The 59,708-nt window shown below is 42.4% G+C and overlaps 3 protein-coding genes and 1 long non-coding RNA gene across 6 annotated transcripts; 2 read left to right on the top strand and 2 right to left on the bottom strand.

Moving 5' to 3' along the window:
- Nucleotides 1-4,756: 4,756 nt before the first annotated feature.
- Nucleotides 4,757-12,732, bottom strand: LOC100564536 (zinc finger protein 436). The gene is made up of 4 exons (XM_008116494.3): nt 12,438-12,732; nt 10,213-11,172; nt 7,786-7,912; nt 4,757-6,572 (listed from the first exon to the last, which is right to left on the bottom strand). The coding sequence occupies exons 2-4, from the start codon at nt 11,002-11,004 to the stop codon at nt 5,530-5,532; spliced, it is 1,962 nt and encodes a 653-aa protein (XP_008114701.1). The 5' UTR covers nt 11,005-11,172; nt 12,438-12,732; the 3' UTR covers nt 4,757-5,529.
- Nucleotides 12,733-12,892: 160 nt separating this feature from the next.
- LOC100564736 (zinc finger and SCAN domain-containing protein 31) lies at nt 12,893-24,464 on the top strand. 3 transcript variants are annotated; one of them, XM_062983872.1, is made up of 6 exons: nt 12,893-13,098; nt 13,786-13,929; nt 15,986-16,117; nt 17,131-18,145; nt 19,722-19,818; nt 20,616-24,464. In XM_062983872.1, the coding sequence occupies exons 4-6, from the start codon at nt 17,453-17,455 to the stop codon at nt 21,599-21,601; spliced, it is 1,776 nt and encodes a 591-aa protein (XP_062839942.1). In that variant the 5' UTR covers nt 12,893-13,098; nt 13,786-13,929; nt 15,986-16,117; nt 17,131-17,452; the 3' UTR covers nt 21,602-24,464. The 3 variants fall into 3 exon arrangements, with proteins under 3 accessions (XP_062839942.1, XP_008114696.1, XP_008114697.1); XM_008116489.3 differs by lacking the exon at nt 13,786-13,929; XM_008116490.3 differs by lacking the exons at nt 13,786-13,929; nt 15,986-16,117.
- Nucleotides 24,465-24,902: 438 nt separating this feature from the next.
- Nucleotides 24,903-58,038, bottom strand: LOC100564934 (deleted in malignant brain tumors 1 protein). Its single transcript, XM_008116495.3, has 13 exons — nt 57,826-58,038; nt 47,198-47,545; nt 45,025-45,330; nt 44,001-44,315; nt 42,958-43,263; nt 41,404-41,718; nt 39,266-39,571; nt 37,368-37,682; nt 35,999-36,313; nt 32,104-32,433; nt 30,992-31,315; nt 30,771-30,899; nt 24,903-27,929 (listed from the first exon to the last, which is right to left on the bottom strand). Exons 1-13 carry the CDS (start codon nt 57,917-57,919, stop codon nt 27,766-27,768), a joined length of 3,567 nt encoding a protein of 1,188 aa, XP_008114702.1. The 5' UTR covers nt 57,920-58,038; the 3' UTR covers nt 24,903-27,765.
- Nucleotides 40,146-56,867, top strand: LOC134299879 (uncharacterized). The gene is made up of 3 exons (XR_010007127.1): nt 40,146-40,418; nt 53,670-53,741; nt 56,183-56,867. It is a non-coding gene; the product is annotated as an uncharacterized LOC134299879 (long non-coding RNA).
- Nucleotides 58,039-59,708: the final 1,670 nt, after the last annotated feature.

The raw sequence follows: 59,708 nt of genomic DNA, 5'->3' as shown, positions 1-59,708 counted from the left end.
TACTGCAGGTTACCGATTCAAGGAACAAGTCCATACTATGGAATTGCACAGAGTGGTCAGAGGCATTCTAGTTTAATCCTTTGTTTCATGCACTGGTTGCTCTCTATTTCCACCTTTCCTCTTTATCCTCAGCTCTCTTCGGCTGCTGCAAACTGGGGGTGGAATAACCCACAATATCTGCTTTGAACTGGAATATCTGAGTCCACACTGCCATATATACCAGTTCAAAGGAGATAATGTGGGATTTTATTCAGCTGTGTGGAAGGGGCCTGATTTTGCTTTCAATTAACAAAGCCAGGAAGAGAGGAGTGGACTTGGGTCATCTTTCAGGAGAAAGATGGGGACAAAAATTAAGTAAATACATAAATAAATAATGTTGCCCGTCCCAATTGGCTCAGGCAAAAGCAAACTGCTAGTGTGTATTTTTTTTTCCTAATTAATAATGTGTGAAGTCTTGGCTCTGCCTTTTCCTCTCCTTTGCTTTAGTTCCCCCTGTTTATAGGTTTTCCCAATAGTGTAGATACCTCGCTTTGTATTAGTTTTTGGATGGAGCATAATACCCGATAGAGGCCAACCTTAGTTGGTCTATTCCTTTTGCCTGTACAGAGCTCTCTTGCTAGACTCTTCCTTCTTTCTGCAGCAGAGCTACAGAGACTAGAGGCTTGGGCACTGTCTGGTAATCCTAGGCCCAAGCAATCGAAAACAGACATCCTTAGCACCTGCATCTAGCCAGTATTCATATACCATGAGTCCCAGAGACAACAGAAGCTTTCCTCTAGAGTAAGCTTCACAAGAAAAAAGATTGAGACAATTTATGAGTGCCAGCTTATAAACCATCGCTTTGCATCAGAGGCAAAATACTTTCAAAGACTCCAGAGATGACTGCAACCATCAAAATCTCCTTTCGTAATGTATTGTTCTAAGTTATCTTATAATAGTCCTGGGTGGAGTTAACCCTTTATTCATCTTGTTTTCAGTAAAACTCATTTTTGGTTATCTTTTCACCTTGCCTAAAGCACCTCTGTATGTTAAGGGTCTTGATCTTAACAGAACGTATACAGATAGCCCCCGAGTAAAGCCAGGCACTATTGTTTTTTTCAAAGGCTCAGGTGTGCCATCACATAATGTCTATATTCTTAGCCACATGCTGAAGTCGCTTGGCCACAGCTATTCCAGTTCTCATTTGTAAAATGTTGGATGGTAATCAGTTCTCCACACCTATTATCTATTTCCTTCTGCTGAATACAAAGTGAAGGAGCCCTCATAGGTCTATCCTATAACATGTGATGGGGACCACTATGGTTACCATCAGAATGAAAATTAGACAGAGCTTTCCTACTGTAATTGTAGAGGTGTGAATTTCAAGAGGTATTGCTTGTCATGTAACCTGGTAACATGCAATACTTGCTGAAGTGTCTCCTACACAACCATCAACCACCTCCAGTTTTCACTCTGGCAACCCTTCTAGTCCAGAAGCAATTTCTTATTTCATCACAACCAAAAGGAACACAATGCCTTAGGCCACTTTCCTGAGAGTGTTGCTTGTTTTAATGATCCCAGTTAAGTTTTGCCTGCTGGTGTGAATTGTGTGGAAGCCAACATGCCCTGTTAATTCTGAAGATTTACAGCTGTCTTTGAAGTGTCCTAATGAATATTGCCTCATCTGTTCATTCCCTTTAATTGGGTTACATGATCTCACACAGGAGGTGATCATTGACCTGTGAAGGATCCAGATCCCTTATCTCAAGAGACCTGCATCTATGGCAACCACCTCTCTGGAAACACCTCTGTTGGCTCCTCTTTGAGTCAGGATTGTTCTGTTGTCATGGCTGCAGATCAGTCACAAGCCTCCATCCCTTTATCCAGAGAGGGCAACAGTTCTGTCCCTTTTCGTTGCCAATTGTTAACTGGCTTTCAGGCGGTGCTGCTGGCATCCTTCCATTTGGTGTGTGGCATATTTACACTAAATGAACCCCAAGCAACAGCTGCGGATTTGGGTTCTGTTTACCTTGGCAAAGGGCAGTTTCTGCTGATAGTTGCCCTGGTTGAATAATAGGATCATCACCCAGCTGGTAATTTGAACGGGAGGATGAGCTTCAAAACACACACACACACACACAAATGTGTCCTGGTTGCCATATTACCATATTCCAGAACAGCTAACATTTTCACAGAAACTGATGCCATCTTCTCTCATGTGCTCTAGCACTAGCTTTCTCAGAACATGAGAATTAAAATATTTAATGGTACTCAAGTCAAAAACTTTAAGTGAGCCACTGTCTCTTCAGACCACTCACCTGCACTATTGGGGTTAATAATACTTTGAGCTTTTTAGAAGGAAGTTAGTATATTAATGGAGTTGTTATATGCCTTCAAATCATTTCTAACTTGTGCTGACCCTGGCAAGATTTGTTCAGAGGGGATTTCCCTTTGCCTTCCTCTGAGACTCAACGAGTGAGACTTGGGCAAGGTCACCCAGTGGATTTCTATAACCAAACCCATGGAAAAGCAAAATATGATAAAAGAGTTTATTCTCTTGGGAGTTTCCAGGGTTTAGGCTCAAACCACAAACATATATATATACCTTATGGTGTTATGTTTTGGATATTTTTCACTTTAATCGTTTTCAGGGAAATCCACTATAAAGTATTAGTGCTAAGTAAAGGTAAAGGTTTCCCCCTGACATTGAGTTGTGTCCCACTCTAGGGGTTGGTGCTCATTTCCATTTCTAAGCCGAAGAGCATGCATTGTCCGTAGACACCTCCAAGATCATGTGGCCAGCATAGACTGCATGGAGCACCATTACTTTCCCACCAGATCTACTCACATTTGCATGTTTTTGAACTGCTAGGTTGGCTCCCCGGATCTGAACCGCCAACTTTTCGGTCACCATTTTCAGCAGCTCAGCAGTTTAACTTGCTGTGCCACCAGGAGCTCTGTATTAGTGCTATTCCATGTTAAAAATAAAAGCATGGACATAATATGACCAAGTAATTGATAACACAGTGCAATCTGAAAAATGTAGTTTTGCATTCAGAACTACATTTTTGCCTTTCATTTTGTAACATTCACATCCTGTATTTGTAGTACTATAAATCAGTAGTAGGAATTGTGTTGGTGGTAATGAAATTTTCCTGAATAGCTTTCCACCCAAACATATGGTGATCTATGTCACAACCTGAATTTACTGCGCTGTCTTAAGGCTCTGAAATGAAAGCAAACTGGCCGACAGGGAAATCTGTGTATATCCATCAACACCAAACTGCCCTCTGAGAAGCAGACTACACAGCTGCTGCAACCGCAAATGGACTGAAAGGAAAAACAAACCAAAGGAAAGTACAGTACATAATGGTGCATGCAGGCTGCTATATGCCAGGTCTGTTGCACCACCACCTGGCAATGTAAAGAACGGCAGGCACTGCTCAAGGTAGGAGCTGTCCTATGTGTGCAGCCTCAGGAGTAAGCCCCACTGAGGGCCCTTCCACATTATCTGCTTTGGAGTGCTTTGAATGGGAGAGATAAAGTGGGGGTATAAATAAATATAATTATATAATCCAAGTTCAAAGCAGATAATCTGGATTTTATATGGCAGTGTAGAAGGGGTTTGTGTTTGTTGTATGCTTCCAGTTGTTTCCTACCTATGATAAAGTTTTTGTAGAGTTTCTTGGCAAGATTTCTTCCTAAGACACTTACCACTGCCTCCCTCTGAAGCTGAAAGAGTGTGACTTGCCCAAGATAACCCAGTAGGTTTTATTGCTGAGTGAGAATTCGAACCCTGATCTCCAGAGTCATGGTCCAACACTCAAAGCACACCATGCTTGCTTCCCCACTATAAGTTGAAGCCAACTTGACATCACAACAACAATGGTCCCAGGAGGGAAATATCACCCACCTTAACACATACCGTGTTTCCCCGAAAATATGACAGTGTCTTATATTAATTTTTGCTCCTAAAGATGTGCTAGGTCTTATTTTCAGGGGATGTCTTATTTTTCCACGAATAAGAATTCACATTTATTGTTAAACAAAAAAAATTGAACATTATATACTATACAGTAGTTGTCATCACAAACCAACATAATCAGACAAACTGTGAATCCTATCAAGAATTTCTTGTTACTACCATTATTTCCATGTACAACTGGTATGTACATTTACCAATCCTGCATGCTCTGGTGTTCTGTTTGATGGGCATGCTTCCAAACAAAACCTTTGCTAGGTCTTACTTTTGGGGGAGGCCTTATATTTACCAATTCAGCAAAACCTCTACTAGGTCTTATTTTTTGGGGATGTCTTATTTTAGGGGAAACAGGGTAGCTTAGTGGCTTAAAACTTGAATGTTGTTATCGTACCCTCTTTAACACAAGCATTGAGAAACTCAGGGCCCTTCCACATAGCCATATAACCCAGAATATCAAGGCAGAAAACCCCACAAAATATCTGCTTTGAATTGGGTTATCGAGTCCACACTGCCATATATTCCAGTTCAAAGCAGATAATGTGGGATTTTATTCAGCTGTGTGGAAGGGGCCTCAGTATGGCATGGATGATGAAGCTGCTCGCATACAAATAATTCAGCCTTCCTACCTGGCTCTTGCGAGTCAGTGCTTCAAATATGAAACAGGAAGGCAGACATAAGAAACATCTGACATGTTTCATTCACAGAGAATTGGGTGATGAATTTGTTTCTTAGTTTCTCTGGCTGTGCTTATGTAAATAAATTGAGATGAAAAAAAGTAGGTATCAAGAAATCCTCTCCATTAGTCAAATTATACTTTAATGAATCATTAGCATAAAAATGCAGCAAGTGATCCATATCGGTTCCCCTAACATATGCCAGTCCTTTCCCCTACCTCAACTCATGCATTGTTTGGATTTCACATCACCCCCTGCCCCCCGTTCTATTTGCCAGTGCTTCTTCGTGTTCTTTAAAAAGAAATAAATCTTTTCCCAATACTAAAGTTTCTACTTTTTATGCTTGATTGATCCCAGAACCTTCAGATTAATAAAATGGTATAGAGCAGGGTTTCAGCTCCTCCAGGACTTCAGCTCCCAGAAATCCCAGGCATTTTACCAGCTGTTAGGAATTGAGATAGCTGAAATCCAGAACACCTGGAGGAGCAGAGTCTGGTATAGACTAGAGAAAAGGTTATTCATCCTAGCAGTTTCCACTCCTTGATCCATCTACCACCAACATTATGGCCTGCCAAAACAAGAAACACGAATAGGTAAGAGAAATGTGTGTCCACATCCATGAGCATGAGTGTGACTATTTTGGATCCCAAAAACCCACAATGTCACTTTAATACCTTTTTTGTCGTTGTTTAAAAACTCTGAAAATATTTAGTGGAACCATCTATTCCCTTAGTAGAACCAAAGGGGTAACTGATAGGAGAAATAAGGATATTGGGATTAAATGTCTTTCTCTTGCCCTTCTTTTTAAAATGTTGAAAGTCTGTGAATATTTCTTTTCTGGATACAAATGCAAATGGCAGGAAAGTTTAATCCATGCATATGTGTGTGCCTATATTACGAGTTTGTTATTGGGTGAAGTCTCTGATGCTTGACCAGTGTTTGTCTCTGCCTGAACCTCCTCCCACAATGGGTGCAGCGATACGGCTTCTCTCCTGTTTGGATTCTCTGATGGATGATAAGGTCAGCCATTCGAACGAACCTTTTCTCACACTCGTCACAGGGATAAGGCTTCTCTCCAGTGTGGATTTTCTGGTGCCTGGTAAGTGAGGAGAGCTGATTGAATCTCTTTCCACACACTGCACAATTGTGGGGCCTCTCCCCTGAGTGAGTCCTTCGGTGCCGGTGAAGGTGAGAGAGCTGGTTGAACCTCCGTCCACACTCATCGCAGTTATGGGGTCTTTCTTCAGAGTGGGTCCTTTGATGCCTGGTTAAAGCAGATGATGCAATGAACCTTTTCCCGCATTCAGGGCAGCCATAAGGCCTCTGCCCCATATGGATTCTCTTGTGCACGGTGAGAGCAGAGAGGTGGCTGAAAGACTTCTGGCAATAAGTGCAGCGGTAAGGTCTCTCTCCGGTATGGATTCTGTGGTGGCTGATAAGATGTGCCCGCTGACTAAAGGTTTCCCCACATTCAGCACAGGCATGGGGCTTCTCCCCTGTGTGAATCCTCTGGTGCCGCGTGAGGTGCGAGAACTGGTTAAACCTCGCCCCGCACTCGGCACAGCGGAAAGGTTTCTCACCTGTATGGATGTGCTGGTGTTTGGCCAGATCAGACGGGCAATTGAAACGTTTCCCACATTCAGCACAGGGATGGGGTTTTTCCCCAGTGTGTATCCTCTGATGTCGAGTGAGATGCGACATCTGAATGAAGCTTTTGGGGCACTGGCCGCAGCAATAGGGTTTCTCTCCTGAATGAGTTTTCAAGTGTTTGGCAAGGCCCGAGGGGCGAGTAAATCTTTTCCCACACTGAGAGCAGGCGTGCGGTCTGTCCTTCCTGTGGATGCCACCATGAGCTCGGAGTTCCTCCTCTCCCCTAAACCTTTTCCCACAGTCCGGACACTGGAAGTACTGTCCAGCTCTTCCCAAAAACTTGGCACCTGTTAAGTGTTTTTAAAAAAGCCAAATGTGATTGTGAGCAAGAACCCAGGAGAAAAAAAATTAACTTGTTAAAAGCTGGACAAGCAGTAATACCATGGCGTTAGAAAGAGGCATAAAATAGGATTTATGTAACTCAAAACTATATACAATGTTTGATTGTATATGGGAAAGAAGAGTTGCATATAATGGCCAGAAAAAGAAAGATACATGGGTTACAAATTGGGAGAAAACCAGTTGATTATGTGAATGGAATAGAGAACAAGAAACTGAAAGATATGATTTCAACGATTATCCACATGAAAGGTAATGGATATTAAAGTAAATGGCTAGAGGTTGACCAAAGAACCATGTTGGAGGATCTAGAGCAGTGGTTCTCTATCTGTGGGTCCCCAGATGTTTTGGCCTTCAACTCCCAGAAATCCTAACAGCTGGTAAACTGGCTGGGATTTTGGGGAGTTGTAGGCCAAAACACCTGGGGACCCAAAGGTTGAGAACCACTGATCTAGAAATTCCTAGAGAAGTATTCTCTCTCTCTCTCTAAATTTTCTAGGTCTTCTGGCATAGTTCTATGATATGCTTCTACCAGAAGTTGTTCACTATCATCCACGGTTTCACCTTTCGTACATCCATGGATATGGGGTAGTACTAAATTTAGGCATGGTGTCTATGTAGCAGCAAATGATACAGTACCTAATAGAAATAAAAGTCACATAATGTTCTACTTAGTAACTTTGAGGTCATCTACTAAGTTTGCACAGTGGTGGCCACAGCAGTGGGAGTAGGGGAGATCCTTACTTTGGTGGTAGAAGTGGGGCTCAAGGCAATCCCTCACTCTTGGTGTTAGATTTAGATTTGAGCAAGTCTTCACACAAAGTGGCAAGTGATTTAGGCAGAGCTTTACATCTGGTAAGAAAATGGTGGAATAAGAGTAAAAAAAATCACAACCTCCATCCTGATATGCTATGAGAACCTAAACTACTATAGATCAGATATCTATATTTGCAGGAAAGCACGAAATCACTCAAGAGTACTGTTGAAAAATTGGTAAGGGGGGAGAAAAGGACAGATGTAGGGAAAATATGGCCTTCCAGAAGCCATTGTTTTACAATTCCCATCAACCCTTATCACCTGAAAGGGATTGTGGAAGGTGCAGCAATTGGAGGACTGCATGTTCCCTGTCTATAAAGTAGAGGACAGTGTGGGATTTCTTACCTAATGAGTTGCCAATCCCATTATCTTGCTGCTTGGCTTCCTTGTAGGTGTGCCTTGGCTTGATATTGACTGATGGCCGTGGAATCTCAGAACAGTTTGCACCCTTTCCTTGAACTGTTCCCGATACCTGAAATGGCAGCAAAAGTTACATACAACAAGAGAAGAGAATATCAAGTTCAAGAGAGCTTTTCCGATTTGGGTGTCTTCCATGAGGGCAAAATTTATTTTTCTCCTCTCACACACTCTGAAAGAGCCATCATCCATTTTGAAAACAATTTGGGAGCAGGTGAATGGGTATTGAGGTACTACATTAATGTCCCATATCAATGTCCACAAGCTATCTTCAGCAGGGGCCTATAGATGTTCTCTCATAACAGAAGTAGGAAAATGAGTTCTGAAGTCTTGAAAATTGCAAATACTTTTCCTTTAGTGATATGTAGAGTATGGCTAAGCAACCAGAGTATACGTTTCTTTACACTTTCAGGATAGTCCTGTAGCACTATCTAGAGTAAAGAAGTAGCACTGCTGAATTCCTTTCTCTAAGTAGTACCGTTTTGGGATCAAAACTGGCATTGGTTTTGTTTCGGTGTTCAAGCCCTATGTAAAGACATAGATGTCTCGGAGTATGCACAGAGTGCATTTTGGTCATCACTGAATACCACAGCCAGCCCTGCCTTTCTGGAGTAGAGACAAGCCATCAACATCAGAGGCCATGATTTCCAGGGACAGAACCTATACTGGCAATAGTTGTGCAGGCAGTGAGGCTAACTGTTGCAGTGGGAAGTAAAAGCAATGGGAGCAACCCAAAAGACTTCTGTGTATCTGTATGTGTGTGTGTGTGTCACACACAGCCCATAGGTCCTATACTGTCAACCTTGTATAGCTTGAGGAGGGGGAGTACTTGCAAAGAAGTGGTTCTTCTTGCTGGAAAATAAACTTTTCATAGGCTCCTAGAAATGTTATGTTCTGCCATTCTGTGTTCAGTCTAGTATTCTTTTCTCATGACACCCTCAAACAAGGCTAATTTCAAACCATCCAATCAATTTGTAGATTGCATGGATGTGTGTATTTGCACAAGTTAGTATCCAAGAATATTTCCTCATCTGTAGCCCTGAGGATTTGTAGGGCAGTAACTGTGATGTGGCAGCTAAAAAAGCGAATGTGATTCTAGGCACAATCAATAGGAGTATCTAGTAGCCTTGTGTATTTGTATGAAATCACTTGCCATTTCTATTTGTACCATTCGTATGGCCCGTTTTCATTTCCGTGCCCTGCTTACGGAAATGGGCACTTATATGAATGGGCTTTTCCATCCAATGTCTGGAAAAAAAACCCAAAGATTTTTCGGGCCTTGGCCGGCAAAGCACCAGGGGCTGCTAGTTAGGGCCTACAGCCAAGAGGGACCGGTGCTCGGCTGTAGGCCCGGCTTGCAGGGCACTCGACGCTCATAGGCCCAGCAGGCATAGCCTAAGAGCCATTGAGCTCTCTATGGCTCATAGACCTAGCATTGAGCATTCACCGCTCGACTGTAAGTCCTGTGAGCCAGGCCTACGAGACATTGAGCACATAATGCTTGTAGGTCCTGCCTGCAGGGTGTACAGGTGAGCAATTGATGCTTGTAGGCCCGGCAGGCAGGGCCTAAAAGCATCAAGTGCCCGGCGCTTGGCTGTAGGCCCTGCAAGCCAGGGCCTATGACCATAAGGAACACCCGGAGCTTGGCTACAGGCCCTGCAAGCTAGGGCCTACAACCAAGCATCTAAAATCAGCCGACCAAACGGCTACCATTCTCTGCCTTTCATTTTACTGTTTCTTTTGTTCCCATGGTGTTGTGCCGTTCCGTGCAATCCAAATGGGTAGAACGGTACAAAACTACGAAAGAAACAGATAAAACAGGATTTATTTATTTACAACATTTATACCTCACCCTTCTCACCCGAGGGGACTCAGGGCAGCTTACAAAAATTGGCAAAATGTAATGCCCAAAGAATACAATCATAAAAGCAAAACAATACATATAGATCCGTTAATAACATTGTTAAAATACATTATAAAAACCTTAAAAACATAAATATAATTAATTCCATCCAGCCAAGATCCTCATGCTTCATCCTTAAATGAGGCCATGTCGACTTTGTCGTTTACTCATCAAAAGCTTGGGCAAACAACCATGTTTTCACGGCCCTTCTGAAACCCAGAAGGGTAGGATTCGGGCCTTACTCTAGTATCTAGACTGAGGGAAGTCATAAACAGAGGCTGGATGGCCATCTGTCAGGAGTGCACTGATTTGATTGAGTGTTCCAGCAGGGCAGATTGAGTGTTCCAGTTGGACAGGATGGCGCTTGTGATCTCTATGATTCTATCATTCTAAACTCTAGTTCTGCTTGTGTAGGTGACCCCAAATAAATGGCTGGAAATAATTGAGCTTACCTGTTGTTCCCTTTCTCCTTGTTCTGGCTGCCTAAGCAAGAAGTCCTCTGCTAGGGCCACAGCCTGGGCACAGGTCTCTGGCCCACGTGCCTGCACTTGGCTTTGGATTTCCCTTGGCAGAATCACCAAGAATTGTTCCAGAACTAGCAGCTCCAAGATCTGCTCCTTGCTGCGGTTCTCTGGCTCCAACCAATAGTGGCAGAGTTCACGCAACCGGCTGCAAACCTCCCGGGGTCCAATGGCATTTGGGTAGCGGAACTGGCGGAAGTGTTGGCGCTGCACCTCTATGTTTGCAACATTCCCCTGTACAATGGTAGCTTTCACCTTCCCAAAGTCTCCCGTGTCTCTGGTTTCTGGAGCGTTAAAGCTCTGCTGTGCTTTGCTGCCAACTAGAGTTGGCACACGTTTGGCAATGGTTTCACCTCGGGGCCACTGGTAGGCATCAGCCACTCGCTCAAACGTGGATAAGTCATCCCACGGAGGCAACTCTGGCAGGTGCGAACTTGCCCATCCTGAGTGAGAGGTCTGTACCGTCCTTAGGATTTCTTGCCACTGGGCTTCTCCATGTGCCGGTATGCCCTCCTGTCTCTCGATCCTACTTTGGTGAGGAGTGACCCACCTCAAAAACTCATTGACCGCCCCAGCTTGAAGGACCCGAGGCGACTTTCCAGCCCCTTCCCCCAGTTCAAGGCGAGGTGGGTTCGGTTGCTCCATCCTTCTCTCCAGAGTGCTAACAAAGGCAGACGACGAAGAGCTAACATTAACGCTTTTCTTGAATTGCAACCATTTCATCTCCTTGCAGTTGGCCTAAGCAGAGGTCTATATCTCCCACACCAGAATGAGCAGTACAGTCCAAAACCTTATCATGAACAGTGCTTGCTGCAGGTAAGGCATTCCAGTTAAAAGCCCAAGGTAGAATACAGAGCAGAGCAAGTCACTTTTACATAGTTTAGTCTGGTCCTTAAAAAGGAAGAGAGAAAGGTGAACAGAGAAATTGTTTATGTAACAGCTAAAAACGAAGTTAGAATCCTAATGCATCCTGGCTATACCTTCATATTTGCAGAATGAAATCAGTGACAGATTACTAGATATTTTCAACTATTTAGACCTCAAATTTGTTGCAATGTTAACTACTCCAGTGCTACTAAAAATGATGGCCTATGAACCAATTGTAATCCATGATAGCTTATTTGTGGACAGATCTGTAAGAATGAAACCGTTGTAGGTGACAGATATAAAGATGGTAGCAGTCCCTAATATATTAAGGGGATGGGGCTGCCAACACTCCACATCAGATAACTAAATAAGCACTACTCTACAAACATCTGCCTTTGCAGAGTTCTTGTTTGGTGGACGACACATATGGAAGACGCAACACCCTTATTGGAATATCTACACCAACTTTCACTTTTTTCTAGCCCAGTGTAAGGACCTGGCTTTTACAGAGCTTTCAAAGGTGCAGCTGTACCATGGAATTAATGCAGTTTGACACCACTCTGGCTTCTGTGGCTCAATGCTATGCAGTCCTGGGAGTTGTAGTTTTACAATGGCTTCTCTGCCAAAGACTACTGCTGCCTCACCAAAGTACAACTCCCAGGATTCCATACAATTGAAAGGCAGGTAAATTGGTGTAAAACTGCATTAATTCTACAAGGTAGAGCAGACATGGGCAAACTTTGGCCCTCCAGGTGTTTTGGACTTCAACTCCCACAATTCCTAACAGCCTTCTGGCCCAATATGTAGGGAAAGGTTTATACAGGGCAAAAAGGGAGTCAGTCAAGGACTGCATCTAAAGTTGTAGAATTAATGCATTGAGTCTACATTTGAAAAGAAATCTGGCATTCTGTCCCAGAAAGAGTGTTTCCCTTATTCGGTGCTGTCTTCAGAAGTGCCACCCAATAAGAAACAGGCAGGAATAAACACAAACACCAGTGTTCCCAATCTGTAAAATGGGAGCAAGGTTGGCCTCTGTCATAGGGTTATTGTGCAAGAGAATTTGGACTTTTTTTACAGCATTTTTAACTCACACTGGTATTACAGATGTAAGACCAGCTAAGTTTGTCCTGAATGTGTGCTGAATGAGTGATCCCCCCCCCTTTCCTACCTACAGATAAGCATCAACCCATAGACCACAATGGACCACCTTCATGTAAGAATATTCATTCAATGCAACACCCTCCCGGCTTCCCAAACCTCCCTTAAACTGCAACCTTGTATCTACTTACCTTTGCTGCTTTGCCAAATCTTGGGGATTTCTGCTGGCTCCAGATCTGCTGCTTTTGCTTTCTGGATTTTTTGGGGAAAACCACTGCTGACTCGAAAAGAGAGAAAGCTCCCTACCTTATTCCTTTCCCCCGTCTCTGCAAATATGGTGGGCATTAGGACCCAGAAAGTCAGGCCCATTTAACCCATCATATTCCTACTGCAGTGACCAGACTGAAAAGGGGAATGTACAGTGTAGAATGAATGCAGCTTGACACCACTTTTATTGCCATAGCTTAAGTGAGATCCTGGGAGTTGTGGTTTGATGGGGCACCAGCTCTCTTTGGCAGGGAAGGCTGGAGTCCTGGCAAAGCTACAACTCTCCTGATTCCACAGCATTGAGCCATGGCACTTCAAGCGGTGCCAAACTGCATCAATTCCACAGTGTAGATGATGCATCCCCAGTGCCTGGAAGATTCAAGGGTTAAGTTGAGTGTCTGCAGTGCCAGCCCTAGAGAGGCTCAGGAAGCTGGGCCAGATGGGGGATGAATTAGCCAAAGGACACCTTCCTGCTCCTCCTCTTCCCGGGATCAAAACTTGGGATTTGAATTTTAATAAGGGAGGGATTTGCTTCTGCAAGGCTGCGGGGCTTTGTGCAGCAGAAGCACGGCAGATACGGAGTCGGTGAGTAAAGATCCAGATGTGAGAAACATATCTGGAGGAAGGGACAGACGGGTGGGCTTAAAAGTAGTGGATGAAATGTCTATCTATGCTGGTAATGAATGCAGTTTGACCCCACTTTAACCACTATGGCTCAAGGCTATGGGATCCTGAGGGTTGTTTGATGAGCCATCAGGAATCTTGGCAGAGAAAGCTCAAGACCTTGCAGAACAACAGCTCCTAAGATGCTATAAAATTGAGCCATGGCAATCAAAGTGCTGTCTAGCTGCATTACTTCGACACTGTAGATGGCAAAAGGCGAGGTTGCTCCAGGTTGTAGGTTGCTTACAACAATCTCTGTGGAGGGCTTATGGGCAAAGCAATGTATTATAATATTTTTCCTATCTATCTGTCCCAAAAAGATGTAAGCACCCTTCTCTGCTCCTGGTAGCTGGAAGGGTTACTTGAAGGCTCAGTCAATGCATTGGTATTAAAATAGCAATGTTATAATAATGGTTTGATCTAAGTTGCAAATTCCTTCCAAAAGGATCCTTCTAGGAAAGCTGTTCAAATTGTCATCCCAGTGCAGGAAACTCGAAGCGTAGAGTTGCAAACCTCACTTTAAAGTTTCTCTTGGAATTTCATTAGAGAGATCAAGATTTTACTATGTTGTAACAAGGATTTGTTTTTGTTTTTTTTGTTTCGTGTCAGGAGCAACTTGAGAAACTGCAAGTCGCTTCTGGTGTGAGTGGATTGGCCATCTGCAAGGATGTTGACCAGGGGATGCCCAGATATTTTACCATCCTGTGGGAGGCTTATCTCATGTCCCTGCATGAGAAGCTGAAGCTGACAGATGTGAGCTCACCCCGCTCGCCAGTCCTGCTGGCAAAAGGGTTTAACCCATCGTGCCACTGGTGGCTCCTGTAACAAGGATGGGGGCATTTGTTCATTGTGGCATTTATGAATTAGTAGCATACTAATTAAAAGCGGAAGTCTAATTCTGTAATATTATTTAAAGGGAGTAGATTAATTAGAGATAAAACCCATCGGATAGTACATACTTTTTTCTCTGAGAAGATTGTGTGCATGTTTACACACGTACATACACACCCATTATCCTGCTCATCAGAGAAAAAAGATGCACATCATATATTCTGTAATGCAGTTTGCCATGGTTCATGACTATATAGCCCACCTTTATGCAGGGCAGCATTGAGAGTTCTATGAACCCTGTTGATCCTTACACCACTTTGGCCTGGTAGCAATTTTTCAAATCATTTGTTTTGCAAAGGTAAGATGGAGTCTTGTATCACCTTGAAAATGAATTCAGCCTTAGTACAGCAGGTTAACCACTAGCTGTAATAAATCTTGCCAATCGAAGGGTTGGCAGTTTGAAGCCCAGGCCTGCCCACCTAGCAGATCGAAAACAGCAGTGAGTAGATAAAATGGGTACCACTTAAGTGGGGAGATATTTTAATGGCACAATAAGGAAATAGCAGAAAAATGTTGTTGATCAAAAAAGAAGGAAGTCTGTGAACAGGGCTCTCCGACATGGGGGATGGAGCAACAGTACCCCTCCCCCCCCCCGAGCCAGAATCAAGCACTACCTCCATGATGCCGAAGATGGGAGATGCCTATATATCTCTATCTGTACTCTTGTCTGTCCTGTCTGTGTATAACAGCATTGAATGTTTGCCATATATATGTTCTGTGATCCGCCCTGAGTACCCTTTGGACTGTAAATAAATAATAAATATTGTAAATAAATAATAAATAAACAAAGCTTTCATGGATGACAGCCCACCTCTTCAGACAGACTGAAGAGAAATAGCCACCAGTCTATGAACATGATAGCTAAATAGAAAGGTGGAGCCTCGGGTTTTCCTAATCTAACATGATGCTCCTTTATGTTGAATATTTTCCCCATTCAGCTGCATAAAATGGTACTTCCAATTTCTCAAGTTAAACGTGATCTATTGTCGTGTTTCTTTGGATAGCTAATATGAGGGCTGGCAATTACTATTTTCCAGGGTTTGGGAAGCAAGCATTAAGTTTGAGACCATTGGTTTCTTTCCTAGAAATCGGTTGTCTGGGGCGCAGCACTGTCCAGAGTCTGGTACTTTGATCAGAAGTGATATATTGAATTGAGCACCTGAATTTGAAGGCTGTTTTCAATCCTAGAAGTCACATTATCACCTACCTTTCTTCCCCCCTTTCTTCTGTCTGTGTTTCTCTTTCTTATACTTGCAGTTGCAAAATATTAAGTGAAGTTCTAATTTGGGAAATTGTGTTGAGTCATCAGAGATGCTCTTAGAATAGACAAATAGAATTTGTTTACAAGGGTATGAATAAAGATGTTCTCTGTGGCTGGATCTACACTGCCAAATAATGCTGTTTGAACTGCATTATATGGTCAATGTAGACTCATATAATGTAGTTTCAACTGCATTATATGGATCTACACTGACCATATGATGCAGTTCAAACACAGGCAGTGTAAATCCAACCTGTGTTTTCTTACTTCTTAATGTTTATTAGGAAGCCAGGTTGGTGGTGTTGTGGCAAAAGACTGGGATTATCTTCTACTGTGGTAACAGATGGTGGATTGGGAGGTGGATTATGGGCGGCTTGGAGCCAGGACTCCTGGGTTCCTTGCAAGAAGAACATGGCTTGGCTGGCTATTACAAGGACGGGTGATTAAAAAGGGATGAAAAGGGCTGGAGTGTTGCCATCCTTCTAGTCTAGGTTTCTGGGTGAAGGAAGATCTTAATCCCGCTCACGCTTGTGACTATGGGCTCAGGCAGTGCCATGGATTTTAATCAGTACGGATTTTGTACAAGTAACATAAGTAAGGAGGATAATGCTACAGAGTTCTCAATTTGTCTTTTTCTTTTTTATGTTTCTTTGCCAGATTTTCATTCCACTGTGCTTTTGGCCCTTGGGTGCAACCTCCTTTGTACCTCTTTGCCAAATGGTGTGGGATTGAGAAAGAGATGTGAGGAAGCAACATCTAGTTTGAAACACCACTAAAAATGCCACTTGGGTAGGACTGCTATTTGGCTTCCCATTCTGTTTGTATCTGAGGGTTTAGGGGGTGTGATGGGGATTAAGAGACCCCTGAGGCCTGAGGAAGGAGGGCCATCGGGCACAGCCAATGCTGATTCTCTGCAGAATGTGTTTAAGTCCTGAGCCGATTAAAGGCTTGGCTTATCCCTCTCTGGACTCTGCACAACAGCAGCTCTGTTTTCTTTCTGAAGAGGTTCTCTCCCCCGCCTCCCAGCAATGTTTGGAAGCTATGGTTTCAAATAAAGGGTTCGTGGAAGATGTCCCTGGTCTCTCCAATTGTTCCCACATTCTGTTTTCAATTGGCCATCACTCCATTGTACCACAATGCAGTATTTTCCTCCTGGCTGGAAGTCTTGCATCTCACATTTGCAGCTATAACTCTATTAAATTGCAGTTGTCTTCTGCTTCCTACATTGGGTGCATGGCTGCTTTCTGAGATTCTGAAAACCCTTGGGCATTTCTGGAGGCATATTGCAGGTTATTTCCTAAGAAGAGTTATGGTTAATGGGGTTCCTTAAAATGCAGCTTACCCACTGGAATATGTCAAGCCTTTCCCTTACATGTTTCTTCCTGTTCCTCAGATGTGATCACGGAGAAGAATTCAGAATTGTAGCTTGTTGTATTAACCAGGTTGTGGTTGTTAACTGTGTTTTGTTTGAAACAGTTTACCTTCAAATAATAGTTTATGGAGCTGTTTTGCTTCAACAAAGCTTACTTAAGATTAAACATATTTTAGAGTTGATTTGAACACTGGTAAACATTTCGCAAAAGCTTCTGACCTCCTTACAATCATCTAAAGGAGAAGAGAGCCAAGTGGGATGTTAAAAGTATCATGCTAAGTCATTTTTTATGATGATGCTTAATGTAGTTGTTGTGGGGCCAAAGACTTTTCTACTTAGCATTCAGTTGCTTAGAAATGGCTGTTATTTCATTGTTGAGTTCTTGCTTGGGCATAAATTAATTTCCTTTTCCCCTCTGTTTTCTCTCAAGAACAAAAAAAAATCCATGGATTGGAACTGTATCAGCTCCATATTCAAGTGCTTTGCCCTAATAAACTGGAACTTGTGGGCTACTGAGACGTCCTTTTTATTCCGTCTACAGAGTGAGGACTGTGAAGATGTGTGACGTGTGCCTCAAGGCCAAAATTAGATTCTTTTAACCTATTTTAGGGTGCAAAATCATGGATTTTTAGAGAGTAAAGGCGAATATTTTGATTGGGACAGAACCACCCTAAAGAAGACAAGAAGGCAAACGTAGTTTTCTCATGAGTGTGGAGTGTAACAACGTGTGGAAAGTGTAACATCTTGTGGAAATGGCAGGACAAGTTCAAACAGCATCAGAGTCAGGATCTGAGGAATCACGGAGAGATGGTTTCTCAGTCCAGGATGGCACCGTTCAGAATCTGTCTCAATGGGCAACACTCCGACAAGAAGGGATACCCCACCACTTGGAGGCCCAGTGGCAAGAATACATGAAAACAGTCCAATATCCTATCTCAGGATGGAGCTCTTCCCAGCTAGCAGACATGACTTCATGGGACGATCTAGCCGCATTTGACCGTATGGTTGGTGCCTGCCAGTGGTCGAGAGAAGGGATGGGCCGCCTGATGACTACTCTCAGTGTGGAAGCCCAGCAGGCCTTAAGTAACTTAAACGCCAGGGACAAAGGGGAATACAGGAAAGCCAAAGTCGCTGCCCTCCGAGGCCATGCAAACGGTGCTGAGACACAGCGCCAGCGCTTCCGCCAGTTCCGTTACCAGGAAGCCGAAGGGCCCCGTGAAGTGTGCAGCTGGTTGCGTGAGCTCTGCCATCGCTGGTTGGAGCCAGAGAATCGGACTAAAGAGCAGATTCTGGAGCTGCTGATATTGGAGCAGTTTTTGACAGTTTTGCCCGAGGAAATCCAAAACAGAGTCCGAGAACGTGGCCCTGAGACCTGTGCCCAGGCGGTAGCCTTGGCAGAGGGATTCCTTCTGAGGCAGCAAGAGAACCTGCAGAGTGGACCACAGGTGAGAGTATTGGTGACAAACAAGACAACTTTGTTTGCAAAACATGAGCTGATTAAATACAGCCCAAATTCAAATGCTTCTTAGTGAAATGGCTGAAATTCATGAGCTGTACAAGTTGGCTCTTTTGTTTCTGTTACATAATTTTAAGTTACCTTTCATGTTCTCTGGGAAAAACTGAGGGCTGTTCCAGACAGTGGTAAAGTCCGCTTTGACCCAGGTTTTAAAAATCCAGGTTGGGGCAGACTGTAGTCCGCACACTGCCAAAGAAGCCCGTGTTTCTCATGGGTGTTGTCTACATGTTCTCCGGGTACCTGCCTCCAGGGAGATAACCCCCACTCCCTCCCCAAACCCCTTTGAAAAGCTTAAAAAAGAAAATTACGTATGGGGTGACATTTCCCTTCTGCTAGGCCTCTCCTGGAAGAAACCTACTAACAAATAATCCCACCACAAAGCAGAGTTTTCCTGCTTTGTGGCGAATGCGATCTCTTTTCAGTGGGACATCATCTGGACACCCTACTTTAAAATGCGGGAGCCCCTGCTTTTAAAGGGCTATCTGGATGTGCCCTGAGTTATGTAAAACTTCTGTCCCAAGATCAGACACTGGACGCATGGGGATAACTGAACAGACTTAAGGTGTATAGGCAGTCCCCGAGTTACAAATGTCCAACTTACAAACAACTCATAGTTAAGAACAGGAGTAAGACAACAGGAACAGGAAGAAATCTATCCCCAGGAAGGGAAATTCGCTCTTGAAAGAGTTATGAGGAAAAGGTGTTTCAGCTGAAGCTTTCTCACCAAACCTTGCTTCAACAAGAAGCCAGATCTTTCAAAATCCAATGATCATAGGGACAGAAAATGAGGTGTAATCTTCTAAACAAGACACAGACAGCAAAACAAACACCACGGGGGGGGGGGGGGGTGTTACCCTTCCCTATGCTATTCAAAGCTAGCGAGATATATATATAGTGATTTCCGACAGAATTTTAAAGGCCCCTACCTAAACTGCAAATCCCACAATTCCTTAGGAGACAGCCATGTATTCTTTATTTTATCTTCTGAGTTATTATAAAAGTTACATCAGACCTCCCAAAGTTCTGCATCCTTGAAATGTTCCAGGAGAATAAAACCATATACATGGCATATATTAAAGCGATATGCCAGGGGTCTAGAATCACTGTCCATCTTTGATATTTAGGTGCTACCACCATTTCCCGAATATGTATTGACTCATACCTGCCCTTGAAATGCATACTGAGACTATCTGGGAACTGAGATCCACATGTAGTCTGTGCATGCAGGACCACTTTTATGCATTTAGTCCAAAACGCAGGCATCAAAGGCAGGGTAAGGTGACTTCCAGGTTACATGGACACTGAAACCAAGCAATCTTGTTCCATTCTTCTGCCGTATCTTTACTAAAGAGGCTTAAAGTATTCTGGATACCAGTGGATATTCTAGTTCATGCCTTTTATCCTGTTCTTCAACCAGTGGAATACCATGGTTTCTTTAAAAAAAAAAGATTGAATGGGTGGGAGGAAGTGAAGAGTGTCATTGCTGGTTTCTAATATCATTTCAGGGTTCTGATTCACACCAGGAAATGACCATAAATCTCTCTGAAAGTCAGAAAGATGCCAGACAGAAGCAGCAGGATAATGGGAAGGCCATCTTGACAGGTAAGGCTTTTTTACTGACTGGTGCTTATAGTCCTTCTCTGCTCAGAAAAGATGGAAACTGGTTATGCTCAAGTCTAGTCACTAGTGTTTAGGAAGAGAAATGGATGAGTTCCACATGAGACAAGGAAGAAATATAAAAATGCTAAATTGGGGTCTTGTTAGCTCATCCCAAGTATAGTGTCCATAGTGTTAGAAACTTTTTAAATATATTCTTTAACTTATTCATGAAGTTTAATATAGTTTTAGTTTATTCAATTAATTTACAACTTGAAATTGTGGAACCTGTCTTCATGCTTACTGTAAGCCGCCCTGAGATCTGTGATATACTGTGTGGGATAAATATTTTAATTAAAAAATTAAGTTTAAAAGTAGTAGTAGTAGTAGTAGTAGTAATAGTAATAGTTATAGTAATAATAGCTTTAGTCTTATACCCCGCCACCATCTCCCCGAAGAGACTTGGGGCGGCTTACATAAGGAACAGAAAGTCTTTATAAAAGCAAACAATCCCTTAAAACAAAAACACCACTAAAATAAAATAAGAACTTCGTAAAACATTGGTTTTATCCTAACCAAAAGGAATTGAATCTTCTGAGGCCTTTTAAAGGGTAACACAATATCTGAAATTTGCTTTTCTGATTAAATTTCTTCTCGTTGCTGATTCTCTTGCTAGAACAGCCTGTGTTGTTGTTGTTGTTGTTGTTGTTGTTTACCCACCTCTCCATAAACAGAATGAATATGGCTATTAACGCTGGTGACACATTGTTTTTTCATATTATTTCTTCTCTCCCATTGAACAGGTGCCAAGGTCACAAGCCGAGCCAGCCGGCCACTGCAGCATCCAGGAGCCAGGGAAGAAAGGGTACGCATTAATCCTGGTGTGGCTCTGAGAAAAGAGAAATCCCATATCTGTATTGACTGTGGGAAATGCTTTGCGCGGCCCTCTGACTTGGCTAAACATGAAAACATCCACACGGGGGCTAAGCCCTTTCGATGCATGGAGTGCGGAACCCGATTCAGTCAGTTGTCCCACTTAACCAGACACCAGAGGATTCACACAGGGGAAAAACCACACACATGCACTGAGTGTGGGGCATCATTTGCCCAGCGGGCTTCACTGGTTAGTCACCAGAGGGTCCACTCGGGAGAGCAACCCTACCGCTGTTCTCATTGCCAGCAGTGTTTCAGCCACCAGTCGGCACTGAGAGTGCATGAACGCATCCACACAGGTCAGAAGCCCTACATCTGCTTGGAATGTGGGAAAAGGTTTGTTTCCTCCTCCACCCTTAAAATACACAAGCGGATCCATACGGGAGAGAAGCCGTTTTCCTGCGCTGAGTGTGGGAAGCGTTTCATTCAACGCTCTAATCTGATCTCACACCAGCGGACACACTCTGGAGAGAAGCCCTTTTGCTGTGGGGTGTGCGGCAGAAGGTTCAGCTACCCTTCAGACCTCACTAGGCACCAGAAAATCCACACTGGGGAGAAGCCTTTTCCCTGTGATGAATGTGAGAGGAGATTCACAAGGTTCTCAGATCTTCTCATACATCGGAGAATCCACACTGGAGAGCGGCCATATCGGTGTCTTGATTGTGGCAGAAGGTTCAGGCAGAAGAGTGCTTTGGTGACACACCAGAGAATCCACACAAAGGAGAAGGTAGCTGAAAAAAGCAATCCTGGAGCGTCATTAGAGTTAAAAACAAATTGTAAACTGAAGGTCATGAAGACAACAGAAGTTGAGGCAGACATTCTAGAGAAAGAAGACAAGCAGAAAGATGCTCCATGAACCTTGGAGGAACCACACTCACTTTGTCATCTCAGCTCCTGGCCGATCACTCCCTAACCAAGAAAAGATCTCTCTAGAGAAGGTGAAGTAGATTCATCTGGTCCACTTGACATATCCTATTCCTTCTCCCACACTGGTGTGCCACAAGAACCTTTTTCCAGGATAATTTAGCTCAGGATGTAATGTAAGCTGTGAATAATTACTCCCTCCTTACCCGCAGGAACTTTGCTGCTTTGGCAGCTACTCATGCAGTGTTCAGAAAAGATCTCTTCGAACTGCAGAGACTGGAAAAGCCTGAGAGGACAGCAGAGTTCCTTTGATCAGGTAGTTGCTTACCCTGTGGGTTAGGCAAACAGATTGATTGGCATGCTGGGTCAATATTGGAATGTATAACTCCACAGAAAATGGAACCCCTTTGGGTCGATTTGTACTATCATGTGCCATCTCACTTTGATCTCAATTGCTGGTCTGCAAGGGAGCTTTCCAGGGTACAAAATGTCTTATGTCCAGGGGCAGCGTAACATCTGATTTGGAGACAGAAAATAGATGGCTGTTCCTATCAAGTCTTATTTGGGGAATGTCCTGGGGCATCTGTTTGGCTCTGTTGTTGGCCATTACGTAGAAAAATGTATGGACCTAAGTTTGATTTTCAAATGTCAGTGAGCTTGGATGGAAAGGTTGCAAAGCCATGAAGGGGTCTGCACATTTTTCTGTTATTTATATTGCAGCTTTTAACATTTGTCTTCTAGGTTACCAAGATGAAAGTTAATGCCCAAACCAGTAGGGATGCCTCTAGTGAGTATTGTCAATAGTAAATTCCTGAGCCAGTGTAATCTAGTGGATTTTTAGGAACAGATTTCCACTTAGTTGTCATCTCCAATCAGTAAAAGGGGAGTAGCTGGGGCTGACTCCAAAGGACTGTTGACCAGAATGGGCTACATGAAGATTGTATGGCAATTTGTATATTGAAAGTGCTGTATAAGTCATGAAGAATGATTTCTAGATTCGGGGAAGACAAGTCTAAGCAAACTTCCCCTGGGAATTGTCATAGTGTCAGTATATCCAGCACAACTGACTTTTGTTATTGAGTTAACAACACACATATCACTATAAATTCGGTGGAATGTACTCCTTGGTAAGTCCATTTTGGTTTGCACTTGAAAACCAATTTATGCAGCAAAGATGCAATTTGTGTTGTCGTAGGCTGGAATCACTGCATTGTTGTGAGTTTTCTGGGCTGTTGGCCATGTTCCAGAAGCATTTTCTCCTGATGTTTCACCCACATTTATGGCAGGCATCCTCAGAGGTTGAGGGATCTGAATGCAATTGTTCTTGGACTTCTTGAATTGCCCGTATATGTACCTGATGAGGTATTTCAGCTTTTCTTTTCAAATTATGAACCAAAAATACTGCTTTGGCCTCCCCCATTGTTTTGCTTCTACATACTTAAACTGAAAAATACGATGAGTGTATGCTTATGCGAGACAAGCTAAACCATACTCTCCTCAGTCCCCCGCAATACCCTCACACCATTTCTACCTTTCAGTTACCACAGTTGTCCTTCTTTCTTTTCTTTTTCCATGATATGATATTTTTCTCTTTCTGATACTTTCTTTTATTACCAATCTGATCCCTAACATGTTCATTTTTCATGGAGGAAGAGAAGATTCAAAACAGAGGGCATTCAATGGAACCACAAAAGCTACTAGTCATATCTGTGTAACAGCAGGTGATATCTTTTCAACCTTCTAGAGTTGCCAGAGTGAAACCTGGGAACAGTTTGTGGATCTGAATGGCTGTGCAGAAGAGGGAATTTCAGCAGATATTGATACAGTAAAAAAGCAACACCTGCTGAAATGTCCTCTTCTGCACTACTATTAACAGTTCGGACAGAGTTCTCTATGGTTTTCACTCGAGCAGCCCTAAACATTTCCAGCATGGATTGGAAGGTCTGTAAAAGGACCATTTCGTTGACTCCTACAATATAAAAAACCTCAGATACCTGACAAGGTGGCCATCCAATCTCTGTTTTAGAAACCTGCAGTAAAAAAAAGAGTTCACTGCTTTCCAAAATACCCGATTCCATAGGTGTGTAGTATACATCTATAGGAGTTATTGGATTGGTAAAACTCAAGAACAGACTAGTTGAAGTTGTTGCTTGGTGACATTTGGGCCAATTTTCAGCTGTGAAATGTTGAAAGATAAGCCTACATACCGCTCAATAATAAATTATGTTGAATTCTGAGGGGCTTGCCCCAAGGTAAGTGGATAGTCAATTGTAACTATGGGATAGAGGTAGGCCATAATACTGATCAACACTGTCCTTTCCAGAAAGCTGTGGGTATCAGAAGGATATTCAGTTTAGATGTTCTACCATGTACACCGGTTTCATGAGTTTCCCTCATAGTGTTTCTTGGATGGGTAGCAAGAGGCACTTTAATATGAATGTTCCCACAGTTGGTTTGTCAGTCCTGACTCCTGTGTAGAATTTGTAATTTAAAAAATAAGTATTTGAAAAGTGACTTAGAATATTAGAAGAAAATCTACCAAACCAGGACCTTGTGTATCTCCCCCCAGCACGCACTGCTCTAACACTCATGTACCTCTGCCAAAACTGCACATGTCTACTGCAATAATGTATGCTGTACAAATATTATGGAGTGTTGTGTATGAGTTGGATATGTTATACCATCATTGCTGCTCAGTATTTCAGAAACAAACAACTACCTGTGCTTTATATTAAGAATTATTTGGAGCCATCGCGCTTTTAAAATCTTGGACATGCCATTTGAACCTCTGACTTAAATTAAATGTTGGCAGTTTTTTTTACTTGTTTTGTAAAATAAAAATACATTAGTGTCTAGTTATGTGGTTGGAGTTCTTGTTTGCTGCTTCAGAACTTTCACTGAACTAAGCCAAGGTGAAACAATATGCAAAGGGGCTATAAAATACTTGAGCTAAGATGTTTCCTAAGTAATCCTTGCAGAGTTCAGAAGACTTATTACAATGTAACTGGGCACAGCATCCCTCATTAAGGATAGCCATGTACCAAGACATTCGAAAAATTGGAGGACAATAAAGTTATAGATGTGTGGAACATGGACACTTGAGATGTTGGAATGCAGCTCCCACATTATTAAAAAAATATTTTTGTGACCAAAAATCCCATAGAATGAGGCTAAAGGGCTATAGATATTATTTCCAAAGTAGAATAAATATGTACTGTTTCTTTCCAATGTACTGGATTACACACACACATTTATTTTCCCAAAGCTTTCACAAAGTTTATCCCCACCAATAGTTCAGTGATTAGTTGTTTGTAGAGTTTTTTATTTTTTCATTGTTTATTATTATTTGAACTATGGGATCTCTGCTAGGGGAGGACAGTAGTTTTGCCATAACAAAACACAAGAGCCATCAACGCTGAACATTCCAGCTTCATGAGAAGATGTTTGCTTTATGACTGTTATAAAGGCTGACCAATTAGTGCTGTGTGAATTCAGTTTCTCTTCTAATCCAGAACAAATTGCCATAAATTTAAGCCACAAAAGAAGACTGTACATCTGGAAATGTATGGCGAGTAGAGTTGTCTTTCTACTGCATGCCTATATACAGCCTACAATGTATATTCAATAGTGGCTTGCTATGAATGTGCCAGCTTGCTGCTCCTCTTTATGATATAATCAGTGGTTCTCAACCTGTGGGTCCCCAGGTGTTTTGGCCTACAACTCCCTGAAATCCCAGCCAGTTTACCAGCTGTTAGGATTTCTGGGAGTTGAAGGCCAAAAACATCTGGGGACCCACAGGTTGAGAACCACTGATATAGAAGGAAGAGTGACTTAGGATACTAACCGCCTGAATTCAAAAAAAGTGGGAATTGATCCATTTTTGTCCACATTTTAATAATAATAATAATAAAACTTTATTTATAACCCGCCACCATCTCCCCAATTTTGAGCCTTTAATCTTAATTATACCTGTTAGGAAATAAGGTTAATTGAATTTTCTTCTCTGTAGACATGAGCAAGTATTGGCTGTAATAGATTAATATGTTATTAGCTTAGCATCAATATTTAATCAGTAAGCAATTACAAAAATGTTTCTTATCAAACAATGTTCTTGACTAGATGTGTGACATGTTTACTTAGAATGAAGCACATCAGTAATATAGCATGAAGTTATAGCTACATAGTACTTAAAAGTCATCTCCAAAGTTGATCTGAAAGCTGCCAGGTTTGAATCCCACCTAGGGAGAGCGCGGATGAGCTCCCTCTATCAGCTCCAGCTCCATGCGGGGACATGAGAGAAGCCTCCCACAAGGATGATAAAAACATCAAAAACATCCGGGCGTCCCCTGGGCAACATCCTTGCAGATGGCCAATTCTCTCTCACACCAGAAGCGACTTGCAGTTTCTCAAGTCGCTCCTGACACGGAAAAAAAATCTCCAAAGTTCCTAATACAGGCAGTCCCCGAGCTACAATCAACCAATTTACAAATTACTCATAGTTAAGAATGGGGTGAGACATATAATCAGGGGAAGTGTCTTAGAAACATGGAAAAGATATAAATATGGTATAGAACCCAAAACACCTCTATGGCTAAGGCCATTAGAAGCAATACTGAGGCCAACCTCAAGGAAAGAAATCAGAACATGCAGAGTGTATCTAACGAAGGAAAAAGACCAATGGAAATTAAAAGGAAGAAACAACAGGCATTAATTTTTGGTTCCATTATCATCAAGTCCATGCAAGATTTACAAAGGATGCCGGGGTTGGTTTTGCAATCAGAAAATCAAAATTAGAAAGTAAACTGGGAAAAGGGAGCAAAGGATTAATCTCCAGACTTTACAAATATTTACTAAAACCTAGAAGACAATAGGGTAGAATCAAGAATGATCATTTGGGCTACAGACCTAGGGAGAGTTACAGATTTAGAAACCTGGGAACTACTCTGGAAGAAAGAATTCAACTTTACAATTGCGGGGTCAATTAGGGAAAACTTATACAAAATGTTTTATAGAAGTTATACAACACCAGTCCTGCTCGCAAAAATAGATAAATCTCAACGACATCGGTGCTGGAGATGTAAAATGCAGAGAGGAACTTTCTTTCATATGTGTTGGTCAGGTGAGAAAGTTTGAGGATTTTGAAGTAAAGTAATTAAGGAAACAAATAAATTGTTGATCAATAAGGTCAAAAGAAAATCAGGGATGTGTCTGCTGGGCTTATTTAGGGAAGGCTCCCATCAGGATGATAAAGAAATAGCCCAAAACAGTTTTGCGGCAACAAGAATGATAATTGTTAGGGATTGGAAAGGGGAAATGTGTTAACTAAAAAGGATTGGGGGGAAAACTAATGGATTACATGCAACTGGCCAAGATATCCAATAACTTGGCGAGCAAATGAAGAGTTCCTAAAGAGATCGAAATGGGCAATTGGGTATCTGGAAGGAGAGTCAAAGAAGTGAATGATAAATAGTCAAAAGTGGAATTTATGGGCAAACATGATAGAAGGGTAAATCAGTAATGTTACAGGCACCATAACCTGAAAGAGTTATGGGGAAAAGATGTTTCAACTGATGCTTTATCACCAATCTCTATTTCCACAACAAGCCAAATCTACAGAACCTCTCTTGTTCATAACTTGGGGACTGTCCGTATTTGGATGTGGACCTGGGAATAATTGAGTTATAAAATGGAGACATCTTTTCTTGTCTGAAAGTGCTTCCCCTTGAACCGAATTCTGTATGCAAGTTGGGAGAGCAGTAGAAGGCATGATTTCTAGGTCTTAGTGTTTAGTAGATATAGATATGATCTGTTACAAATATAGCAGGCCAGTATGTAAGTATGCAGGGAAGCACACATTGTTGCATGTAAGGGTTGATAAGAAAGGCAAGAGTTGTGAAGCAGGATTTCCAAAAACCCATCCCTCAAAAGCTTCAGCTTCATAGATATTCCAAAGGACTTCTTTTTGGTTGTCTTCTGCCCTGCTTAATGAGATTCATTTTCTTTTCATACTCCCAGAAGCTGCATGTTTCCAAGGATCTCAGGGAAAAAAACATATTTAGTTTCCAAATATTCCCCGTAACAACAACAACAAAAAGCTGGTGACATGGATATGGTCTCTTGTCTCTTCCTGGCACCTGAGCCATCACAGTATCCTCCTCATTCAGTATTCTCTGCAGAAGGCTCAGGGGTGGTTTTCACCAAGCAAATGGTGTCATCTTCACGGTCTGCCTCAGGTACAATTTGTTCTTTTCCCCGCATATACATTTCCCGAATGCCGTTTACCATATCTGATCCTACTGTGATATTTTCCATGAATCCTTCTGCAAGAAAAGGAGATAATAGATTGTCAAGTTCCCTTGATCTCAAAATTCATTTCCTTCATAGACTCATAGAGTTGGAAGAGACCACATGGGCCATCTAGTCCAATCCCCTGCCATGCAGGAAAAGCACAATTAAAGCACCCCTGACAGATTATTCAGCCTCTGTTTAAAAGCTTCCATGCTCAGGTATCGGCAGTGGCTGGGAGGGCCTTTGCACAATTAAAGCTTGTGTGCCAGGTGCGATCATACTTTGAGAAGTCTGACTTTACCATGGTGGTCCATGCCTTAGTTACTGTAATGCACTCTACGTGGGGCTGCCCTTGAAGACGGCCCGGAAACTGCAGTTAGGGTAAAGATTGGCGGCCAAGTTATTAACTGGAGCTAATTACAGGGAGCAGTCAATTCCCCTGTTCAAACAGCTCCACTGGCTGCCAATAAGTTTCCAGTCCCAATTCAATATGCAGGTCATTACCTATACACAGAGCTGGCCCTAGGTATTTTTCAAGTGTAGGCGAACAGAATTTTGGCGCCCCCCCCCCCAAAAAAAACCAATCACTGAAAAATAAAAGCGTTGGATAAGCGAAAATGTTGGATAATAAGGAGGGATTAAGGAAAAGCCTATTAAACATCAAATTACATTAAGATTTTACAAATTAAGCACCAAAACATCATGTTTTACAACAAATCAACAGAAAAAGCAGTCTCAACTGCGTCCCCGTATGGTTTGCACCCCAAACGACCGCTTAATTCGCCTCATTGTTGGACCGGCTCTGCCTATACATCCCTAAATGGTTCAGGACCCACCTATCTTCAAGACCACATCTTTCCTTACGAACCTGCACAGTCTCTAAGATCTTTTGAGAAGGCTCTTCTCTCGCTTTTGCCCTGTCACAGGCACGGTTGGTGGAGACGAGGGAGAGGGCCTTCTCAGTGGTGGCTCCTCAGCTTTGGAACTCCCTCCCAAGAGAGATTAGGCTAGCACCCTCCTTATCCACCTTCCATAAAGATCTAAAAACATGGATGTTCCACTGTGCTTTTGACTAGACAACCCCTAGATAACCTGACCCCAACTAAGACATAAACTCTTGTCCTTACACTTTACTATTGTTCTCTACTCAAAGATATTATGCTCCATTTTACATTACCCTCCATCCCTATTTTTACCGTTTGATTTACGCATTTTATTCACCAGCTCTATCTTCAAAATTAATTTGTACCAATCCACCCACCTGTGCCCAGGAACTGATTAGTACTTCAGGTTCATTGATTGGTTTGATGCTTACTTTTACATTCTGTTACTAGTTGTTGTTTTATTCTGCTATGTTTATTATCTATGCATTTTAGTGTGTTATATTTTAACAATGTTTTTTGGGCTTGTACCCATGTGAGCTGCCCCGAGTCTCTGAGGAGATGGAGGCGGGGTACAAAAATAAAGTTATTGTTATTATTATTATCATTTTATTATGACACAGCAAACAAGATAGATATGCTGGATTTCATATCACAAAATCGCAAGTCGAACACTTCCCAAGTGTCTAGGACTGTGTGATGTATTTTTGGATGATGCGCGTAGATCCCAGTAGGGTGGCCTTTTGCAGTTGGCAGATCGTAATTTTGTCAATGTCTATTGTTTCCAAATACCGGCTGAGATCTTTTGGCACGGCACCCAGTGTGCCCATCACCATCGGGAGCACCTGCACTGGTTTCTGCCAGAGTCTCTGAAGTTCAATCTTGAGGTCCTGATAGCGGATGAGTTTTTCCTGCTGTTTTTCGTCAATGCGACTGTCACCTGGAATGGCAATATCAATGATCCAAACCTTTTTCCTTTCCACAACTGTGATGTCTGGTGTTGTGTTCCAGAACTTTGTCAGTCTGGATTCGGAAGTCCCACAGTATCTTTGCATGTTCATTTTCCAATACTTTTGCAGGTTTGTGATCCCACCAGTTCTTTTCTACTGGGAGGTGGTACTTGAGGCATAAGTTCCAATGAATCATTTGGGCCACATAATTGTGCCTCTGTTTGTAGTCTGTCTGTGCGATTTTCTTACAGCAGCTGAGGATATGATCAATGGTTTCGTCAGCTTCCTTGCACAGACTGCATTTTGGGTCATCAGCTGATTTTTCGATCTTGGCCTTAATTGCATTTGTTCTGATGGCTTGCTCCTGGGCTGCAAGGATCAGGCCTTCTGTCTCCTTCTTCAGGGTCCTGTTCATGAGCCATAGCCAGGTCTTCTCCTTATCAGCTTTTCCTTCAATTTTGTTAATTATTATTATTATTATTATTATTATTATTATTATTATTATTATTCCACCAGAAGCAGAGTGTTCTACTATTGAACAGCTCTCACAGTCAGGAAGTTTTTCCTAATGATCAGATGGAATCTCCTTTCCTGCAGTTTGAACCCATTGCTCCTAGCCCTTGTCTCCATGGCAGCAGAAAACAAGCCTGCTCCCTCTTCCTTTGACAGCTCTTTAGCTATTGAAACATGGTGAACATGTCTCCCCTCACCCTTCTCTTCTGCAGGCTAAACATACCCAGTTCTTTAAGACACTCCTCATAAGGCCTTGTCTCCAGACCTGTGATCATTTTAGTTGCCCTCCTCTGTACACCTTCCAGCTTGTCAATGTCTCTTTTAAATTGTGGTGCCCAGAATTGGGCACAGGGCTATTCCAGATGATACCTGACCAAAGCAAAATAGAGAGGCACCACGACATCCTTTGAGCTAAACTGAGGCAGGATTCTGTTTGTAGATGCTGATTTGTGCAAGCTATTCTAGCCATTTAGCAAGTAGAAATGAGTTCTGATAACCAAGGTTGAAAAATCTGCTGGCACTTTCTTACCTCTTCTGTGAGCAAAGGGATTCACAGCAAACGATTTCCCTCTCTTTTTCCTCATGTAAAACAGAACTCCAACAATAATTACGATGATGGCTAAAACACCTAGAATCACTGCAGCGATTCTACCAGAACCTGTGCAGGAGAACAGAAGCAAAATTGAGAATAAGAGATGTCATATTTCCAGGATAAATTCAAGCCATAGCCTTCTCTGGATAGGTAGTTACCTGATGATCCTGCACACTCTGCTCCTGCGTAGGAGCCGCAGATGCACTTATGGGGTCCTGTCGGCACAGCCTTGCATTCAATCAAACTCAACTCTGATCCAGAACACTCCACTTCATCCAGAAAAGCTGGGCCAACACCCATGCCATATTTATTGCCTACTGGTGCAGACAACGCTGCACCACAACCCAGCTGTCGACACACCACTGTGGCTTGTGGGAGTTTCCAGCCAGAGTCACCAATTGAGACCCAAGAGCCATTGTGATTGAACTCCACCCGGCCACTGCAAGAATTGGGTCCACTGGCCAATCGGATCTCAAGTTGGCCTGGAAAACAAAAAGGGAAAGTCACATATTATTCCACACTGTATAAATGACTTGAATGGTAGCATATATCATGCACAGTCATCTTCTCAAGGAGGTTTTCTTGGTCCCTCATGGGCTACCCTCTCCCCTAAACAGAGCAAATGTTTTCACTTGAATGTTAGAACATGCCACAGTCAGAAGCCAGGTTTTGACTCAGGTATGTTCTCTAAACAAACCACAGTCTATAATGAAATATGTCTTTTTGTGACAGAAAAGTATGTTTTGTGCCATGTGCATACTGGGTGCACATTCGTTATTTCTTGTACATATAGTTAGAACCATGGTTTCCTGCAATATTAAAACTGCCTGAGGCCCCTTCCACACAGCTGTATAAAATCCACATTGAACTGAGTTATATGGCAGTGTGGACTCAGATAATCCAGTTCAAAGCAGATATTGTGGATTATCTGCCTTAATATTCTGAGTTATATGACTCTGTGGAAGGGCCTTGGGTATAGTGTTACTGGGAGCCAACAATGGGGATGTTGGTTGCCTTCCTGGGAGTCAATTTGGTCTTACAAATATAATTTGTATTTGTCTACTCCTGCTGGCCATTTTTCTAGTCAGAATTATTTTCCCTATGTTGCTTCACTCCCTTTCCATTTTCTAGATGTAGTTGGAAGAGAAAATGCCCATAAGGAATCTTGTGGAGGGATTTTTCGAGGGGAGGATAAGGAAGCTTATTTTAAGTTGGGGTTTAATATTGTGCACCTGTGTGAAACCTATAGTTTGCACCTTGAAGGAGTTACCTGAGCATACCACACTTGCATCTTCTGCATGATCACAGTCGTGTTCTCCTACAGTCCGGCCACCACACTCTTTGAGGGCTTTTTCCGACCCTGTGCAGTTTACATCATCCAGAACAATGGAGCCCAGACCACGTCCAAAATGTGCTCCGTGCGGGGCCTCCAAAGCAATGCCGCAGCCCAGCTGCCTACAGACAACAGTGGCATCTGGCAATCCCCATCCGTCGTCGCACACAGTTCCCCACTGCTGCTGGTGGAAAACCTCAAGTCTTCCGGCACAAGAATGTGGACCATCTTGTAGTCTGATATTCCCCACATTCAGAGTAGGTGAAGCTAGAAAGTCAAGCATGAAATATTCAGTACAAATATAAACATATATATGGATAATTCTTTATCCATGCTAGAAAAGGGGATTCCATTGGCTAAGAATGGCTGGTCTTTGAACATTTGAATCAAGCCATTGAAAATCCTGCTAATCATAGTGAAGAATGAAAAACAAGGTACAAAAATGCATTGTCTCCAAGTAGGAATTAGGGCTGTATACAGCTAAAGTATGTCACAGTGGGTTTCCAGTTGACAGAGCAAGCTAAGGTTTTAAGCAGTTGACGCTGTTTCGACAAATTCAGTGAATGTGAAGGTAGTTGTTTTTTTTTTTTTAGTCTGCATCTGGGTAATTTCTGGAACATCACCTCTAGTAATGGATAATAGATGCCTGCCTATTTGCACAGTCCTTCCAGGTGTTCTCAGCTAAACTAGAGCCACTAACTAATGTGTCAAGTACTATGGCATGAGGAAACCATCTCCAGATGAAACACAGATAACTGGAGAAAGGGAATCATAGAATCATAGAATAGTAGAGTTGGAAGAGACCACATGGGCCATCCAGTCCAACCCCCTGCTAAGAAGCAGGAAATCGCATTCAAAGCACCCCCGACAGATGGCCATCCAGCCTCTGCTTAAAAGCCTCCAAAGAAGGAGCCTCCACCACAGCCCCGGGGAGAGAGTTCCACTGTCGAACAGCTCTCACAGTGAGGAAGTTCTTCCTGATGTTCAAGTGGAATCTCCTTTCCTGTAGTTTGAAGCCATTGTTCCGTGTCCTAGTCTGCAGGGCAGCAGAAAACAAGCTTGCTCCCTCCTCCCTTTGACTTCCCTTCACGTATTTGTACATGGCTATCATGTCTCCTCTCAGCCTTCTCTTCTGCAGGCTAAACATGCCCAGCTCTTTAAGCCGCTCCTCATAGGGCTTGTTCTCCAGACCCTTAATTATTTTAGTCGCCCTCCTCTGGACGCTTTCCAGCTTGTCAACATCTCCCTTCAACTGTGGTGCCCAAAATTGGACACAGTATTCCAGGTGTGGTCTGACCAAGGCAGAATAGAGGGGGAGCATAACTTCCCTGGATCTAGACGCTATTCCCCTATTGATGCAGGCCAGAATCCCATTGGCTTTTTTTAGCAGCCGCATCACATTGTTGGCTCATGTTTAACTTGTTGTCCACAAGGACTCCAAGGTCTTTTTCGCACACACTGCTGTCAAGCCAGGCGTCCCCCATTCTGTATCTTTGATTTCCATTTTTTCTGCCGAAGTGAAGTATCTTGCATTTCTTTCGGGCTGTGTGGCCATGTTCCAGAAGCATTCTCTCCTGACGTTTCGCCCACATCTATGGCAGGCATCCTCAGAGGTTGTGAGGTAGGGTACCTCACAACCTCTGAAGATGCCTGCCATAGATGTGGGCGAAACGTCAGGAGAGAATGCTTCTGGAACATGGCCACACAGCCCGAAAGACATACAACAACCCTGTGATCCCGGCCATGAAAGCCTTCGACAACATATCTTGCATTTGTCCCTGTTGAACTTCATTTTGTTAGTTTCGGCCCATCTCTCTAGTCTGTCAAGATCGTTTTGAATTCTGCTCCTGTCTTCTGGAGTGTTAGCTATCCCTCCCAGTTTTGTGTCGTCTGCAAACTTGATGATCGTGCCTTCTAACCCTTCGTCTAAGTCGTTAATAAAGATGTTGAACAGAACCGGGCCCAGGACGGAGCCCTGCGGCACTCCACTTGTCACTTCTTTCCATGATGAAGACGACGCATTGGTGAGCACCCTTTGGGTTCGTTCGCTTAGCCAATTACAGATCCACCTAACCGTAGTTTTGTCTAGCCCACATTTTACTAGTTTGTTTGCCAGAAGGTCGTGGGGGACTTTGTCGAAGGCCTTACTGAAATCCAGGTACGCTACATCCACGGCATTCCCTGTATCGACCCAATTCGTAACTCTATCGAAAAAAGAGATCAGATTAGTCTGGCATGACTTGTTTTTGGTAAATCCGTGTTGACTATTAGCAATGACCGCATTTGTTTCTAAGTGTTCGCAGACCACTTCCTTAATGATCTTTTCCAGAATTTTGCCTGGTATTGATGTGAGGCTGACCGGACAGTAATTGTTTGGGTCGTTCTTTTTTCCCTTCTTGAAGATAGGGACCACATTCGCCCTCCTCCAATCTGCTGGGACTTCTCCCGTTCTCCAAGAACTCTCGAAGATAATTGCCAGTGGTTCTGAAATAACTTCCGCTAGTTCCTTCAGTACTCTTGGATGTAGCTGGTCTGGCCCTGGGGACTTGAATTCGTTTAGAGTGGCCAGGTGTTCCTGGACAACTTGTTTCCCTATTTGGGGTTGGATTTCCCCCAATCCTTCGTCCATTCCATGTTGCTGAGGTTGAAGATGGCTTTCTTTTTGTGAGAAGACCGAGGCAAAGAAGGCATTAAGTAGTTCTGCCTTTTCCCTGTCCCCTGTCGCCATCACCCCATCTTCTCCTTGCAATGGAAGCACTTTTTAAAAAAAGAAGAAATTGCCAGAATTGTTCCAAAGTCTCAACAAGGAGTTTGTGCTGCTTAGTTACATTTTTAAGTACATATGTCTTGTTGCTTTTGGGCATATCCATGCTAATTTTAAAAAACCCAGGAAGTCCCAGGTTTTGTTCCTGTTCTTTCCAATTTATTTTGGCGATCCATACAGAGTTTCTTTATCCCAAAATATTTTATGTCAGCTCCTGGTACAATCAAACTTTTTATACCAGTTTCCTAGATCAGTTTTCAAAAACCAATATAACATCAAAAGAATAGGAACGAAATCTGGGACTTTTCATTCAGACTGGATGCATCCTTCATAAGACTGTAATCCAAAAAATAATGTCATCCAATTCACCTTGTGGCTGCCATACTTACAACCAGCATGGATCACAACAAAAGCCAGCACTTAAATCACCCATTAGTTTCATCTCTCTTCCTCCATTATTACACATCCATAAGTACAGGAGTGAAGGCCCCGGTGGCACAATGGGTTAAACCCTTGTGCCAGCAGGATTGCTGACCAACAAGTCAGAGGTTCAAATCCAGGGAGAGCAGATGAGCTCCCTCTGTTAGCTCCAGCTCCCCATGCAGGGACATGAGAGAAACCTCCCACAAGGATGATAAAACATCAAACATCCAGGCGTCACCTGGGCAACATCCTTGCAGACAGCCAATTTTCTCACACCAGAAGCGACTTGCAGTTTCTCAAGTTGCTCCTGACACAGAAAAAAAAATTACAGGAGTAAGTGAAAGTTTCATTTGCCCTGCAAAGATTAGAATACACTGCATTGAAAGTTACAGTACATTACCCTAATCCCTTGTTAAGCTGTGGCCTTAATGTAACTTCGTTGTACTCATGCTATTAGAAAATACATCCATTACAAGAAACTGGTTATTTGCACGTTCTGTGGGGAAGTTTCAACCTCCTATGTTAACTTTTTATTTGCATCTCCCTCACATCTGACATAGATGTTTGGCATCTTTTCACTAATTTCTTATCACATTATTCCCTTGTCATGTTTAACAGACATCCAAAGTTACTGTGGTTGATTACCTGAACAAATGACTCCTGCATCATGTCTGTGGTTGCAGTTATTTGTCCCCTGAAAGTTTATATTGCACTCGTGCAGGGTATCTTCGGTGCCTTTGCAGCTGATGTCATCAAAACAGACGGAGCCTGATCCAGGTCCAAAATGAGCTCCACCTGGGGCTGATGAAGCAACTCCACATCCCAGTTGACCGCACAGAATTGAAGCAGCAGTTAAATCCCAAGTTCGGTCGTATATCGTTCCCCATTGATCATTGTGAGGTGATCGGATCTCAACTCTCCCACTGCAGCGATTTGAGCCGTTGACCAACCTGACATTCTCTGAGAACAGAGTGAATGAAATGCAATGAAAAAAATGAAGATCTGATCTTACAGGGAATAAACCCAAATGACTCTGAAAGTGTGCAGATTTTGAAGAACTTATTCTATAGAGAAGGGTAACTGCTTGGGCCAGGGTTGGTTCTTAATTGTTCCCCTCAGTCACATAGACTACCAAAAATGTCAATAGGGCTGTCTTCTTCTGGTTTCAAAAGAGTGATTTTTAAAAAATGTAAAACCATACAGGGAGGAAACTGTAAGCTTTTTAAAAGGTGGATTGTCTTTCCCAAAGGCTTCTAGAAGAGACAATTCACCCGATTGTGGCCACAAAAAAGCAGCTATGGAGAATCTGGAAGTGTCAAGGGCTGTCAAAACAGTCTTGGTAGCTTCGAGCCATTATGACAAATGCCTTCAACTATCATAGCACCCATTTGGCTGCAATCCCAATAAAGAACACAAATGCACATCTTTTCCTTATAGAAAAAGGTGTGCCATTCCAAAGTGGAGCTTCAGTTCTTGGTAGATGGTAGAGGATTTGTTACTCTTAGCAAGGAATTACCACCAACAAGGCAACATAGACTTAAGAAGAACCCTGCTGGATCAGGCCAAAGATACAATATCCTATTCCCACAGTAATCAACCGGATGGTCATGGGATGCCCACAAGTGAAACATGGAAGCATTAGCTATCTCCATTTTGTTGTTTTCTAGCAATTGATACGTGGGCTGTGGTGGCACAATGGGTTAAACCCTTTTGCCAGCTGAATTGCTGACCTAAAGGTTGGCGGTTTGAATCCGTGAGATGGGGTGAGCTCTCGTCTGTCAGTCCTAGCTTCCCATGCGGGGACATGAGAGAAGCCTCCCAGCAGGATGGTAACACATCCAGGCGTCCCCTGGGCAACGTCCTTGCAGATGGCCAATCCTCTCACACTAGAAGCAGCTTGCAGTATGTTCGCTTCTGTCACGATTTTTAAAAAGCAGTTGGTATTCATTGGACTTCACTGGGAGAATGTACAATAAAGCTGCTTCTATTGGAGAGTGTTGCATCAAAAGATTACCTGAGCATATAACACCAGCATCCTCTCCATGATTACAATCGTTGCTTCCCCAAGGCTTTGCCGTGCAAGAAGAGAGAGATGTTTCTGTTCCTGTACATTCCACATCGTCCATCCAGATGGGATCAGCTCCACGTCCAAACCGAGCCCCACGGGGGGCGGAAATGGCCGTTCCACAACCAAGGTACCGGCACACAACCACGGCCTCATTTATGTCCCAGCTGTCATCGCACACAGTCCCATACTGGTGCAGGTGAAAGACCTCCACTCTCCCAGCACACCGATGTGAGCCATTGACCAACCTCAACTCCACTGGGTCTGAAATGGTAAAAGAAAAAGGTTAGAAATATTGAGAGTCTGCTTTCCCAGTTCACCCTCTTAAGAGGGGCAAGCTCAGTGTAAAGCAGGGTGTTGAGGTCATTCAAAAAGATGCCATCGTTTCTGATATCAAAAGATGCCAAAAATCCAGCAAAACCAATTCAAACAAAACCCAGCATTGGTCCAAAATAAGCTAAGCCATCTCTGTTCCATATATGGGCCTGAAGCCAGGCAATTTAACTCATCCAGAAATCCCTGCAGCTGTGAGCACATCCTCATGCTCCACTACCTTGTCCAAGAATAGAACACTGGAGACTGGCAGGACATTGCCTGGCATGGTAGAGGACAGAGAGGGATTTTTTCAGATCAAGACCAAGTTGTTGGTATGAAGGCATGCTGCCAAAATAATGGAGGAAGTTTGGTTGCTGTGGAGCAAGCTGAAATTGAAGACATCTGAGTTCTTGAGATTGTATTTGGCTCCTCCCCTCTGCAGGTATTCCTAAGACCAGCGGCATCTTCCCAGAGGCGGGAGCTCCTTGGTGCCAGCAGGAGGGTAAGAGCACAGTGGCTCTTGCCATGTGATTCTTAGCCTTGGGTGCAACAGAAAGCTGCTTTCATACTGTATCTAGATATAGTGGACATTGGAGCAAGACATGGTAAAATATTGGCCTTGGGAAGTCTTTGCCATAATAACACGTTTGCTCTCCAAATAATAAATCAGAGCACGTATTCAATAGTATCTCATGAGGATACTATTGACAACATATTCAGCAAACTTCAGGCTAAACTGATCTATGCATTTGTTTATGAGAGCTTGTTCTATATTTCTGGTCAGTCAAATATGTTGCCTCTTTTGGTACATTCCCCAGGATTAGAGATGGTCTTCTGCATGAGTTAATGTTGATTTTAAACATTCACTGCTCTCTCCATATTAACAGTTTTGACTTTTGCAGACTTTATTGTTCATGGATCTTATTTTTAGCCTGTTTAGCCCCAGCAATGGCTCTGAAGGTAGGCTATAATAAAATATAAGAAATATGCAACTAAAATTAAATGGTCAACCAAAAAGAGTAATTCAACTAGGCATAAGATTAAGGAGTAAGATGTAGGGAACCATTGTGGTACATTGATTTGAGAGTTGGACTAGGGCAGTGGTTCTCAACCAGTGGTTTTGGCCTCCAACTCCCAGAAATCCCAGCCAGTTTAACAGCTATTAAGATTTCTGGCAGTTGAAGGCCAAAACATCTGAGAACCCCCACAGGTTGAGAACTGAACTAGGGCATAGGGAATCCCCGCTCAGTCATGGAAACCCATTGGATATACCCCTGGGTAAGTTACATTCACTCAGAGAAAGGAGAGCATAGTATCCTCTGAAGAAATCTTGCTAAGAAAAACCTGTGACAAGTTACCCTTTAGGTCACTATTTGTCAGAAATGATAAGATGAGATAACTAAAATCACAATGAGAGTGAAGAGAAAAACTATGCTAAACCTGAAGTTGGATGAAACACACAAAACATGGGGGAAGGACACAGTCCTACAGATATCCTAGTTGCAAACTGTTAAACAATAGACATAGATTACCCGCACACTCGACACCAGCATCTTCTCCATGGTTGCAGTTGTTGTGTCCCCAGCTGCTTGCTGAGCAGTCTTTAAGGGATGTTTCTGTTCCTTGGCAGTTTACATCATCCAGCCAGATAGGCCCTGTCCCCTGTCCATAGAATGCTTTTGTGTGAGCTTTCAAAGGGACACCACAGCCCAGCTCCCTGCAGACAACTTCCGCCTGTTTAGAGCCCCAACGGTCATCGCATACAGTCCCCCATTGCTGGTTATAGAATATTTCCACTCTCCCTGAGCAGCGACTTGTGCCGTTTGCCAGCCGGAGTTCTAAAGGGAAGCCAAACATTGTTAGAAGACTGACATATTGGCATAGTTAATGGACATCTAATGATTGAGAAGATTGGCCAGTGCATCATGAAGAGCTTGAATGTGCTTCCTGTCCCCCATAAAGGGGAAGGGGGGAAAAGCATTCCCTCTTTATCTATCCCACTGCCAAAGCAGTCTGCTGGTGCTTATAGGAAGAAGCCTCTGTTGTAGATACAGTAGAGTCTCACTTATCCAACACTCGCTTATCCAACGTTCTGGATTATCCAACGCATTTTTGTAGTCAATGTTTTCAATGCATCGTGATATTTTGGTGCTAAATTCATAAATACAGTAATTACTACATAGCATTAATGTGTAATGAACTACTTTTTCTGTCAAATTTGTTGTATAACATGATGTTTTGGTGCTTAATTTGTAAAATCATAACCTATTTTGATGTTTAATAGGCTTTTTCTTAATCTCTCCTTATTATCCAACATATTCGCTTAGCCGACGTTCTGCCGGCCCGTTTATGTTGGATAAGTGAGACTCTACTGTAGCAACCTCCCAAGTCACTCACGATTTATTTGTTAATATTTGTTAACCTGTATTCTATGCGTATGTTGCTTTGACCCTTTGGTGTGGGAGGAGTTAAAGACATGTGATTATACTGAGCATGTGCAGACTCAATACTCCATTTTGTATTCCATATCTGTGTAGACTTTAATGGAAGCAATCTCGCAGCAGACCTCACTGAAGGTGGATGCATGTATGTGTTTGATCTTCAATGAAAGCAGGTTGCTGTTTGGACTTCAGTAGAGAAGTCTGTTTAGAGACTTCAATGGATACAGTACAATTATGGACTTCAGTGAGTACAGCTATACTAAAGATTGCAGACTGTTAAGAATAATACCCTGTGTTCACACCACAGAGAGAAGAACTACATCCTATCTGTAATTGAGCTTCAATAAGAATTGTGCCTGTTTGGTGAATTAATACAAGTTATGTTATTTTATTTTTTTAAAACTTTGCTTTTTGTCTCTGAGTGCATATTTTAAATGAAGAGGTTTCAGGGGAGTGTATATCTTTTGGGCAACTTCAGCTGCAAAGAAACAAGCACCCTCTGCTAACCAAATATATTTTTGTAGTGGCATGTCTTTATCCTTGGCAGCTTAAAGACATAATTCTTCAGTTTAACAGCTGAGATACCTGTGTGTCATTACATGAATGCTTGTGGATATCACTTGTTCAAAGAGTTGACTTCTAACAAGGTTATGTTTTTCTTGACTAGTGGTTTTCAAAAGGTGGTCTCTACATATTCATGGAGATTAACATTTGCCAAAGGATATGTGCCCATAGACTGGGTGCAGTTATATTCCAATAGCTTATGCAGTAGGTTATGGAATTTGCAAAAGGCTATGTCCAATACTCTCTCCAAAAAGCAAATACATTACTTAAGAATTATAACTTCAGCTATCATCAGGAAGCAGTTGCTCAAACTGGGTATTTAATACATAGATGAGCTGACAGTGTTGGGGTCTAGTCTCCTTCTATTGCCAGAGCGGAAGTAGATTGACTTGACTCAATGGGATTTTGGTAGGTTAACGCCTTTGTTAGTCTTACTGAAACAATGGGTCTATTGCATGTCTGTATCTTTTTTTTCTTTTTAAAATAACATATTGAGGCCCAGGCAAAAGCAAATAGTTGGCATCCTAGCTTATACTTTCTTGCTCCTTGATAACCTTTGCTGACTGGACCACATTCTGATATTGGTTGGCCACATGTATCCCAGGTCTCATCTGTGAACCGTTAGAGGGTATGCAGTATAGGACTGTTTAGTGCGAAGCCATTACCTGAACAAACAGCACCAGCATCTTCTCCATGGTTGCAATTATGTTCTCCCCAAGCTTTAAGACGGCAGTCCCTGAGAGCAGCTTCTGTCCCTTTACATTTGACATCATCCAGCCAGATAGGATCAGCTCCTCTTCCAAAGCTGGCTCCTCTTGGGGCAGATAAGGCAACACCACAGCCAAGTTCCCTACACACAACCTGGGCACTGGTCAGATCCCAGCCATCATCACATACTGTCCCCCACTGCTGGTTGTGGAGCACCTCAACTCTCCCAGTGCAGCGGCTTGTTCCGTTCACCAGTCTGACTTCATTTGGGTCTGAAAGAGTTAAAGATATAGTTAGTTCTCCCAGGTCTCCATTCTCTTTGCTATGGGATTGGGACATTCAGGAAGTCCACACATACTAAGCTTATTCAAGTGGTTAGTTGGCTATTGTGAAAACAATGGACAATTTCTAGTGAGGAACTTGTGGTGGGTGGACATCTTTTCTGTGGTTTTTGAAGACTCTGGTGGCAAAAACACCAACAGGAAGAGGATCAGGCCAGTGCAGGCTTCACTCCTGAAATTCAGGGAGAGTCATTGAGATTGCCTGTATAACTTCTCACCCCACAACTCACATATTGGGAATAGATGGTCAAGGGGCGGGAATGAGGAAGTATTTCACAGAATCATAAAGTTGGAAGAGTCTACAAGGGTCATCCAGTCCAACCCCCTGCCATCTCGGAAAATACAAACAAAGCACTCCCAACAGATGGCCATCTAGCCTGTACTTAAATAGAGTGGGTTGTTACTTCTTTTCGATTATCCAGGGATGGACTACGCTCTTGGCTTTCTCAGAGAAGGGAATGGTTCCTTTTTTGATAAGAGTTAACATGCAATACTTATATTAACTTTTGAATAAATCATCCCAGTTTTTTGGAAGGGGGGTATTACTAAAATTCCAACCCTCGTATATAAGTATATAGAGTAATTAGAAAAGCAACAGTATTAATGATACATCTGGTAGCTAAATTGTAACCTTCTGCATGTTATCATACTCAAAAGTAGCATTGGCTTGCCTTAAATGTTTTAAAGTGCACTGAAGATCAAAAAAGACCCAGAGTTTGGGAGATGGTTGTTTTGCCAATAGTGCAGATGCTTTATTAGTATACCCTGAAGGGAGACGATAGTTTAATTTGATGCTAGTGTTTTTTATGGCTAATGGCTGCTTTCCGCATCTTGCTCGTCTCATTGTTTCTATCTCTTTCATACACATAGGTGTGGAATAACAGTTCAGTGGGTTTTGTTGCTAGCTGATGGGGTGGAGCTCATGGAATGAAGGTACGTTCCATTGCATGGCAGGGAGTCAACGCTATTCTAAAGACAAAGATTGTCTTGTTTGAAGTCTGACAAATATTTCTGGCTTTGGGTGGAATCACTTCTTTTAGAAAAGTTGAACCATTGAACTCATCTAGATTATGGGAAATATGTATTGAGGGTCGGGGCACTAGCTGTAAGAAAATATTTGACCTTGATCTCAGGGACCTTTTCTAATTGCATCACATCACACCAAAATACCTGAACACTCCACACTTGCTTCCCCACGGTGGCTGCAGCTGTGCTGTCCCCAGGGCCTTTTTTGGCATTCACTCAAAAAGGCTTCTTTTCCTGTGCAGTTCACTTGGTCTAACCATATGATATCAGATCCTTGTCCAAATCGTGATCCTCCAGTTGCCTTTGTAGCTGATCCACAGTCCAGTTCTCTGCACACCACCTGGGCATCATTTAAGTCCCAATTGCTGTCACAAATGGTGCCCCATTGCTGGTTGTGATACACCTCAACCCTTCCTGAACAGCGATTTAAGCCACCCACTAGACGTAGTTCTGATGAGATAAAAAATAATTAAACATATTAGCAAACCTAAAGGCAATTCTCTGAATGTATCTTTGCCAAGAAGGGAGCACAACAACATTTTTGTGACTGAAAACGAGAAGTAATGTCAACAGACATATCAAATCTAATTCGGCCCTTTCTATACTGCCATATAAAATCCAGATTATCTGCTTTGAACTGGATTATATGGTAGTGTAGAGTCAGATAATCCAGTTCAAAGCAGATAATGTGACTTTTATATGGCAGTGTAGAAGGGGCCTTAGATCACATCTGAAAGTCAGGGGCCAAGATTCAACATAACTTTATGAATCCAAACTATATTGCAGAAATGCAATAAATGGTGTTAGTGAATTGCAAAGATGTGCATCTGGTAAGAATGTTCCAATGCATCAGACACTTCTGGTGCACGCTGGACACTTGTGATGAACATTGAATGCCAATTGAATCCCAACACTTCTTAGCCATTATCCAGATATGATCTGGGAGCAATAAATTTAAGTGTGAGTGCATTTGCAGTATTCAGTTATAGTTGGCCCTATAGAACCCCCAAAATGGTATATTAATTCTTTGAAAAATGAATTAATTGCAAGTAATTAGTTTGTAGTGGGTTAAATCTAAGAACTGTGGTACATTAAAATCTGGATAGATTCAGTGAAACTTGAATCTGTGTATGTGGAAAGAAGAAATTACAGAAGGGATGATAGTAGGATTTGTGTGTTGTCCTTACCTGCACATGTAACACCAGCATCTTCTGAATGGGTACAGTCATGTTGTCCCCATTCTTTTGCTGGACATTTGCTGATTGCTTTCTCGGTCCCTGTGCAATTAACGCCATCCAACCAGATCGGACCTGTTCCTTGGCCAAAGCGAGAACCTCGTGGAGCCGAGAGAGCTGTTCCGCAGCCTAAATACTGACAAACAACCTGGGCGTCCTCAAGATCCCAGTCATCATCGCAAATAGTTCCCCAAAGTTTCTCATGAAGTATCTCTACTCTTCCAGAACATTTGCTGGGGCCGTTTGTTAATCTGATCTCAGGCGGTTCTAAGTAGAATGAAAAGAGTGATAAAGCATGAACAATTCTGGAGCCATCATAGCATTCTCGCAGTGTACCTGTCCTTTCCTACTTTCCCATTGTAACTCCAGTGTGGCGTGCTTCCAAATATGTCCTTGATGTGGTGTGACCATGTTTTGTTCAAATTTGAAACTTCTTAGAAACATACACAAAGCAAGCAAATTAGCCCAAATCTGGATTGTGATATACCTCTACTTAACCATTACTGAAATTATTTTACACTTTATTACCAATATTTTAAAGGAAAATAGGGGAACAATTTTTGTGGCCCTCCCACCTCTGATCCCTGGCAAGCCACGTGGTCACATTTTGGAAGTGACACCACTTCTGGTTTTGACTTTAAATTGAATGGTTTGGGGGATGTTTGTAGAAGTTGTGAAGGGGGCAATCTACTCAAAGTGTTATTTTTTTCAAGAAGTTTTGGGTATTTCTCAACTGGTTTTTGGAGATTTTTGAGATTAAAAATACTGTATTAAAAATTACATATTCGGGTTTTTTTAGAATTTTCTGGATCCTCGAGACCAAACTAAACACACCCAGTTTCAAAATGTAGTTTTCAGCTTGGTGCTATTGCTATTGCTCCATGGTGAAATCAGTAACTAAGCAGATAATCCTCTGAGGTTTATCATTTCCATTCCCATGCCATAGTTGTCCCATCACAGTTCCACAGATGATTACCTGTGCATTCCACACCCGCATCCTTGTTATGGTCACATCTGTGCTCCGCCAAGATTTTCGGTGGGCATTTCCTGAGGGTGTCCTCTTCCCCCGTGCAGTTCACTTGATCCATCCAGACAGGACCAGAACCTTGTCCAAATTTCGCCGCAGTAGTTGCTGCCAAGGCAGCTCCACAGCCAACTTCCCGGCACACAACATGGGCATCATTTAAGTCCCAGCCATTGTCACATACAGTTCCCCATCTTTGGTTATGGAGTATCTCAATCCTGCCAGTACAAGGAGTTGAACCACCCATCAGCCGCACCTCTGTCAGAGGGGGGAAAAACAGAACAAATGAACACCTCAAATATAGTTAATACAAAAGCAACAAGGTTTCAGAGCATCCAGTATTGGATTTGGAACATTTTCAGAAGGACCGAAATTCTCAGCCTCTACCTTTGTCACCTAATTTCTGGTACATATTCACAAACAAGGTACCGTATGTAAATGGAGTCCATACTTTTCAATCTGTTCTCAGAATCCCAGATTCCCCTGGCCAGAGATGTTGGCTGTCTCTTATTTTAATTAGCAGCTGTTTTCCATGAGAGAATAGAATGGCCATTTTTGAAATGCACTCAGGAGCACCACAGTGGCCTGTAACATATGTGCCCTAAGTTGCTGTTGTGATGTGCCAAGCCATGTTTCCATGTGTTCATACTGAAGTGCTCTATCTGACCATTCACTAAGCAGTTACATTTCCTCTCTTAGTTTTACTTTCCTACTTCGTCGTAGAATGAGTTAAGAGACATCCCAAGTGCCTTCCCGTCCAACCCTCTGCCATGCAATAACACACAATCAAAGCACTCCCAACAGATAGCCATGGAACCTCTGCTTAAAAGCTTCTGAGGAAGGAGTTTTCACCACACCACAAGCAGTTCTTACTATCAGGTAGTTTTGCCTAATGTTTAGTTGGAATTTCTTTTCCTGCAGTTTGAATCCATTGGTTCATGTCCTAGCTCCTGGAGCAGTGGACAACAAGAAAGCACCAGTCCACCAAAAGCCATTGCCATATATAATCTTTCCCTTGATTTTCAAAACACACCATCTACTATAAAGGCCCCCAGTGATAATTACTGTTGGGGACAGAATATTAGAACAGAAGATGACCCAATTGTGGCCTAAATTATGGCAAAACAAGATACGTTCTCTCATGGCATTGAATACTTCAGGAAAGCTCTTCATTTATGACCCCTCACCCTATTGTACTTGCCGGAATTCACTACATCAGGGTGAGCATGAATGAGAAATAGGACATTATCCCACGCAGTCCCCCCCCCCCCCCATTTCTGAACACTTCTAAAACAGTTCCCTAAAGAAATACCATCAAACGACGCAGGCAGATTTCCACCTGTCAGTCTGTGATGCTTCATCAGGGAACTGTTTTAGAACTGTTAAGAAATGGGGGACAGGAGACGGATAAATCATCTTCTGAGCTCATGATTCATGTGGAAACAGAGGAAAATAGGGGGAAACACACGGGATGGGATCTGTCAAACTTGCCCATGTTGAATCGCTTCAGTGACGTGGAGTAATCCTGTGTACTGTCTCCTACCAAACATTGACATTTCTCTCCCAAAATTCTGCTTCATGAGCCTGACATGGTCATTATTTTCAATTAATTTAAACATTAGAAATACAAAACATTCTCCTTCATAGCAGTCCAGCCAAATTTTAAACACTATCTACTATCTTCCTTCCATTGCTGCCCTGATTTCATGCCTTGTATTCTTTTTTTAAAGACGTCTTTGTGACTCTTGAATTAAGTTAACAAACCATGTGGAGCTGTGCCTTTTGTGAACTGGTGTTTGCTTCTTTATATCGTGTCTATCTTTTGAGTTGGCTGAATTTGAGTTGATGTGGTCTAAAACCAATCTTTTTTATTTGCCCTGAGAAATGTGATGTGAATCAACAATAGTTTTCAACTGTTAACTGTTAACCATTACTGTTCACTTACATTTCTATCTGTTTGTTTAATTTTAATCTGTTAGTTGAATTTTCAGTTTTTCTTTTATGTCAACATTAAAGCATCAATATTTAAAACAATATAAAGCCATTCAATATCTTGACTAGAATGACTTAAAATGCTATACATAGGCCTCTGGCTTACTGTTAACTCCTACTGCTGCTGACCTACCTGAGCACACAACACCAGCATCTTCTCCATGGTGACAGTCATTTTCTCCCCAAGGCCTTGATGGGCATTGACTGAGGGCTGATTCAGTCCCTGTGCACCGGAGTTCATCCAGCCAAATGCGGCCATCGCCTTTTCCAAAATATCCATTACGTGGCGCAGTTACTGCGGTTGCACAACCCAGCTGCCGGCAGACGACTCGGGCTTCTTCCATGCCCCAGCTGTCATCACAAACTGTGCCCCACACCCCGTTATGGAGCACCTCAACTCTCCCACTGCAGCGACTTGAACCATTCACAAGCCGGATATCAGGCTGGTCTGCCTCTGGAGTCTCGGTGCTCCAAGCTATACCTAGGGAAAAGAATTGTAAAGAGAAGGTCAGGAATTAGGAGGAACAGAAACTTTCCTGTGTTTGTGTTGGAAATAGCAACCTCACAAACCACTCACTATTTATTTGTTGATGTATATATTTGCTAACCTATATTCTATGTGTATGTTGATTTGCCAGTTTACTCTCTGGTGTGGGAGGGGTTATAGACATATGGTTATACTGAGCATGTGCAGATTCAGGACTCCATTTTTTTTCAGTCTTGCATCAGACCTCAGGGGAGGTGGATGCATGTATGTGTTTGGTCTTTAATGAAAGCAGGTTGCTGTTTGGACTTCAACAGAAAAGTATGTTTAGAGACTTTAATGGATACAGTATGATTTATGGACTTCAGTGAGTACAGCTATACTCAAAGACTATGGACTATTAATTAAGAATGATACCCTGTGTACTCAACAGTCAACACACAGAGAATCTACATCCTACCTGTAACTAAAATTCAATAAGAAATGTGCTTTATGGTGAATTAATACAAAATGTTTATGAGTAAACAAGATATGTTATTTTTCAAAGAATACTTTGTTTTTATCTCTGAGTCATATTTTAAATGAAGAGGTTTCAAGGGAGTGCATATCTTTTGGGCAACTGCAACTACAAAGAATCAACCATTCTCTGCTAACCAAATATATTTTTGTATATCCTTGGCCATTTAAAGACATGGTTCTTCAGTTTAACAGCCGAGTTACCTGTGTGTTATTACATTAATGCTTGTGAATATCACTTGTTCAAAGGTTTGACTTTGAACAAACCCATGCTTTTCTTGACTAGTGGTTTTCAAAAGGTGGTCTTCACATATTCATGGAGATTCACATTTGCCAAAAGGATATGTGCCTATAGACTGGGTGCAGTTGTTTTCCAATAGCTTATGTAATAGGTTATAGAATTTGCAATAGTTTAGAAGAACAACAGAACACAAAAGGCAAATAAGGCAAAGTGAATAAGAATTGTTCTGCTACATCAAAACCAGTCCCATCCACTGGCATCCAGGCCCTAGCCTTCCCCGGATGCTCACAAGTGTGGCATGATAGTGGTGGCCATTCACTTTCCAACTTTTCCCCAGGCTGGTGCCATAAAGATGGTGTAATCATAGAATAGTAGAGTTGGAAGAGACCTCATGGGCCATCCAGTCCAACCCCCTGCCAAGTAGCAGGAAATCGCGTTCAAAGCACCCCCAGCAGATGGCCATCCAGTCTCTGCTTAAAAGCCTCCAAAGAAGGAGCCTCCACCACAGCTTGGGGGAGAGAGTTCCACTGCCGAATAGCTCTCATAGTGAGGAAGTTCTTCCTGATGTTCAGGTGGAATCACCTTTCCTGTAGTTTGAAGCCGTTGTTCCGCGTCCTAGTCTGCAGGGCAGCAGAAAACAAGCTTGCTCCCTCCTCCTTATGACTTCCCTATTGCCATTGTTCCCAGCCAATAACCACCATAGCCCAGCATATCTGGAGGGCACCACATTGGAGAAGGCTGCCATCTTCTTCATTCTACTATCACTTCAGATTTTTTCCCTCACCTGCCCATTTGCACATGTACAAATATGCAAGCATGTCCACATCAAAACACACTGTGTTTATATCGTCCCTTCATTGTTTCCACTTGATCCCTGTCCCCAGACAGGCTATTTCATTCCCACCCAAAACAACAAATTGTGCTATTTATCCAAGTCTACACTGGCTGATTAATCTGGGTCCAGTCCAGATTGGAAATGCTCCAGATTGGCCTTAGAGGCTTTCTGAACCCATTGTGGCAGTAGGTTGGAGTTCACATTGATCCCATCACTCCGATGTTCATGTCATCCTCACTATTCCAAACCAAGCTCACAGCTCCATGCGAGTTCCTATGAAGGTGGGATACAATCTCCCTGCCTTCTTCCTGCTCATGTGGACACCTCTGTTGATGTCAGGATGAGGTGTCCACAGTGGGCAGGAGCTGACAATAGTAACAGCGGTAGTGCAGCAGGTTAAACCATTGAGCTGCTGAACTTGCTGACCAAAAGGTGGGCGGTTCGCATCTGGGGAGCAGGGTGAGCTCCTGCTGTTAGCCCCAGCTTCTGTCAACCTAACAGTTCGGAAACAGGCAAATGTGAGTAGATCAATAGGTACAGCTCTAGTGGAAAGGTAACAGTACTCCATGCAGTCATGCCGGCCATATGACCTTGGAGGTCTCTACGGGCAACACTGGCTCTTCAGCTTAGAAACAGAGATGAGAAACACCCCCTAGAGTTGGACACAATTAGACATAATGTCAAGGGGTGTCACGACCCAGGCAGCAGAGCACCAATAACCATACACAGAGGCCAGAATCTATCTAATATCTTTATTAAGGAAATATGTAAAGTCAATAAAAATAAGTGTAGAATATAGTTCAGAAGAAGACCTTTTAGGAAAGGTCAATTATAGTCCAGGAAAACAATGTCCAATATAAAATATTAAGGTCCAAAGTTGTAATCCAGTAACCGAAACACTCACTTTGCCAAGCAAAGTGAGGGGAGATGACAAGGTCCTTTAGTCCATGAAACTTAAGCAAGGCTAGGAAGTAAACTTGATTCTTGGAACACAAGGCTTGATTCAAGGCAACAAGAAACGAGGAGCAAAAACAAGATCCGTGGTGAATTCGTGGCGAGATCCAGGAAGCAAAACAAGGTCCTGGAAAGCAAAAGCAAGGCTGGAAACGGGAACAAGAACTTGAATGCGGGAGCAGCGTAGTCCACACACAACCTACTCCCGGAGCTGACGAATTGACTCCGCAAGATTCCTACGTGGGCAAAACACCTAAGTAGGGTCTCGTTTTCCCACCAGAGAACAATTCTCTGGGGAACCAGAACCGAAAGCCATTCTCTGAGTCCAGATGCATGACTCCCTAAAGATTCCCATGGGAAGCAGGCTTAATCAACCATTTGTTTGGCAGCGATTCTCAGGCTTCTGCGATTAGCCTGTTGAGCTCCTTTCTGTTGTTGATAATAATCACGGCGAGAAAAAGGGGGAGATTTCGGCTCAGGGCTTGTTTGGGAAACTTCTGGGAGGCAAATCTCCTGCAGGTGCAGGGGCTCCATCTCTGGCTGTGAAAGCTCCAATTCTGGCTGAAACGGTGGGAAACCTAAGTTTTCCTCTTCATCTGTCACAACAGCACTAGGAACGGGACTACATGGCCCATGAGTCATCACAAGGGGATACCTTTACCTTTTATATAGATATAGATCTACAGATATATAGATATATATTATGTCTTTCTTCTGCATGTCTATTATGAAATTATATCATATAATGGGAAATCTGTTTTCCAGACTTTAAAACAAAAACAATTATAAGTGTTCAGTTGAGTGCTCTAACACGTACAGGCAGTCCCCAAGTAACAAACCAGGTATGTTCTGTAGGTTTCTTCTTAAACAGAAGTTGTAAGTCAGAAGTAAGTCAGATGTTTGTAACTTGGGGACTAACTATTGGATTACGGTATATTTCTCCTTGTCTGTAGGCAACATTTTCAAATTAGCTCGCATGCCTGGGTTGCCATTAGGGGGCACGTTGACAAATCATGTACACACAGGTTTTGTTGTGCAAATATATCTTGCACAATGCCATTATTAGGAAACGGAATTTTCAAAGAATTTACTCATCTTTTTTTCTCTCTTTGAAATGTCTGAAAAAATGATTGGAACTGCCAAATAACGACAATCCTCTTGCAATCTAATGACTCATCCCTTTGCTTTTGCCTGAGTCCAATGGGAAGGGAAAGATTCTACTCCCTGGAAATGTACAAGGTCTTTAGCATTCTCTGCAAAAAGAGCTGGCACTTCACCAAACGACAGCTCTTAAGATTCCATAGCATTGGGCCATGGTAGTTCAAGTGGTGTAAAATTGCATTCATCTTACAGTTTGATGTACCTTAAACTGGAAGCTTCTTTGAAAAAGAAGTCAACATGGATTTCTCAAAAACAAGTCATGCCAGACTAATCTTACCTCTTTTTTCAATAGAGTTACAATCTTGGTACATTCAAGGAATGCAGTGGATTTAGCATATCCTGATTTCAGTAAGGCCTTCAACAAGGTCCTCCATGACCTTCTTGCAAACAAAGTAGTCAAATGTGGGCTAGGCAGTGCTACTACAGTAGAGTCTCACTTATCCAAGCTAAACGGGCCGGCAGAAGCTTGGATAAGCGAATATCTTGGATAATAAGGAGGGATTAAGGAAAAGCCTATTAAACATCAAATTAGGTTATGAGTTTACAAATTAAGCACCAAAACATCATTTTATACAACAAATTTGACAGAAAAAGTAGTTCAATACACAGTAATGTTATGTTGTAATTACTGTATTTACAAATTTAGCACCAAAATATCACGATACATTGAAAACATTGACTACAAAAATGGCTTGGATTATCCAGAGGCTTGGATAAGCGAGGCTTGGATAAGTGAGACTCCTGTATTAGGTGGATCTATAATTGGTTAAGTGACCGAACCCAAAGGGTGCGCACCAATGGTTCAACTTCATCTTGGAAAGAAGTAACAAACTAAGTTTGAGAACTCCTCCCATGAAGGCTGCACTTGCAGCAAAGGGAGCAAAACCTTCACTCCGCCATTGTCTAGATCAGGGGTCCTCAAACTTTCGAAGCAGAGGGCCGGTCCACTATCCTTCAGACTGTTGAGGGGCCGATTTATCATTTGAAAAAAAATACAAACAAATTCCTATGCATACTGCACATGTCTTATTTGTAGTGCAACAACAACAACAACGAAAGAACAATACAATATTTAAAAATGAAAACAATTTTAACAAACATAAACCTATCAGGATCAATGGAAAGTGTAGGTCTGCTACTGGCCAATGAGATAGTCAAGGGAATTAGGATTGTTGTTGTTGTGTGCCTTCAAGTCATTTCAGACTTTGGCCGAGCCTAAGTCTAAAATTAATTATTTATTTACTGCATTTATTTACTACATTTATATCCCACCCTTCTCACCCAGAAGGGGACTCAAAGCAGCTGTAAGTACATACAATATATTATATTATTAGCATAGCACAATATTAGCATTATATATTACTATATTGAACTATACCACTATACTATTATATAATATGTAATATATAACATATAATTAATATTATTATATGGTATTATTATTAGTAGTATTATATTGTATAACATAATATTATTATCAATATTATATGTATATACAATATATTATATTATTAAAACTGACATAAAAATATTATATTATAAAACTGAGGGAGGGGCTAGGTAAATGACCTTGGAGGGCCGCATCCGGCCCCTGGGCCTTAGTTTGGGGACCCCTGGTCTAAATCCATTTTGCAACTCCCATTGCTTAGCACTGATTACAGAACAACTAAAGGTGGAAATTAGGGCCCAAAATCTTTGTTAGTTGTATTTCAAGAGTATATCCTTTAAAATTAGTTCTCTTTTCATAAATGAAGGTCCATGTTCTACTTGCATGCATGATTTATTTTGCGCATTCAGCATTGTTTTACTGGTAATGCAACAATTGAGGAAGCAACAGATTTCATAACCTCACCAAATCTGGACCACCAGGTACAATTGCTTGGGCAATTGCATCACAAAAACAGTAAAAGTGATAAATATACTATAGCAGAAAAATCACAAATGAATTGATTTCTGCAAGACAGTGGCCTAAATCCAATGGTTAGTTGTAGCTGAAGTAGAGCAATTTAATCAATGGAATTTACCTACAGTACCAACTTCTCTTTCTAGAGTTCAAGAGAGAGGTATACAGAATGGTAGTCCTCCAGATGTTGTTGGACTACAAAGGCCAGTATTCCTCACCAGCACAGCCACTGGGATTTGCAGTCCATCATCTGCATTACTTTTAGCATTCCAATTCCTGATTAAGAACTGTGCCACTGCTACTAAGAGCCCATCCAGACAGGCCCAAAACATGGAACCTGTCTGGGGGCATCCAAATGACTAGGCATGTGTGATCGATTAAAAAATGTTTCAAAGGTTGTTACAAAATTAGGGGGCTCTGGCGTTTCGTTTCTAAAGTGTTTCTAAAGTAGAGTTAGTGAAAATGTCGCTAATAACAAGAGTAACAAAAATTCATTTCTTTTTCGTTATAGTAATTGCACATAATGACTAGGCGTGTGCAAAAAAACAGAAGTCTCGGAAACCGTAAGAAAATCAGAATTTTTGTAAGTCGGAAGCCATATCCAAAGCATTTGTGTGGCCCATACCAAATATTTTAGAATCCACACTTACCCCATACGTTTTCATTTTAGTTTTGTAAATGTCAGAAGGCTCCCAAAATCAGTTTCATATTCAGTGCAAGGAAGCAAAGCTATTAAGCCAAAAAGCCTGCCTGCCTGCCTGTCTGCCTGGAATTAATGGAGTCTCGGCATTAGGAGCCATGAAAACTGGGAGCAGTGCATTTTGGGAACAGCATAGAACTCTGTTGGATGGATGTATCCCTGTAGTCATTGGCTTGACCTTGAAGGAGCTGGGAGTGGCCACAGCCGACAGGGAGCTCTGGCGTGGGCTGGCCTATGAGGTCACGAAGAGTTAGAAGTGACTGAATGAATAAACAACAAACATAGAACTCTGGGAAATGTAGTTTGGGAAGGGGAGGAGCCATATGCCAAAGAATTCAAAAGGCTCTGGCCTAAACTGCATTTCCCAGTATGCAGCAGCATCAGAAAGCCCCAATTAGGAGAGGAGATTGGTCTGTAGCCAGCCAGAGTTCCAACACATTTGTTAATATTCTACACTATGATTTCTGTTCCTGGGTTATAAATGGTAGTTCCTAACTGGTTCTGTGATTTAAAAAATGGCAAAAGTTTATTACACAGAAAAAACTTTGTCTTCGTGCAAGGAACATCGTCCTATGGCACTTTTTTTTTGTTGAGTCTCCACCAATTTAATGAAGTTTCTAACACACACAAAAAGTGTCTGGAGTAGAACAACTACCGTACTTTCAAAGTAAAGGACTACACAATTAAACAGGAAATAACATCCTGAAACTAGGAACATATTTTCTTTATTATCAAAAAAATTGTTTATAAAAATTCTGAAAACTTGCCAAACATCCATGGATAAGTGAAACATTCTGAAATTTGGTGGGCTAACCATGGTAGATGTGTTCTACCATTGTAGCAAGAAATAGGAGCCCCTGAAATCTCCCAACTATGGAAAAACATAGTTTGGGAAGTGAAATGCCATATGCCTGCCCTAAACTACATTTCCAAGACTGCATCATTATCAGAAAGCACCAATCAGGATAGCGGAGAGAGAGGTTTGTCCCTCCCTAACAGCAGCCAGTATCTGCAAAGAAGAGAACTGACTGATATATCTATCTTTAATAAGCAAGCCAATCTCTGTGCTGGACTGCAAAAAAAAAATTAATAACAATAATGGCCTAAATGGATAGCCCTTGAGGGTCCCCTCCAACTCAATAGGGGAAGCATATTAATTTTATGCTCGGCAATTTATTAAGTCTATGTAATAGAAAAGGCTTTCCAGCCCTTAAATTGAGGGCAGCTCTTATAATAAACCACCTCTCCAACTCTATAAGAGACAACTCTATAAAGCCCTCAAATAAAGGACGTGCCTTACAATAAGGCATACTTTGCAATCACAATTAGTGGCCCCTTTTACACTGCCATATAATCCAGATTATCAAAGCAGATAATCCACATTATCTGCTTTGAACTGGATTATATTAGTCTACACTGTCATATAACCCGGTTCAAAGCAGATAATGTGGATTTTTATGGCAGTGTAGAAGGGGCCTCAGTAACATTACACCTAAACCTGAGAGTATGTAGTCGAGTTTGTTTGGTTTTGTTTGGAAACAACACAGAGAAGTATGCCCATTGCCCACCTCTTTTTAGCGGTAAAAATATAGAATAACTGACTGAAAGCAATAAACAGTTCAGATGTTAATCCAGTGACGCAGTCCTGTTTTCCTCCCTTAACACTACTTCCTCAATTTTCATTTTAACTTCTCGCCTTAAAAGACCCTTCTGCCACATGAGTTAAGAGACATGGGTCCCTTCTTCTACACTTCCAGACAATCCAGGCTATCAAAAATCCACATTTCTGATTTGAACTGGGTTATCTTAGGCTGGATCTACACTACCCTATATCCCAGGATCTGATCCCAGATTATCTGGAAGTGTAGAGTCATATAATCTAGTTCAAAGCAGATAATCTGGGATCAGATCCTGAGATATAGGGCAGTATAGATCCATCTGTAGGGTGCTTCCAGACATACCTAAAACAGGTTAAAATAACTCACTTCCGCACAGATTCTAGTCCCCACCCTCAACCTAATCCTCGGGTTGGCACAAGGGGGGAAGGCTGAGGGCAGTTGGTGCAGGAGATTTCACAAATGGCTGCCCAGGGATCTCGGGAGAGCCTTGGCCCTCTAAGCATGGGGACATAGTGGCCCACCACATTCTCATGCTAAGAGCACGGAAAGACAAAGGAGGGCTGGAGGAAGGAGCCCAAGGAGTTGCGTCCGGTCAGTGGGCCTGGGTTTGTCCATACCCGAGTTCACACAACACAGTTGGAAACACAGTGTGAAGTTGTGTGGAATTTTTTTAATGATTAGATCTTTCTTTCTCTTCTCTGTTAGATATTCTGGACTATGGTTCCCATCAGATCCAAGCAACATGGACAGTGTTATGGGGAAAATTGAGATAAGATCCATGATATCTGGATAGCATCATCTTGCAGTTGGAGTCACCATGTGCAAATGTAACCAGAGGTCTTGTATCCTTACTAATGGAAGAAGAGAGGGAACGTTGACTAGGGGCATTTTTTTCCAACAACAAAACAACATAAGGAAGTACATCCACTAAAATCCATTCTTCTAATACAGCTGTGAAAGTGTCCTGGTGTACTTTGATTCTGTTTATTCTTGTGAAAGGACATGTTTGGAGTACAGATGCCAAAGAACTTTGTGATTCATCTAGCCAGATTAACTATACTATTTTTTAAAAAACAACTTCAAGTTCAGACCCTTCTTTCAGGTTATGTTAAGAATGCAGTTTAGCGCTTTGATGTTTATTTATTTACTAGTGCATATATCAGGCATTGTCCCTCTGTCCTTTCTTCTTTCCTTTCTTTCCGTTCTTTTTCTCTTTCTTTCTTTCCTTCCTTTTTCCTTTCCTCTCATACTCAAGTTACCTTTCTTACTCAGTGACATCAAGGAGGGCCACTTCACCTAGCAACTGCCAATCCAGTGACACCACATTCCACCTAGCAACAGCCTTTGTGGTACAAACAGACAGACAAACATACATACATACATACATATATATATATATATATATATATATATATATATATATATATATAAGAGTGATGGCATCAGGGCAGCGGACAAAACTACAGGCCCCCCAACCTCGAAATTTGACAACACAACCCATCATCCACGGCTCTAGGTTGATACAACAAAAAGAAAAGAAAAATAAAGTCCTAATTAGAGGGAGAGGAATAATTGTTTTTATCCAATTGCTGCCAGTTAGAGGGCTAAGCTCTGCCCACTTGGTCTCCTAGCAACGCACTCAGCCCAGGGGACAGGCACAAGAGTTTGGAGAGACCCCTAAGGGCCATCCAGCCCAACCCTTTCTACTATGTAGCAGGACACAATCCAAGCATTCCCAACACATGGACAACGTATAAATACTATACAATACTACACAGGGACATAGACCCCCTCTACCCTCACCACTTTCACAGTACACAAACAACCAAATGCATACTAAACATAAAGACAACCATACAACAGACATTCAATACCACCACTACCTCAACAAGTTCTCACCAACGCCACCAGACAACGCCACAGCAACGCGTGGCCGGGCATAGCTAGTACTTTTATAAAATAGCATCCATTGGGAGGAAGATCCAAATAAGGTCGGCATCATGATCAGATGGTATTTTAAACCCTTTATCCTTTTGTCTATATTCTTGATAAAATGTCCCCTATTGACATCCAGACATACAAGTTCCTTTCCTGGTTGGGAACATATGTGAAAAGCTGAAAACATTGATCCCTAAATGTTTTATTTGTGGACCTTTGCTGATTTGGCAACCTGATTATAGGCTGTGATCAAAATTTAAGTGGGATACCAATGGGTTTCAGCCGCCTTCTAATGAGTCTAGTGAGAACTTTTCAAACCATGGAAGCATCACAGTAGGAGTAGAGTTACAGACGAGGGAGAGACACATTTGCTAACTTACAACCTAAAATAGAGCAGAAAAAGTACTCACCCCAAAAACAGGTCAGGAATAAAAGAACCATCATAAAATCTCTGAGTCTCCTTCCTGGACATCTCCATCCAAAGGAAAGAGTAGAAGAAGCCATTTATCGTCAGTACCCAACAAGGTGGTAGCAGATTCTTTGCTCTGTTGGAGTGCTCACAACTGAGATACTTGGGCTACAGCTTGTTCTGATGGGACACGTATATAGTTCATTGCCACGGGCAAAGGTTGAGAGACAAAATGCTGGGAAGGGGCTGGTGGAAACTAAGAGGGAGGAGGCTTGTCCAACTTAGTTTGGTCATCTGTTGGCGCTGCTGTTTTTCTACATTTGAGGTATTGTGAAATAACTTTCAGTTCTCCACAAATGGCTAGCTTTGTACCATGACATAAGGGGTTAATCCTAAGGTCTCTGTCAAAGACAGAACGCTCCAAGAAGAATACAACACAGTTTATTGAGGTTACAGAACTAAAAATTGCCCGTAGGAAACAAAAGACTAGGCAAACACTTGTCTTTAGTGTGAAAAGTAACAAAAATAACTTCGTTTGAGTCTAGATAGTTCAAAAGAATAAACCGGATTAAACAGAAGTTTAATCCGGATTTAAACAAAGGTGCTTACTTCAGCCTGGCAATTAAACAAACAAAAACTGGTTAACAAAGGGTCAAAATGAACACAAAACCCCGCAGCAGATTCCCCTCTGCTGCTCAAGAGCTACAGAAGTAACTCGGGCTGTTGCTCCTCCGTGCAACGGGCGAAAACCAGGTCCAGGCACTTTAATCAGGATAACGACGGTCAGCGAGGTCCCAATCCGGTCCGAGGTCGAAAAGCCAAATGCAGACGTCTAGGTTCCACAAGTTCCACCGATAGCCACAGAAGGGTTAGTCCAGAGTCGTAGTCAGTCAGTCAGTCCAGCGTCAATCCAGAGTTGGCAATAATGTCCGTCAAAAAGACGACGGAGGTCCAAGCTATTAAGATTAAACACAAGTTGCACAGGAAAAGCCCACACAGTTCCTCCCGCCGTCTATGCCCAGTGTCCTTGGTAACTTACGTATCCAGCAAACGAATCACACCCGTCTTCAGGAAGTCCCCAACAAGAGCCCAAGCGTTCGTCCAGATTACCTTGCCCAACACAATTAGCCATTGGTTCTAAACCCCATTTTATGCCAGTTCATAACTCCTCATCGCTGTCAGCTGCTATTCTAATTCCAGGTGCCTCCTCATCATCATCCTCATCAGAACTAACACACCTTTGACTACGCCCCACAGCATCCCCAGCTGTGGATCCCGTTCCATCCCTCCAGCCCGTCCACGGGTCCGATCCTGCAACCCGCCAGTCGCCTCCCATGCTATCATTACCAGGAACACCCAAATCCTCCCTCACACGAGTCCATTCCATGTCATCCTCCTCTGAGCTAACCATCTCTTCCTCCATTCCCTCGGTAAAACCCTCAAAGGAGTCAGTTGGTTCTGCAAATAAGTCCCGGAGCCACTTCCTTTCACGCTCCTCAAAAGAGTCTGACTCTCGAGGAGTCTTACGACCTCGTCTCCTAGTATCGGAGCCAGAAGGCTCAACCATAACAGTCACTGCCCATGAATTTTGCAGATACCATTGCGGTTTCATGACTTGGTCATCAATCTGAAAGGTCACATCTGAAATATTGGAAAATATTACAAATATGTTTCGGAGTGCACGTGAGGAGTACGTATGCCACTTGAGAAAATGAAATATACATGCAGACCAGCAACTGCATGCAACCACAAAGCAAGCTTGGAGCCCAGAACAGAAGAAGTGGTAATATTCAGCTAGAGTTACCACATGTTAATGTAGTGATTTTAGCTAGGACTGTAGTTAGAGATGTCTGTGCCTGGTGAGCATTTGCTAAACCAGATCGG

The sequence above is a fragment of the Anolis carolinensis genome, chromosome 6 (assembly GCF_035594765.1).
Source record: "Anolis carolinensis isolate JA03-04 chromosome 6, rAnoCar3.1.pri, whole genome shotgun sequence".
Classification (NCBI taxonomy): Eukaryota; Metazoa; Chordata; class Lepidosauria; order Squamata; family Dactyloidae; genus Anolis; species Anolis carolinensis.
This window is presented reverse-complemented; position numbering and strand designations above follow the sequence as displayed.

What these genes read in the sequence shown, in the direction of transcription:
- LOC100564536 (XM_008116494.3), bottom strand. Translation starts at nt 11,004, where the DNA reads ATGAAATGGTTGCAATTCAAGAAAAGCGTTAATGTTAGCTCTTCGTCG. An exon ending in AAGGAGAAAGGGAACAACAG is followed by an intron (nt 7,913 to 10,212) that starts GTAAGCTCAATT and finishes CTGCCATTTCAG; the next exon opens with GTATCGGGAACAGTTCAAGG. An exon ending in TGGGATTGGCAACTCATTAG is followed by an intron (nt 6,573 to 7,785) that starts GTAAGAAATCCC and finishes AACACTTAACAG; the next exon opens with GTGCCAAGTTTTTGGGAAGA.
- LOC100564736 (XM_008116490.3), top strand. Translation starts at nt 17,453, where the DNA reads ATGGCAGGACAAGTTCAAACAGCATCAGAGTCAGGATCTGAGGAATCA. An exon ending in ACCTGCAGAGTGGACCACAG is followed by an intron (nt 18,146 to 19,721) that starts GTGAGAGTATTG and finishes ATATCATTTCAG; the next exon opens with GGTTCTGATTCACACCAGGA. An exon ending in TGGGAAGGCCATCTTGACAG is followed by an intron (nt 19,819 to 20,615) that starts GTAAGGCTTTTT and finishes CCCATTGAACAG; the next exon opens with GTGCCAAGGTCACAAGCCGA.
- LOC100564934 (XM_008116495.3), bottom strand. Translation starts at nt 57,919, where the DNA reads ATGGCTTCTTCTACTCTTTCCTTTGGATGGAGATGTCCAGGAAGGAGA. An exon ending in TGCGGGTGTGGAATGCACAG is followed by an intron (nt 44,316 to 45,024) that starts GTAATCATCTGT and finishes CATTCTACTTAG; the next exon opens with AACCGCCTGAGATCAGATTA. An exon ending in TGCTGGTGTTATATGCTCAG is followed by an intron (nt 36,314 to 37,367) that starts GTAATCTTTTGA and finishes CTCTGTTCTCAG; the next exon opens with AGAATGTCAGGTTGGTCAAC.